Consider the following 72,089-nt stretch of genomic DNA (forward strand, 5'->3'; position numbering starts at 1 on the left):
TTTCAACCTATAAAAAATTTAAAAATGGTTTGCTTTATCAAGTAATGCTAGATCGAACCTAGCTTGATCTTAGAAATAGAAAGGTTTCAAGATTTTTTAGATCCACCAATTGAAGAGGGTTTTCAGATCCACCACTTGGCCATTCTACAATCCATAAGAACCCAAGATCAGATTCTACCATTTGGTCAATCTAGACCCCCAATTAAAAACAATGGTACAAGAGATTGTATATTGAGAGTCCCCTTAGAGTAGGATGCACTCTTCAATTTAAGACTTCATTGTAATGAACAAGACTAAATGAACAAGAATTTTAAAAATTGACATGGTGAAGGTATCCTTATATACACAACCACTACAAATTAACATTATTAAGGATAGAAAGAGTCTCCTTGGAGTAGGATGCACTTTGTCAAAATTACGATTATAATATTTCATTTTGATGAAGCTTATTCTACTAAAGAAATAATAAAACTTTTGCATTAACAACCAAAAGATAAAAGGAGTCCCCTTAAAGTAGGATGCACTTTGTGGATGCATAAGAGGAGTCTACTTAGACTAGGATGCACTCCATCTATGAATTTATTTATTGTGTTAAAAATTGTTCAATGCATTGCAAAGATACACAATTGAACAGTCTGCTCCCAAAGTTGGAAAAATTACAAAGACTCTCTATATTTTGTTATAATAGAGACCATTTACAAAGACCATTTACAAAGACCATTTACATTCAATTATAAAAGGGAGTAACAAAATGTGCTAGTATCATAGGAGTGTAATTTTGATTTTAAGGGGTTCTAGCTCCACCACATGGTAGAGCTAGAATTTTGAGCTAGCTCTACCATGTGGAGCTACAACACATTGAGGAGGATTTAAAGATTTTTAGATCCACCACTTGGCCATTCTACAGTCCATAAAAAACCAAGATATACCATTTGATTGATCTAGACCCCCAATTACAAACATTGATACAAGAGATTGTATATTGAGAGTCCCCTTAGAGTAGGATGCACTCTCCAATTTTAAATAAAGCTTCATTGTAATGAACAAGACAAAATGAACAAGATTTTATAAATTGAGGTGGTGAAGGTATACTTATATATACAATCGCTACATATTAACATTATTAAAGATAGAAAGAGTCTCCTGGAGTAGGATGCACTTTGTCAAAATTACGGTTAAAAGATTTCATTTTGATGAAGCTTATTCTACTAAAGAGTCCCCTTAAAGTATGATGCACTTTGTCAATAGGTATACTTATATATACAATCGCTACATATTAACATTATATGTTCAATCTAGACCCCCAAGTAAAAACATTGATACAAGAGATTGTATATTGAGAGTCCCCTTAGAGTAGGATGCACTCTCCAATTTTAAGACTGCATTGTAATGAACAAAGACTAAATAATTTGAAACAAGAATTTATAATTTGACATGGTGAAAGTTTCCTTATATACACAACTACTACAAATTAACATTACTAAAGATAGAAAGATCTCCTTGCAGTAGGATGAACTTTGTCAAAATGATAGTTAAAAGTCTTCACCTACTCTTACTAAAAAAATAATAATTTACAAAGTTTGACCAAAAGATAAAAGGATAAAAGGAGTCCCCTTAGAGAAGGATGCACTCCATTTATGACTCAATTATAAGACATTGTAAATGAACATGTATTTATTGCTTGTGCTAGAATTTGTTCAATGCTTTGCAAAGGCAAACATTTGAACATTATGCTCCATAAGAGGCCTGATTACAATATCATATTTCAATATATGGCTTTTTATTACATTAAAAAAAGGCCAAATTACTTGCATCCTCTACATTTGATTATATTAGGGATAAACAAAATGAGCTTCATGGTGGTGTATTACTTTCATGATGCCTCCTCTTGTTGCTTTGCTTGATTTTCATTCTCTGCTTGCCTCTCTGCCTCAGCTTCAGCCTCCTCTCGTTGCTTTCTTTGAATTTCAAGTTGTTCCTGCCTCTCTGCCTCAGCAAACAACAGCCTCCTGCTGTTGCTTCCACACCTCTACCTTTTTCCTATTCTCTACTTCCAATTTCTCTTCTTCAAGCCATTTCTTTATCACATCATCTGAGAATTGGTTAGGTTTTTCTTCAAAGGCATTATCCCATGTGTACTCTTGCCGATCTTCATTCTGTAGCCATAAAAACAACCAATTTCTTAAATCTTCTGTCAAAAAACTATACCTTTCCTTGGAAGGTTGATAGTATAATTCTGGGACTATTAACCAGGTTCCTCGCTCATTCTTAAACACCTTATAGTAGCTATCATCAATTATCAATGTATTTTTCTTGTTGTACAAAGGATGGATACCCCAAAAGGTCTCAAGCTTTTTAAAGAAAACTTGTCTATTCTGCACAACCCATGTGGATTTTGAACAATGCTCTTGTGAGAGAACACCTGCAAACTTGGGCTTTTGTTGTGGAAATACTGTGTCAATTATTCTAGAGAGCTTAGTTCTCCTACATGCGCTCCAAATAAAAACATAAAAGAATTGAATACACCAATCTAAGAACTTATGTGCATCCTTGTGACATAGGACATAACGATATTGGTTAATTGGGTATTTTACCAACTCGTTGTTGCTATAAGGAGGATCCTTCTCATCATATTGGGTTTCGACAACATGGCACAACAAACCATTAAGGTTTAGAATAATAGCCCTCCTATCATCCTCTTTGCGTAGGGGTACGCATATTGGGTCTGACGAATACCATGTCAGTATGATAACCCCCTCAGAGGGATGCACAAAGCGCAACCTTGCATCAATTTCCCGTAGAGACGATTAAGATGGCGCTGAATCAACTGTCTTCGTACACTTTGGATTTTCTTGGACATGTGACGTACTAATGCTCTGTGACAAAGAAGTCGCCTCTGCCAATTAGAATCAATCACATGACCTGGAAAAAAATGAGCATGCTTAATGATAAAGGTGGGCATGTGGGGGAAGGCATGTTATAACTACTCATGCAAAGATAGATTTTAAACAATTACAAAACAAATGTGACTATGCATGCTAACATTAAACTATATACTGTTCTAAAATGTTGACTTTAGTTGCATTACAAAATGACCCAAGATGCAAAGACTCTTTCCATTTGATTCTAAAAAGACGCGACAAAATGTGCTAGCAGGTATCAAAATGTGGTGAAATTAGAATGCATTGATCTAGATCAACCACGTGGTAGAGCTAGAATGCACTGTTCTAGCTCAACCATGTGGTAGAGCTAGAATATTTTTAAATCTAGTTCTACCATGTGATAGAGCTATACCAAAGTATTCTAGCTCGATTCCATGGCAAAATTAGAAATAATATTTGAAGTCCAGCTCTAGTAAGTGGTAGAGCTGTATTAAAATATTTTAGCTAGACCCCATGGTAGAACTAGAATGGTTTGAAGTCCAACTCAACCATGTGGAAGAGCTAGAATGCATTGATCTAGCTCTACCATATGGTAGAGCTAGAACGCTTTCAATTCTAGCTCTACCATGTCGTGGAGCTAGAACGCTTTCAAGTCTAGCTCTACCATGTCGTGGAGCTAGAATGCTTTCAAGTCTAGCTCTACCATGAGGTGGAGCTAGAAGGCATTGATCTAGCTCTACCATAGGAATTAAAATCATATATTAAGACAAAGATCAAGCTTCCATACATTTTCAAATTAGGAGGCCCCTTATAGTAGAGTGCACTCCAACATTTATAAAATTATTTGAAGAGTAATACATTTGCCACTACTTTAAAAACAGGACAAAATTTCTTGTCAATTCATGATTACAAAAAGATAAAATTTCTCCAAAAAAAATACAATCCTTGTGACAAATGGCTTCTTTAAGTGAATACTCCTTGGAACAATATCCTTGAAATAAATCTGCAACAAGAAACCATCATAAATTAAGTTTCTTCATTGTGAATACACAACTGTTGTATAAATTCATGTATTTAGTTATAATTATCATTTATGTTGGGTAGTACCTTAGTTATTTCTATCCCGTTGGAGAAGATTGTACTCATTTAACACCTTGTTTATGAAAGCCCTTGCATTGGCTGTCTTCAACTGCGTTGTGGTAGAACCCAATTTTCTAGCTAGAGAAATCACTTGTGGTCCCCTCATGCTAGCAATACTGACTCGTTCTTTTGCCATAATTTCTATTATCTCTTCTCTTGCCTCGCTAATACCTCTTGATTATCGACATACTTTTGTATAATCTCTGATAATGGTAGCCTATCAGTGTAGATTGTCTTAAGTGACCAATTTAAATTGCGCTTTCTCCAAAAATCTACCACACCTCTGTATTCATTTTCATTGGATACTGGAGGTTGTCCGTAGCAATTAGAGCCAATGATCTCACGCACATCTTCACTCTCATCAAGCTGCAATAAGTAAGGGAGCAGCTCATCAATGAGAATATTATCGACCATCTTTTCTTCATCAAACTTTGCAGGATATATACAATTATTATCAGGAGAAGCACATCCCTTGTATGGAGAGTCATCAATAAGAACCGTTCTACGAGCATCACAGTCAAAACATGAAGCGATTTTTGACAATGGCTTGAACATTGCCTGAGAAACTGTTGGATTATCAGGTCTAGCTATTTTACCACTTTTATCCTTCTCGCAAGCCTCTTGAGCCCAAACTACAAAAAAAGGCAATATCTCTCCTGCTCTGTCTTGTAATATTCTCAATATTTGAAGAACATTACTCTCTGTCGGTCGCTGTTGACCAGATTCCAACATTAATATTTTTTAATAAAATCTTCAAGAATTGGATACATCCTGGCCTTAGTACAATATATCGTTTCGAATCCATTTGAATAGTTTCATGTATTGAAGATGGTTGTTGTTGACAACGTTTCAGTAGGACCATTCAGGTCCACCAACACAATTGTCAACACTGATTTCTTGGAGATAGCAGTGTCGGTACTTCTTGGTACTTCTTCTTCGGGCTGGAAACTCTCACCCATTGCTTCATTTGTTGGAGATTTAGGTACCCCAATTTCATTGTCAGCATTTGTCTTTAAACCTTCTGGATGGACATCACTGAATGTGTAGGAGAAGCTCTCAGCCACAGTTTGATTGTGGCATTCCGTAGCTACTTCACTTGGTGCTTCTATCTCAATTTTGGGATCTAAAAGAAAAAAAAGTAACATTGACTCAACAATCTTTCAAACTAAAAGAATTTACAATCGTAACACTCACTCTTAACACATGTTTATTGGTGTAATCTAAAAGGAAATCATGTTTGGATACCAATTATCAATTCTACTTGCTCACTCTAGAATTGGAGGGTTTAAAATGGATTTTCAAATACACCCATTATTCTAGCTCTACCATTTGGTAGAGCCAGTTTGCAAAGGAGCTCTTGTTGGAAGTAGGCCTTGAGATCCACCCTTGAGCTCCAAGAGTAGGTGGAGGTGAGAAACACAAAACCACTCAACTATATGGTAAAGCTAAAATTTTAGATGTTTTAGATTTTCCAAATGGTAGAGCTAGAATTTATAAGTCTTGCTTTACCACGTGGTTGAGTTGGGGATCAAGATAGCTTCTTTATGGGTGGAGCCAGTAGTCTTCCATAGGTTCTAGGTCTAGACTTCAATGGGTTCTTGCTCATCGCACGTGACAAGAACCAAGGAGCTAGAATTGCATTTGAACTAGCTCTACCATGTGGTGGAGCTAGAAATGCATTGGCCTAGCTCTACCATATGGTAGAGCTAGACTTAAATGGATGCTCTGCAAAAATTATCTTTGGGAGGGTGCATTGACCTAGCTCCACCACTTTGACGAGGTAGCTAGGCTTGAATGGATTCTTGGTCCACCACTTTGAAGAGGTAGCTAGGCTTGAATGGATTCTTGGTCCACCACTTTGAAGAGGTAGCTAGCTCCACCAAATTGTAGACCTATTGAAATCTAGATCTACCATAGGGTAGGATTGAAGTAAATGAGAGGATCTCTAGCTCTATCATCTTAGATTTATAAGTAAGATTTTCAGATTCACCAATTGGCCATTGTGCGACCACTAAGTAGGCTTTTCAAATTCACCAATTGGTTATGTAAAAAGTGAATTTGTCAATGAACATGTTAGGATCCATAACTTGGTGATTCTAGATTCCAAAGCCCAATTTGGAGAGAGCTACAAAAATAATAAAGGCATTGTATAAAATCAAAAGAACTAAATACTACTAAAAAATGAACCAAGGATATAACAAGTCAAAACATCGCCAAATAAAAGTATCGAAGATACAAGGAAAGCCCATAAAGAAGTTACATACTGTCTTCAAAATCCAAAAAATCTCGAGCTGAACGAACTTCACCATGGCTCGATCTTTCCGTGGTATTCCTTGGATTGTTAGTAATAGGCAGAACTGGTTGCTCATTTCTTGACTTTGCAAAGTCAAGAAGCCTTGTTACCATCTTTCTTTGATCTTCAATACTCTCCACTAGGCAAATCACTTCCTTATTTAGTGCTAGCCCTAGCTCGATGATGTAGCCATTACTGAAAAGATCAACAAGCTTGCAGCCTTCTCTGCAATACTTCCGAATACATTGCTTGATCAAAAGATTCTTCTTGATTCTTAGAAACTCAATGTCTGGGATAGTTTTAACATCTTCATTATCTATATCAAGAAGTCCAGTATCCAATATTGTTGCTTGTGTACCTGGATCAGGATTATCTGCTAGTCCTCGTTGAAAGGCATCTCCCTTGCTGAAAAACACTAAGGATGTGAAGAACTCTATTGCACCAATGCATCGGTTGTCACGTCGAAAATGCAATGCCCCATTATACTGTTCCTTTGCTATGCCACTCAAATTTTTTAAAGCATTTTGCAAGTGAGTAAAATCTGCAATATTTAGAAAGGTAAGCAACACATATTGGGATGGCAAAGATCTACCTGTCGTAATGATCATAATGCTGTTCAAAAGATTGCAAAATGATTCCACATCCCAATGCATATTTCTTCCCAAATCTTCAGTGTTATCCAGAACACATAACCCAATGGAAATTGGATTGTTGAGGTGGCGCTTCAAGTAGTAACTCCCGTCGAATGGAAGACTCACAGCATAAATACACCAAGGAAGATCCAAGGACAAGGTTGAACTTTCTTTGCTAAGGCTGATATTCCACTCCACATATTGCCTTGCTTCTACTGGAAAATCAATCTTCTTTGATCCAACCTGTAGCTTTGACTTTATATACACATCACATAACTTCAAAAGAACTGAGTATACAACCTCATTTATGCTATAGGTGATAGTCAATTCTGACTAATCTTGACATTGTTTGTCCTTGTTCAGAGTGTTGAACTCTACAAGCAATGCATCTTGAATAATTTTATCTTGCTTGAGCTGCTTGATACGCTCTGGCATGTCAATTACATCTACATCCTTAGTATCCTTTGAAAGAACAATTTTTCTAGACCTGATTTCTGATTGTATTTGTTTGACTTCTTGTTCGTCTAGCCCAGCAAGACATCTGAAAACTGTGGCAGTTGGTTTCTTGTTTTGCTTCTCCATGATTTCAAGCCAGCCTTTGAAAACTTCATCAGAGTAAATGACCATGTGAGACTGTTTTGAAATGAAGGATGCTCCCACCGTAATTCTAGCCATTCGTAAAAATTTCTGCAAAGAAATAAAAGAGAAAAAGATCAAAATCAAGTATTTTTTTCAAAACATATAATTATAAGAGAGCAAGGGATATGGACATACATCCCAGTCTACACGACATGATGAGCCCTCTGTTACTCCAGATGTTGGCCTTGACGGAGAATTATTGAAGATCCACTGACTCCTCAAGTGCTGAAGACATCATAGTATGGTTGTTTGACATATAATGACTGGGCCTCTTCATTAGCTATAGCAGATATGGCCGTCGCAACTTGTGGCTCTGGATCTACAACAATTCGAGCCTTCCTTTTTTCATACACTTGTATCAGGTCTTGAGCACGACCATCTTTTTCCATTTCTTGATACCGTAAGAATTTTGCAGCATAGATGGAATGTTGGCCATCAATAATCCAATAGGAATACTTTGTGAGTTTCTCCTCTGTTACCTCACTTAGTTTCATTGGAATTCCTTTCTTCTTGCCAGCATTCTTTACAGGCATCAAGTATGCACACGCTCCTGGCCTGTTTGCACTTGCACCAAAAAATAACACGCATTCATCCACACGGTGAGGTTCTATTTGACGGGAGTTATAGTGATCAGGAGCTAGCCAGCATTGATCTACAGGGATCTCATACTCTTTGTACTTGAATGGAAAATACTTAGAGTATTTTTCCATACCCCCTGTATCACTCTTTAGTGTCTTTTGCACCTCATTTTCCAAAACTTTGGGATCCACAAATCTTATTTTTGTTGAATTTTCCAAGCCTGTTTTCTCTACTGTAGATTTAAGAACTACTTCATCTACAGATTTTCCAAGCCTCTTTAGTGTCTTTTGCACCTCATTTTCCAAAACTTTGGGATCCACAAATCTTATTTTTGTTGAATTTTCCAAGCCTGTTTTCTCTACTGTAGATTTAAGAACTACTTCATCTACATCCATAATACCTGTACTGCTTTTTGCCTTTTTTTGAACTGGATTTTTTGAGGGCATTTTCTCTTTTTTTTGTTTGCCTTTCACACAATAAGCAATGGAAGCTTGCAACTCTTCAAGAGTTATTTCTTGACTTGCACAATCTAACTTCCACCCTCGAGAGAACATAGTATCTTGTTTACCTCTTACTATTCGTTCATTAATAAATGCCTTGGGATCTAGTTGATACTCATGCATCCCAGGTACCCCAATATTTATGCATTCAATATCGGGATGAGAATCAACTGCAGAAATATAAGATAGAGTCATTGGTCCTAGATCCTCAAAAGTATCCACGTCCACATCACTAGCAACAAATAGATGAATTTTGTTAAATTGTGAACCTTGAAGACCCCAAATATCTAAGTACCACTGTCGTCTCGTTGATCAGCAGAGGCAAAGTTAACACTGTCCGGAACTTCCACCACTTTTCTTTTCTGAGACATCTTTCACCTGCAACAACAAAAACCACAATTGTTAATTATAGTTATTATATTCTTACACTTAAAAAAAATTAAAATATCATATTCAAAAATCACAATATATATCCATGAAAACACTGTGGAGGAGATGAAGAGTATTTCCATCTTGGAGCTCTCAATACATTTGTTAGTCTTGCTCTACCACATGGTAGAGCTAAATAAATGCATTCTAGAGAGCTTTGAGGTCTAGCTCTACCATGTGGTAGAGCAAGAATGCATCGATCTAGCTATGTTCCATACACATCAACAAAACTAATTACTCCAAGAAGAGGCCTACTTCACATGACAAGAACCAAGGAGCTAGAATTGCATTTGATCTAGCTCTACCACATGGTAGAGCTATATTCTACCTAGACCACATCGTAGAGCTAGAATGCTTTGAGGTCAAGCTCCACCATGTGGTGGAGCTAGAATGCATTCTTCTAGCTCTACCATGTGGTAGAGCTAGACTTCAATGAATGTAACCGGCTGAGGTTGAATGTAACTATGGTAGAGCTGTATTCTACCTAAACCACATTATAGAGATAGAATGCTTTGATGTCTAGCTCTACCATGTGGTGGAGCTAGAATTGCATTTGAGGTCTAGCTCTACCATGTGGTAGAGCAAAAATGCATCGATCTAACTGTGTTCCATACACATCAACAAAACCAAGTACTCTACCATGTGGTAGCTCTACCATGTGGTAGAGCAAAAATGCATCGATCTAACTGTGTTCCATACACATCAACAAAACCAAGTACTCCAAGAAGAAACCTGCTTCACATGACAATAACCAAGGAGCTAGAATTGCATTTGATCCAGCTCTACCACGTGGTAGAGCTGTATTCTACCTAAACCACATTGTAGAGATAGAATGCTTTGAGGTCTAGCTCTGGTGGATCTAGTGTTGCATTTGAGGTCAAGCTCTACCATGTGGTGGAGCTAGAATCGTAGAGGTAGAAAGCTATGAGGTCTAGCTCTACCATGTGGTAGAGCAAGAATGCATCGATCTAGCTGTGTTCCATACACATCGACAAAACCAATTACTCCAAGAAGAGACCTACTTCACATGCCAAGAACCAATTGCTCCAAGAAGAGACCTACTTCACATGCCAAGAACCAAGGAGCAAGAATTGCATTTGATCTAGCTCTACCACATGGTAGAGCTGTATCCTAGCTAGACCACATCGTAGAGCTAGAATGCTTTGAGGTCAAGCTCCACCATGCAGTGGAGCTAGAATGCATTCTTCTAGCTCTACCATGTGGTAGAGCTAGACTTCAATGAATGCAACCGGCTGAGGTTGAATGTAACTGTGGTAGAGCTGTATTCTACCTAAACCACATGACAAGAACCAAGGAGCTAGAATTGCATTTGAGGTCTAGCTCTACCATGTGGTAGAGCTGTATTCTACCTAGACCACATCGTAGAGCTAGAATGCTTTGAGGTCTAGGTCTACCATGTGGTGGAGCTAGAATTGCATTTGAGGTCTAGTCTAGCTCTACCATGTGGTAGAGCTGTATTCTACTTAGACCACATCGTAGAGCTAGAATGCTTTGAGGTCCAGCTCTACCATGTGGTGGAGCTAGAATTGCATTTGAGGTCTAGCTCTACCATGTGGTAGAGCTGTATTGACCAGATTGCATCGATCTAGCTGTGTTCCATACATATCAATAAAACCATTTACTCCAAGAAGAGACCTACTTCACATGACAAGAACCAAGGAGCTCTAATTGCATTTGATCTAGCTCTACCACATGGTAGAGGTGGACCTCAAAGCATTCTAGCTCTACGATGCTGTGTTCCAGAAACATCAACAAAACCAATTACTCCAAGAAGAGACTACTTCACATGACAAGAACCAAGGAGCTAGAATTGCATTTGATCTAGCTCTACCACCTGGTAGAGCTGTATTCTACCTAGACCACATCGTGGAGCTAGAATGCTTTGAGGTCTAGCTCTACCATGTGGTGGAGCTAGAATTGCATTTGAGGTCTTGCTCTACCATGTGGTAGAGCTGTATTCTACCTAGACCACATCGTAGAGCTAGAATGCTTTGAGGCCCAGCTCTACCATGTGGTGGAGCTAGAATTGCATTTGAGGTGTAGCTCTACCATGTGGTAGAGCTGTATTCTATCTCGTAGACCTAGAATGCTTTGCGGTCCATCTCTACCATGTGGTGGAGCTAGAATGCATTCTTCTAGCTCTACCATGTGGTAGAGCTAGACTTCAATGAATGTAACTGGCTGAGGTTGAATGTAACTCTGGTAGAGCTGTATTCTACCTACACCACATCCTAGAGCTAGAATGCTTTGAGGTCCAGCTCTACCATGTGGTGGAGCTAGAATTGCATTTGAGGTCTAGCTCTACCATGTGGTAGAGCAAGAATGCATCGATCTAACTGTGTTTCATACACATCAACAAAACTAATTACTCCAAGAAGAGACCTACTTCACATGACAAGAACCAAGGAGCTAGAATTGCATTTGATCTAGCTCTACCAGGTGATAGAGCTGTATTCTACCTAGACCACATCGTAGAGCTAGAATGCTTTGAGGTCCAGCTCTACCATGTGGTGGAGCTAGAATTGCATTTGAGGTCTAGCTCTACCATGTGGTAGAGCTGTATTCTATCTCGTAGATTTAGCTCTACCATTTGGTGGAGCTAGAATGCATTCTTCTAGCTCTACCATGTGGTAGAGCTAGACTTCAACGAATGTAACCACATTGTAGAGATAGAATGCTTTGAGGTAGTGCTAGACCTCAAAGCATTCTAGCTCTACCATGTGGTAGAGCAAAAATGCATCGATCTAGCTGTGTTCCATACACATCAACAAAACCAATTACTCCAAGAAGAGACCTACTTCACATGACAAGAACCAAGGAGCTAGAATTGCATTTGATCTAGCTCTACCACCTGGTAGAGCTGTATTCTACCTAGACCACATCGTGGAGCTAGAATGCTTTGAGGTCTAGCTCTACCATGTGGTGGAGCTAGAATTGCATTTGAGGTCTTGCTCTACCATGTGGTAGAGCTGTATTCTACCTAGACCACATCGTAGAGCTAGAATGCTTTGAGGCCCAGCTCTACCATGTGGTGGAGCTAGAATTGCATTTGAGGTCTAGCTCTACCATGTGGTAGAGCTGTATTCTATCTCGTAGACCTAGAATGCTTTGCGATCCATCTCTACCATGTGGTGGAGCTAGAATGCATTCTTCTAGCTCTACCATGTGGTAGAGCTAGACTTCAATGAATGTAACTGGCTGAGGTTGAATGTAACTCTGGTAGAGCTGTATTCTACCTACACCACATCCTAGAGCTAGAATGCTTTGAGGTCCAGCTCTACCATGTGGTGGAGCTAGGATTGCATTTGAGGTCTAGCTCTACCATGTGGTAGAGCAAGAATGCATCGATCTAACTGTGTTTCATACACATCAACAAAACTAATTACTCCAAGAAGAGACCTACTTCACATGACAAGAACCAAGGAGCTAGAATTGCATTTGATCTAGCTCTACCAGGTGGTAGAGCTGTATTCTACCTAGACCACATCGTAGAGCTAGAATGCTTTGAGGTCCAGCTCTACCATGTGGTGGAGCTAGAATTGCATTTGAGGTCTAGCTCTACCATGTGGTAGAGCTGTATTCTATCTCGTAGATTTAGCTCTACCATTTGGTGGAGCTAGAATGCATTCTTCTAGCTCTACCATGTGGTAGAGCTAGACTTCAACGAATGTAACCACATTGTAGAGATAGAATGCTTTGAGGTAGTGCTAGACCTCAAAGCATTCTAGCTCTACCATGTGGTAGAGCAAAAATGCATCGATCTAGCTGTGTTCCATACACATCAACAAAACCAATTACTCCAAGAAGAGACCTACTTCACATGACAAGAACCAAGGAGCTAGAATTGCATTTGATCTAGCTCTACCACCTGGTAGAGCTGTATTCTACCTAGACCACATCGTGGAGCTAGAATGCTTTGAGGTCTAGCTCTACCATGTGGTGGAGCTAGAATTGCATTTGAGGTCTTGCTCTACCATGTGGTAGAGCTGTATTCTACCTAGACCACATCGTGGAGCTAGAATGCTTTGAGGTCTAGCTCTACCATGTGGTGGAGCTAGAATTGCATTTGAGGTCTAGCTCTACCATGTGGTAGAGTTGTATTCTACCTAGACCACATCGTAGAGCTAGAATGCTTTGAGGTCCAGCTCTACCATGTGGTGGAGCTAGAATTGCATTTGAGGTCTAGCTCTACCATGTGGTAGAGCTGTATTCTATCTCGTAGAGCTAGAATGCTTTGTGGTCCAGCTCTACCATGTGGTGGAGCTAGAATGCATTCTTCTAGCTCTACCATGTGGTAGAGCTAGACTTCAATGAATGTAACCGACTGAGGTTGAATGTAACTGTGGTAGAGCTGTATTCTACCTACACCACATCGTAGAGCTAGAATGCATTTGAGGTCCAGCTCTACCATGTGGTGGAGGTAGAATTGCATTTGAGGTCTAGCTCTACCATGTGGTAGAGCAAGAATGCATCGATCTAGCTGTGTTTCATACACATCAACAAAACCAATTACTCCAAGAAGAGACCTACTTCACATGACAAGAACCAAGGAACTAGAATTGCATTTGATCTAGCTCTACCACCTGGTAGAGCTCTATTCTACCTAGACCACATCGTATACAGCTCTACCACCTGGTAGAGCTGTATTCTACCTAGACCACATCGTGGAGCTAGAATGCTTTGAGGTCTAGCTCTACCATGTGGTGGAGCTAGAATTGCATTTGAGGTCTAGCTCTACCATGTGGTAGAGCTGTATTCTACCTAGACCACATCGTAGAGCTAGAATGCTTTGAGGTCCAGCTCTACCATGTGGTGGAGCTAGAATTGCATTTGAGGTCTAGCTCTACCATGTGGTAGAGCTGTATTCTATCTCGTAGAGCTAGAATGCTTTGTGGTCCCAGCTCTACCATGTGGTGGAGCTAGAATGCATTCCTCTAGCTCTACCATGTGGTAGAGCTAGACTTCACTGAATGTAACCGGCTGAGGTTGAATGTAACTGTGGTAGAGCTGTATTCTACCTACACCACATCGTAGAGCTAGAATGCATTTGAGGTCCAGCTCTACCATGTGGTGGAGCTAGAATTGCATTTGAGGTCTAGCTCTACCATGTGGTAGAGCAAGAATGCATCGATCTAGGTGTGTTTCATACACATCAACAAAACCAATTACTCCAAGAAGAGACCTACTTCACATGACAAGAACCAAGGAACTAGAATTGCATTTGATCTAGCTCTACCACGTGGTAGAGCTGCATTCTACCTAGACCGCATCGTAGAGCTAGAATGCTTTGAGGTCTAGCTCTACCATGTGGTGGAGCTAGAATTGCATTTGAGGTCTAGCACTACAATGTGGTAGAGCTGTATTCTATCTCGTAGAGCTAGAATGCTTTGTCGCCCAGCTCTACCATGTGGTGGAGCTAGAATGCATTCTTCTAGCTCTACCATGTGGTAGAGCTAGACTTCAATGAATGTAACCGGCTGAGGTTGAATGTAACTGTGGTAGAGCTGTATTCTACCTACACCACATCGTAGAGCTAGAATGCATTTGAGGTCCAGCTCTACCATGTGGTGGAGCTAGAATTGCATTTGAGGTCTAGCTCTACCACGTGGTAGAGCAAGAATGCATCGATCTAGCTGTGTTCTATACACATCAACAAAACCAATTACTCCAAGAAGAGACCTACTTCACATGACAAGAACCAAGGAGCTAGAATTGTATTTAATCTAGCTCTACCATGTGGTAGAGCTGTATTCTACCTAGACCACATCGTAGAGCTAGAATGCTTTGAGGTCCAGCTCTACCATGTGGTGGAGCTAGAATTGCATTTGAGGTCTAGCTCTACCATGTGGTAGAGCTGTATTCTATCTCGTAGAGCTAGAATGCTTTGTGGTCCCAGCTCTACCATGTGGTGGAGCTAGAATGCATTCTTCTAGCTCTACCATGTGGTAGAGCTAGACTTCACTGAATGTAACCGGCTGAGGTTGAATGTAACTGTGGTAGAGCTGTATTCTACCTACACCACATCGTAGAGCTAGAATGCATTTGAGGTCCAGCTCTACCATGTGGTGGAGCTAGAATTGCATTTGAGGTCTAGCTCTACCATGTGGTAGAGCAAGAATGCATCGATCTAGGTGTGTTTCATACACATCAACAAAACCAATTACTCCAAGAAGAGACCTACTTCACATGACAAGAACCAAGGAACTAGAATTGCATTTGATCTAGCTCTACCACGTGGTAGAGCTGCATTCTACCTAGACCGCATCGTAGAGCTAGAATGCTTTGAGGTCTAGCTCTACCATGTGGTGGAGCTAGAATTGCATTTGAGGTCTAGCACTACAATGTGGTAGAGCTGTATTCTATCTCGTAGAGCTAGAATGCTTTGTCGCCCAGCTCTACCATGTGGTGGAGCTAGAATGCATTCTTCTAGCTCTACCATGTGGTAGAGCTAGACTTCAATGAATGTAACCGGCTGAGGTTGAATGTAACTGTGGTAGAGCTGTATTCTACCTACACCACATCGTAGAGCTAGAATGCATTTGAGGTCCAGCTCTACCATGTGGTGGAGCTAGAATTGCATTTGAGGTCTAGCTCTACCACGTGGTAGAGCAAGAATGCATCGATCTAGCTGTGTTCTATACACATCAACAAAACCAATTACTCCAAGAAGAGACCTACTTCACATGACAAGAACCAAGGAGCTAGAATTGTATTTAATCTAGCTCTACCATGTGGTAGAGCTGTATTCTACCTAGACCACATCGTAGAGCTAGAATGCTTTGAGGTCCAGCTCTACCATGTGGTGGAGCTAGAATTGCATTTGAGGTCTAGCTCTACCATGTGGTAGAGCTGTATTCTATCTAGACCACATCGTAGAGCTAGAATGCTTTGAGGTCCAACTCTACCATGTGGTGGAGCTAGAATGCATTCTTCAAGCTCTACCATGTGGTAGAGCTAGACTTCAATGAATGCAACCGGCTGAGGTTGAATGTAACTGTGGTAGAGCTGTATTCTACCTAAACCACATTGTAGAGATAGAATGCTTTGAGGTCTAGCTCTACCATGTGGTGGAGCTAGAATTGCATTTGATCTAGCTCTACCAGGTGTGGTAGAGCTGTATTCTACCTAGACCACATCGTAGAGCTAGAATGCTTTGAGGTCTAGCTCTACCATGTGGTGGAGCTAGAATTGCATTTGAGGTCTAGCTCTACCATGTGGTAGAGCTGTATTCTATCTCGTAGATTTAGCTCTACCATTTGGTGGAGCTAGAATGCATTCTTCTAGCTCTACCATGTGGTAGAGCTAGACTTCAACGAATGTAACCACATTGTAGAGATAGAATGCTTTGAGCTAGTGCTAGACCTCAAAGCATTCTAGCTCTACCATGTGGTAGAGAAAAAATGCATCGATCTAGCTGTGTTCCATACACATCAACAAAACCAATTACTCCAAGAAGAGACCCACTTCACATGACAAGAACCAAGGAGCTAGAATTGCATTTGATCTAGCTCTACCACCTGGTAGAGCTGTATTCTACCTAGACCACATCGTGGAGCTAGAATGCTTTGAGGCCTAGCTCTACCATGTGGTGGAGCTAGAATTGCATTTGAGGTGTTGCTCTACCATGTGGTAGAGTTGTATTCTACCTAGACCACATCGTAGAGCTAGAATGCTTTGAGGCCCAGCTCTACCATGTGGTGGAGCTAGAATTGCATTTGAGGTCTAGCTCTACCATGTGGTAGAGCTGTATTCTATCTCGTAGACCTAGAATGCTTTGCGGTCCATCTCTACCATGTGGTGGAGCTAGAATGCATTCTTCTAGCTCTACCATGTGGTAGAGCTAGACTTCAATGAATGTAACTGGCTGAGGTTGAATGTAACTCTGGTAGAGCTGTATTCTACCTACACCACATCCTAGAGCTAGAATGCTTTGAGGTCCAGCTCTACCATGTGGTGGAGCTAAAATTGCATTTGAGGTCTAGCTCTACCATGTGGTAGAGCAAGAATGCATCGATCTAACTGTGTTTCATACACATCAACAAAACTAATTACTCCAAGAAGAGACCTACTTCACATGACAAGAACCAAGGAGCTAGAATTGCATTTGATCTAGCTCTACCAGGTGGTAGAGCTGTATTCTACCTAGGCCACATCGTAGAGCTAGAATGCTTTGAGGTCCAGCTCTACCATGTGGTGGAGCTAGAATTGCATTTGAGGTCTAGCTCTACCATGTGGTAGAGCTGTATTCTATCTCGTAGATTTAGCTCTACCATTTGGTGGAGCTAGAATGCATTCTTCTAGCTCTACCATGTGGTAGAGCTAGACTTCAACGAATGTAACCACATTGTAGAGATAGAATGCTTTGAGGTAGTGCTAGACCTCAAAGCATTCTAGCTCTACCATGTGGTAGAGCAAAAATGCATCGATCTAGCTGTGTTCCATACACATCAACAAAACCAATTACTCCAAGAAGAGAGCTACTTCACATGACAAGAACCAAGGAGCTAGAATTGCATTTGATCTAGCTCTACCACCTGGTAGAGCTGTATTCTACCTAGACCACATCGTGGAGCTAGAATGCTTTGAGGTCTAGCTCTACCATGTGGTGGAGCTAGAATTGCATTTGAGGTCTTGCTCTACCATGTGGTAGAGCTGTATTCTATCTAGACCACATCGTAGAGCTAGAATGCTTTGAGGTCCAGCTCTACCATGTGGTGGAGCTAGAATGCATTCTTCTAGCTCTACCATGTGGTAGAGCTAGACTTCAATGAATGTAACCGACTGAGGTTGAATGTAACTGTGGTAGAGCTGTATTCTACCTAAACCACATTGTAGAGCTAGAATGCTTTAAGGTCCAGCTCTACCATGTGTGGTGGAGCTAGAATTGCATTTGAGGTCTAGCTCTACCATGTGGTAGAGCTGTATTCTATCTAGACCACATCGTAGAGCTAGAATGCTTTGAGGTCCAGCTCTACCATGTGGTGGAGCTAGAATGCATTCTTCAAGCTCTACCATGTGGTAGAGCTAGACTTCAATGAATGCAACTGGCTGAGGTTGAATGTAACTGTGGTAGAGCTGTATTCTACCTAAACCACATTGTAGAGATAGAATGCTTTGAGGTCTAGCTCTACCATGTGGTGGAGCTAGAATTGCATTTGAGGTCTAGCTCTACCATTGGGTAGAGCAAGAATGCATCGATCTAACTGTGTTCCATACACATCAACAAAACCAATTACTCCAAGAAGAGACCTACTTCACATGACAAGACCCAAAGAGCTAGAATTGCATTTGATCTAGCTCTACCACGTGGTAGACCTGTATTCTACCTACACCACATCGTGGAGCTAGAATTCTTTGAAGTCTAGCTCTACCATGTGGTGGAGCTAGAATTGCATTTGAGGTCTAGCTCTACCATGTGGTAGAGTTGTATTCTATCTAGACCACATCGTAGAGCTAGAATGCTTTGAGGTCTAGCTCTACCATGTGGTGGAGCTAGAATGCATTCTTCTAGCTCTACCATGTGGTAGAGCTAGACTTCAATGAATGTAACCGGCTGAGGTTGAATGTAACTGTGGTAGAGCTATATTCTACCTAAACCACATTGTAGAGATAGAATGCTTTGTGGTCTAGCTCTACCATGTGGTGGAGCTAGAATTGCATTTGAGGTCTAGCTCTATCCATGTGGTAGAGCAAGAATGCATCGATCTAGCTGTGTTCCATACACATCAACAAAACCAATTACTCCAAGAAGAGACCTACTTCCCATGACAAGAACCAAGGAGCTAGAATTACTTTTAATCCAGCTCTACCATGTGGTAGAGCTGTATTCTACCTAGACCACATCGTAGAGCTAGAATGGTTTGAGGTCCAGCTCTACCATGTGGTGGAGCTAGAATTGCATTTGAGGTCTAGCTCTACCATGTGGTAGAGCTGTATATTATCTAGACCACATCATAGAGCTAGAATGCTTTGAGGTCCAGCTCTACCATGTGGTGGAGCTAGAATTGCATTTGAGCGCTAGCTCTACCATGTGGTAGAGCTGTATGCTATCTAGACCACATCGTAGAGCTAGAATGCTTTGAGGTCCAGCTCCACCACATGGTAGAGCTAGACCTCAAATGCATTCTAGCTCCACCACATGGTTGAGCTGGACCTCAATTGCATTCTAGCTCCACCACATGGTAGAGCTGGACCTCAAATGCATTCTAGCTCTACCATGTGGTGGAGCTAGAATTGCATTTGAGGTCTAGCTCTACCATGTGGTAGAGCTGTATTCTATCTAGACCACATCGTAGAGCTAGAATGCTTTGAGGTCCAGCTAGAATACAGCTCCACGATGTGGTCTAGATAGAATACAGCTCCACCACATGGTAGAGCTAGACCTCAAATGCAATTCTAGCTCCACCACACGGTAGAGCTAGACCTCAAAGCATTCTATCTCAATTACTCCATCTTGGAGCTCTCAATACATTTATTAGTGTTGCTCTACCACATGGTAGAGCAACACTACCACATGGTAGAGCTCTACCACATGGTAGAGCTAGATAAATGCAATCTAGCTGGACTTCAAAGTATTCTAGTGCGGGTTTTTTAAAAGATATTATCTCTACCAGGTGGCAGAGCAAGATTAATAAATGTATTGACCAGAATGCTTTGAAATTTATCTCTACCATTTGGTGGAGCTAGAATGCATTCTTCTAGCTCTACCATGTGGTAGAGCTAGACTTCAATGAATGTAACCGGCTGAGGTTGAATGTAACTGTTGGCAGAGCTATACTCTACCTAAACCACACATTGATCTAGCTGTGTTCCATACACATCAACAAAACCAATTACTCCAAGAAGAGACCTACTTCACATGACAATAACCAAGGAGCTAGAATTGCATTTGATCCAGCTCTACCACGTGGTAGAGCTGTATTCTACCTAGACCACATCGTAGAGCTAGAATGCTTTGAGGTCCAGCTCTACCATGTGGTGGAGCCAGAATTGCATTTGAGGTCTAGCTCTACCATGTGGTAGAGCTGTATTCTACCTAGACCATATCGTAGAGCTAGAATGCTTTGAGGTCCAGCTCTACCATGTGGTGGAGCTAGAATTGCATTTGAGGTCTAGCTCTACCATGTGGTAGAGCTGTATTCTAGAATGCTTTGTGGTCCAGCTCTACCATGTGGTGGAGCTAGAATGCATTCTTCTAGCTCTACCATGTGGTAGAGCTAGACTTCAATGAATGTAACCGGCTGAGGTTGAATGTAACTGTGGTAGAGCTGTATTCTACCTACACCACATCGTAGAGCTAGAATGCATTTGAGGTCCAGCTCTGGTGGAGCTAGAATTGCATTTGAGGTCTAGCTCTACCATGTGGTAGAGCTAGAATGCATCAATCTAGCTGTGTTTCATACACATCAACAAAACCAATTACTCCAAGAAGAGACCTACTTCACATGACAAGAACCAAGGAGCTAGAATTGCATTTGATCTAGCTCTAGCACGTGGTAGAGCTGTATTCTGCCTAGACCACATCGTAGAGCTAGAATGCTTTGAGGCCCAGCTCTACCATGTGGTGGAGCTAGAATTGCATTTGAGGTCTAGCTCTACCATGTGGTAGAGCTGTATTCTACCTAGACCACATCGTAGAGCTAGAATGCTTTGAGGTCCAGCTCTACCATGTGGTGGAGCTAGAATTGCATTTGAGGTCTAGCTCTACCCTGTGGTAGAGCTGTATTCTATCTCGTAGAGCTAGAATGCTTTGTGGTCCAGCTCTACCATGTGGTGGAGCTAGAATGCATTCTTCTAGCTCTACCATGTGGTAGAGCGAGACTTCAATGAATGTAACCGGCTGAGGTTGAATGTAACTGTGGTAGAGCTTTATTCTACCTACACCACATCGTAGAGCTAGAATGCATTTGAGGTCCAGCTCTGGTGGAGCTAGAATTGCATTTGAGGTCTAGCTCTACCATGTGGTAGAGCTAGAATGCATCAATCTAGCTGTGTTTCATACACATCAACAAAACCAATTACTCCAAGAAGAGACCTACTTCATATGACAAGAACCAAGGAGCTAGAATTGCATTTGATCTAGCTCTACCACGTGGTAGAGCTGTATTCTACCTAGACCACATCGTAGAGCTAGAATGCTTTGAGGCCCAGCTCTACCATGTGGTGGAGCTAGAATTACATTTGAGGTCTAGCTCTACCATGTGGTAGAGCTGTATTCTATCTCGTAGAGCTAGAATGCTTTGTGGTCCAGCTCTACCATGTGGTGGAGCTAGAATGCATTCTTCTAGCTCTACCATGTGGTAGAGCTAGACTTCAATGAATGTAATCGGCTGAGGTTGAATGTAACTGTGGTAGAGCTGTATTCTACCTACACCACATCGTAGAGCTAGAATGCATTTGAGGTCCAGCTCTACCATGTGGTGGAGCTAGAATTGCATTTGTTGAGGTCTAGCTCTACCATGTGGTAGAGCAAGAATGCATCGATCTAGCTGAGTTCTATACACATCAACAAAACCAATTACTCCAAGAAGAGACCTACTTCACATGACAAGAACCAAGGAGCTAGAATTGTATTTAATCTAGCTCTACCATGTGGTAGAGCTGTATTCTACCTAGACCACATCATAGAGCTAGAATGCTTTGAGGTCTAGCTCTACCATGTGGTGGAGCTAGAATTGAATTTGAGGTCTAGCTCTACCATGTGGTAGAGCTATATGCTATCTAGACCACATCGTAGAGCTAGAATGCTTTGAGGTCCAGCTCTACCATGTGGTGGAGCTAGAATGCATTCTTCAAGCTCTACCATGTGGTAGAGCTAGACTTCAATGAATGCAACCGGCTGAGGTTGAATGTAACTGTGGTAGAGCTGTATTCTACCTAAACCACATTGTAGAGATAGAATGCTTTGAGGTCTATCTCTACCACAGTTATAAGAGCTCCCATGGATAGATCTCATGTATAGAGTGAAAGAGCTCTTATGCATAGAGCTAAGTCTTGCATTAAGAGCTGCTCTCATACATAGAGATCGCATGCATAGAGTTAGATCTTGCATTATCTATTATAAGAGCTCTCATACATAGAGCTATATCTTGCATTATTATAAGAGCTCCCATGAATAGATCTCATGTAAAAAGTGAAAGAGTTCTCATGCATAGAGCTAGGTCTTGCATTAGGAGCTCTCATACATAGAGCTCACATGCATAGAGTTACATCTTGCATTATTATGAGAGCTCTCTTGCATAGATCTCATGCATAGAGTGAAAGAGTAGGAAAGTACAATTTCAAGCAAGGAGAGAGGGGAGAAGCTATGCTATGAAGAAGGTGGAGAGGGGTCTTTTGTGCATGCTCTAGGACAAGGGAGCTTCCATAGCCGGCTTAGCAATGTTCTTGGCTACCATTGGGACACAAGCACAGTGCTTATTTGAAGACACCCATACAAAGATCATCTTCAAGTTCAAGTTATGGCCGAAATACATTCCCATTTTGAGGGATTTTTTCCATTTTATCTAATATTGACTTCATGGATGGTTTGTCATTTCAAGTCATCTTGCACTAGTTTAAGTCACTACAACTCCAGCTCTACCATGTGGTAGAGCTAGAATGCATTTCTCCAGCTCTACCATGTGGTAGAGCATTCAAATTATCCCGCCCAATTTTGAATTCAAATTATCCCGCCCTTTAAGAATTTAAAATGGTCTTGCTTTTTTTCAAATTTTCCTTGACATCTATGTCGCTTATGTAATATAAACCTACTTTCCCATCTTGGCATTGACAACTAGCACTTGGACATCACCGCATCCATTATCAAATTCAACGATACCACAAGGTACACATATTTTTGTCTCATATTAAATCATTATCTATGATTAGATTTAAAGTTTTGAACATGTCAATTAAAATTCAGATCATATATATTGATATAGAGTAGAAAATAAAAGTATGCAAGAATTCAAAAAATCAAGAATGGTTGAAGAGAAAAAACCTGAATCTACTCTGCCAAGTGCATGGAGTTGCAGTGCATGCCTGGTTGTCAAGCGTCATGGTCTCTTCTTTTTGAATGATTTTGTCATGTCATTGATGTTTGGGGGAAAGAGAAGAGATAGTAGAACAGAGTGTAAAGAGAAGCTGGCGATGATGAAGCTTTTCTGGCTATGGCATCCTGCTGAGCATCATAGTGATGAAGCTTTTCTGGCTATGGCGTCCTGCTGAGCATCACAGTGAAAATTTCCCTCAGCTGTATGAGGCCCAAAAGAAAGCAGAACACAAAACTCCAATCCACTAAGGCTGCATGTATGTATGAGACCCAAAAGAAAGCAAAACACAAAACTCAAGGCTGCAGCTTCCCTCACCTGTATGAGGCCCAAAAGAAAGCAGCACGCACAAAACTTCCCAGGCACAAAACGCTGCTGTGAAGCTGCGTTTGATGAAAGCAGCGCTCAGAAAGCAGCGCAGGCACAAAACGCTGCTGTGAAGCTGCGTTTGATGAAAGCAGCGCTCAGAAAGCAACGCTCAGAAAGCAGCGCAAGCACAAAACGCTGCTGTGAAGCTGCAATTGATGAAAGCAGCGCTCAGCTGTATGAGGCTATGGCGTTTGCCTAGAGATTGATGAAAGCAGCGCTCAGCTGTATGAGGCTATGGCGTCTGCTCCTCTAGGCAACGAACCAGCCAACGAACCCCTCTAGGCAACGAACCAGCAGGCGTCTGCTCCTCTAGGCAACGACAGTAGCTAACGAACCAGGCGTCCGCCGTCTAGCGCTGCTGCAGGCGCAGGAGGATGCAGGCCACGAATTCGAATTCGTTGTTGTCAGAGACGCGCCGGCCGGGATAAGATTAAATTAAAAGATTAAATCTTTTAAATTTTTTTTTTTGTGGAAATTGCAGGTTATATTCGCCTAATGCCTCTAATCGCCTCTAATAATCATAGCTCACAATCGAATGCATCAATGGAAACTCCAGCTCCATAATTATTTTTTTAAAACCGTTACAAAAATTCCTATGGAAGAAAAAATGCATCATCCTTCATGAATCCTCCCTTATGACCTCCCCCTTCTCTCGCACCTCAACAAGATTTGCAGCCATTGCCTCCATCAAGAGGGGTTGCAACCTGGCTGTTGGCAGCATGCAAATTTTGGCCGGTCTGATCGTTCCCGTTCATTTGTGATGCATCTGAGCCATTGGTTGTTTTGCATGCATGGGCAATTTGAGATGCCGAAAGAGCACGTGTTGCAGAGGCATAAGCAAGTCGATAGCCATGGGATGACAGTGCCTTAATGCATCCCAAGAATGGAGACACCATCCACTGCAAGGGACTCAATCTCCTCAAAGGAGAATATGCCTCTGCCTTGTTCTGTTTGCAGTGGAGATGTTTCAAGCTCCTCTGCCTTGTTCTGTTTGTTGCAATGGAGATGTTTCAAGCTCCTCTGTTGTAGGTTTCCCATGGAGTGGGTCCGCACGAGAATGAAAAGCAGTGCAAGATGGTGGAAACGGTTAGAATGCTACGCTAGAGAAAAGGAGTATGTCCTGATAACGTCAATTATTTATGAGCCACCTTAGTTAAAGTTTATAAATAAACCTTTATAAATAGGTAATGTAAAGTTATAATCGATAGGCTTAAAGATTTGATTATAAAAATATAGCTTTTATAGTTATATATATAGACTTAGAGTTTATAATTAATAGGCTTATAGATTTGTTTATATAAATAGGCTTAAAGATATATATAAATTATTAGGCTTATAGGTTTAATAGGTTAACTATAGTAACTTAAAGATATATTATAAATTATAGGCTTATAGGTTTAATAGATTAACTATAGTAACTATAGGTTTGATTATATAAATAGACTTAAAGATATATATAAATAGGCTTATAGGTTTAATAGGTTCACTATAGTAACTTAAAGTCTATTTATAGTTTATAATTATACTTTATATATCTTATTTATAAACTTTCTATAGCTATATAAATCAAACCTATTTATATATAAACCTATTAATATAATTTAAAGTTTATAAATAACCTATTGTGACTTAAATTATATACATTAACCTATATATTAACCTACAACTATAACTATATAACTTATAGTAACTTAAATTATATATTTATAACTATATAGCTTATAGTAACTTATAGTTAATAAAAGCTTATTTTAATGCTACTATATTATAGCTTATTTAATAAATATAACTGTAAGCTTATACGTTTGATTATAGCTTTTATCATAGGTTAAAGTATATATTATATAAATTCAAGGAGATTTTGGTACAAAGATAGGGCAAGAAAATGTATCCATACTAGTGGAGGAATGTTTGAAAGATGTGGTCCTACCTTTTCCTACAATGGATACTTCATCTCTCCAAGACTCATTATGGAGTGCCGTTCGATGGCCAAAGATTATTTTGCAATCTACTATCATGACTGGCAACTTAATTTGATCAAACGAAAGCTATAGCGGTGATGAAGAAGGGGATCATTCTGATCCTCCAATTACAGATGCAATTCCTATAACAAGCCCAGAATTTGAAACATTGATTCCTACCATAGATTGTTAGGTATCAAGGACTAGGGAAGATCAATTCACACACAAACCATGATTTAATTTACATAAACACTTCTATTGCATTGAATGAGAGACTACAAGTTTATATAGATTTTTAGGACTAATAGAGTCTGACCTTTTTTCTAGATCCTTGGTTCTCATCATGTGAAGTAGGTCTCTTCTTGGAGTAATTGGTTTTATTGATCTGCATTAGCTCCACCACATGGTAGAGCTAGACCTCAAATAATTCTAGCTCTACGATGTGGTCTAGGTAGAATACAACTCTACCACGTGGTAGAGCAAGATCAAATGCAATTCTAGCTCCTTGGTTCTTGTCATGTGAAGTAGGTCTCTTCTTGGAGTAATTGGTTTTGTTGATATGTATGGAACACAGCTAGATCGATGCATTCTCGCTCTACCACATGGTAGAGCTAGACCTCAAATGCAATTCTAGCTCCACCACATGGTAGAGCTGGACCTCAAAGCATTCTAGCTCTATGATGTGGTCTAGGTAGAATACAGCTCTACCACGTGGTAGAGCTAGATCAAATGCAATTATAGCTCCTTGGTTCTTGTCATGTGAAGTAGGTCTCTTCTTGGAGTAATTGGTTTTGTTGATGTGTATGGAACATAGCTAGATCGATGCATTCTTACTCTACCACATGGTAGAGCTAGACCTCAAATGGAATTCTAGCTCCACCACATGGTAGAGCTGGACCTCAAAGCATTCTAGCTCTACGATGTGGTCTAGGTAGAATACAGCTCTACCACGTGGTAGAGCTAGATCAAATGCAATTATAGCTCCTAAGCTTGGTTCTTGTCATGTGAAGTAGGTCTCTTCTTGGAGTAATTGGTTTTGTTGATGTGTATGGAACATAGCTAGATCGATGCATTCTGGTCAATACAGCTCTACCACATGGTAGAGCTAGATCTCAAATGCAGTTCTAGCTCCACCACATGGTAGAGCTTGACCTCAAAGCATTCTAGCTCTACGATGTGGTCTAGGTAGAATACAGCTCTACCACATGGTAGAGCTAGATCAAATGCAATTCTAGCTCCACCACATGGCAGAGCTAGACCTCAAAGCATTCTAGCTCTACGATGTGGTCTAGGTAGAATACAGCTCTACCACATGGTAGAGCTAGATCAAATGCGATTCTGGCTCCTTGGTTCTTGTCATGTGAAGTAGGTCTCTTCTTGGAGTAATTGGTTTTGTTGATGTGTATGGAACATAGCTAGATCGATGCATTCTTGCTCTACCACATGGTAGAGCTAGACCTCAAATGCAATTCTAGCTCCACCACATGGTAGAGCTAGACTTTAAAGCATTCTATCTCTACGATGTAGTCTAGGTAGAATACAGCTCTACCACATGGTAGAGTTGGATCAAATGCAATTCTAGCTCCTTGGTTATTGTCATGTGAAGTAGGTCTCTTCTTAGAGTAATTGGTTTTGTTGATGTGTATGGAATACAGCTAAATCGATGCATTTTTGCTCTACCACATGGTAGAGCTAGACCTCAAAGCTTTCTACCTCTACGACTCTAGCTCCACCACATGGTAGAGCTAGACCTGAAATGCAATTCTAGCTCCACCACATGGTAGAGCTAGACCTCAAAGCATTCTATCTCTACAATGTGGTTCAGGTGGAGACCTAGAATGCCTAGAGGTCTAGCTCTACCATGTGGTGGAGCTAGAATATATTGAACTAGCTCTACTATCTGGTAACTATATCATGTGGTGGAGCTAGAATGCATCAATGTGACTATATCATGTAACGGAGCTAGAATTCATTGATCTAGCTCTACCATGTGGTAGAGCTAGATCAAAATAATCTATCTAGACACCATTGGTATCGCTAGAATGCTTTAAAGTCTAACTCCACCACATAGTAGAGATAGTCTTCAATGGGTTCTATCTCTACCATATGATAGAGCTAGTTCTAGCTCGGCCACATGGTAGAGCTATACTTCATGGTAGAGTCTGATGTAGGTTCCAATTTAAAAAAAAATGCTTGCTAGATTTGATTACTAGTTTAACAAGTCCAACATGATTATGTGCAGCATGGATTTCCAATCTAGAGGGAGGGTCTACATGATGTTGAACAATGATTCTGTTGGTATTGGCTGCGTGTGTAGAATTGATCCAAATTCCACTTGTAGTGGAACAAAGATTGGTCAAGGAAATGTGTCATTACTTGTGGAGGAATGCTTGAAGGATGTGGAACTACCATTCCCTACAATGGATACCATTTATCTAAAAAATGCATTATGGAGTAATGTTCGTTGGCCAAAAATGCTTTTAAGGCCTTTCACAAGGGAGCTGGAATTTGGAGAGTGGAGTGAAAGATGCAGTGATGCAGATCAAGAAGAGCCTGTGGAACCTCCAATTGTAGATGCAATACCGATAACATCTCCAGAACTTGACATGCAAATCCGACAATCTTGGAAGAATGAGATGGTTCTTCTAAAGGATGAGAGCATGATGCAGACTATCAATCAAGGGACTATCTTATATGTGTTTCCATTTGAATGTGTCAACTTTCAACAACTTGGTGATGATTGTGTGGGTGTGGCTATTGAAAGTGCAAATGAATTTCAAACTATGCCGTAAGTGGATAGTATCACCCTAGTTAAATGGCCTATTAAACAGCTGACAATGCTGGATGGGAGCCCATTGCAACGCTATGTTCCGCTTAATGGCATGCATGCTGAACATGCTGATGTATGTAATGAGGATAATGATGGAGATGTAACTAATGAGGTTCATGTTGCCCAAACTGAGCTGCAAAAAGACGCTACACTTTCATAAACAGGATTCCAAAGCAGAGACCACAACCAGCTTCTGCCTTTTATATGTCACGTGAATCAGTTCATTTGTGATGGCTACATTTATGATGGGCAAGAAGCACTTATAGGTCACTCCAAACCACTGCTATTCAGGTTCTTCATGGAAGGAGACACACCGATAATGCAATTTAAGGCACATGTAGCTATTCATAATTGGAGTGGAAGTATCCGTCTTTGGAAGACAGACAATGAAGGTAAACCAAGGTTACCAAAAGGAGATCCACCTCTACTACCAATGGCCGAGCATATGAAGATGCATGCAGAAGTAATATCAGGATTGAAGGGTTACATAAAATTTTGGCAGAATCTAAGTAATGGTTCATTTGTGCCAAGATATTATAGGCCCGTCATAGATTATTGGAGTAATGTAATCGAAGAGCTTGGAAAACCAATACAATCAGAGGCAAGAAAGTACACAGATTTTTGCCTAAAATCTGAAGGGTCCCATCAATTAGATGATATGAATGTTGAACAATTGCAGGCACAAAGATTCTTAGGTATGGAAGAACATAATGATCATTATTGTGGGCCTGCACGGGATAAACCAAGGGAGGCATTTAACCCTATGCTACATGTTCAGCAAGGACACTTTTTCATGCTGCACCCAGATGACAGAAACATCTATCCAGTTTGGCTTGCTATGGCTAAATCGGATATTGTTGATGAGCCTACATCACCAAATTACAAGAAACTCTTGATTCAATATTGGGGACCTTGTGCAAGGAAGAAAGGTTTGACAGATGCTCAAGCTTATGCTGATTGTTGGAAGGGATATTGGCAAATTAATGAGGCAGAACAACAAGTATGGGAAAATGCTGATGCAATTCTTTGGTCGTGGAAACCAAGGAATCCACCACCATACAAAAGAATCAAGATACCAGAAAAGGAAGCCCGTAAAGCAAAAGCATGCTTAGGCTTGGCTTGTGAGGATGAAGCTCATATTGATGGTTCCTTCAATGAGGAGTAGCATTTGTAGATTCAATATTGACAATGTGGATTTTTAGGTTAATATAACTCTAATATCCAAAAGAGATGTAGTTTGGTGTCTTCTTTATTTTTTATTTTCACTTATTGAATGAAATTTTTCTTTGTACCTCCTACATCTTTTTGATATTATAATAATGTTTCTATCTTATTTGTTCAATCGTTTCATAAATTTTGTGCAATGTACAACTCAATTGGTGCAGGTCCTTGCAAAGAAACAAATACCACTTTCTTATTAAATGGTGTTTATCAACACCACCTTCCTACATGATTATCAAACTCCTTTCAAATATGTTTATACACAAATACTAATACCACTTTTTTGGTTTGAACGGTGATTATCAACACTAGTACCTTCCTCTGTTCTATATTAAGAAATTCCACAATAACTTTTCCCACATTAAGTGGGAAATTCCCATAATACATGAAACCTCTCAATTTCAAAATTCCCATAATGCGAGATTTTTTCCATAATACCTAATACGGTCTTATAATCAAGATTACTTAACTTCCACCTCTAAGGGAGATCCAAATCCTCCCTCTCTCTCTCTCTCTCTCTCTCTCTCTCTCTACCTTAGGGGTTACTTGAGAGGTGGGATGAAGTATTAATCTTGCTAACCTCATCTTCCTCTCCATGACCTTGCATCTCTTTGATGGACACAACCCTTAATCCTCAACTTAGCTATTTTAGCCATGATTGGAATGTGATTTATGTAAACATGATCCCTCCCCTTACTTGACGATGATCCCTTATCCTAGCCTCTTCTTGGGCCAACAAATTTATAAGAAGCCCTTTTTCTTTTATGAGGAACCAACTGTTAGTTCTCATCTTTTAGCACTATTTCATGTAAATTCATCTCCAAACTCAATTTGCAATAATGGCTTCCTTTCTAAGCATAAAGTGCACTTATATGGCACATAACTTATCTCAACAATAAAGTTGAGTGCATTTGAGATCATCATCATTCATTTTTATCTCAAGAAAATTATGCGAAGGATATAATTTGAGAATTCCACATGCAAGAATCTAGTGTGTTGCAGATCCCTGTCCTCCATAGTGCAAAACCAAGAAAACCTATGACTCCTACTACTGATAATGACCAAGCGATTGTGTTTAAGCATCCTTATCAGTACATTTATAGTGTGTTGCAGATCCCTCTCCTCTATACTGCAAAACCAAGAAAATCTATGACTCCTACTACTGATAATGGCGAAGCGATTATGTTTAAGCACCCTTATCGGTACATTTATAGATGTATCCACTATCTTATTACTTACGCTACATCAATTTTTACTCAGTCACATCTACTTTACCAAAGAGATGAGAGTTTGTTATGGTGTTCATCTCTCTAATTAGATAGGGAAATGCAGATTGGCAGTGGTGATGATTCTTTTTGGAATGGATGGATCTCAATGCTAAATTCTCTAAGTTTGGTTTCTTGACCTTGTTACTTGGTGAAGCACTTAAATTATCATTATAATAAATAGTATCTTGGTGTCCTTACCTCCACTAAAGCTGAGCACATTGCTTTGTTTAATATCAATGCTCCACCCTAATCCTTAATGATCGGCTAGCTCATGTATGTATGACCCCATTATGAAAACAAAGACATGGTTGTAAGCTTGAACACTGAGCATCCAAACGTCTACTTGAGATAGTGGCCTAGAAAGTGAAATGGTTTAGAGAAAGCCTATGACGATCTGGCACACTACTGAACATGCTACATGCCTATGTACACAAATTGTTCCCATAACAGTCCATACATGGGGTTTGTGGACTTTCATCTAGAACACTTTATCATTAAACCGTAGGACTGGATCTCAAGACTAAATGATTTCTAATGGGATCCAAATCTGCAAATTGGTGGCTGTCGTTATTGGCCAGTGGATGCAAAAGGATCATAGTAACCTAATTACAACCTACATCACCTATAAAATCTAACACAATCTACAAAGGCTATACACTCCCAACTCATCCACACAAATGTTAGTTATGTTTATATATATATATATACCTAGATGAATCCAAGAACATGCCCAAATTCACCTTTTATGAACGTGCATGTTATATACTCATGGTAGTCAACCCACAAGACAAGACTATATAACTATCAACTCCATTATGCATAGTATGGACTAGATACTACGAGATCCCCACTAGTCAACCCACAAGACTATGCATCTCCACTACGTTTATTGCACCCTATCTTTCATATTAACCATGAAAGCTTCTTTCACCGAAGTGCATAGCTTCCATTTTGTTTTGTGAAATATATAACATGTCATGTAAGTTACTTCCAAGAAAGCCAATCTCATGTCCTCAACAAAAATCCAAAGCATCACTCCCTTACTCAACAAGCTCAAGGAGTAATGCATATGGGAGAAAATACTTCAAATAGAGCATGTTTCTACCAATGATGCTAACCTGATCCTTTGCCTGATAAGATAATGGATATGCTATTTTAAAAGGGGCATATTCATACATATTGTTATCGGGGTGTGAATGAAGACATTCTTAACAGCCATATTACCTTTCCGCAATGAGAGGAGTGGCGCAAGAAGAACCTTCTTCTTGAAAGCCATGGTTATATTCCTCAATGGGTAAATTTGCCTAAATGAAATAATATAAGCAGCAGCAGTGGGAATAGAAAACCGTTCGAAGAAGTATAGGAGATGTTTGAGCACAATAATTAATAATTACAAAGCGGGCATGTTGAGATGGTGGATGATACAAGCTACACAGAATCTGTGCACATGCACAGTGTGATGTGCAGCGCCACTGTGCATGTGCAGCGCTTCGAGAAAGCCGGTCCCCGCAAGTAGCGCATGCCAACTTACAATCATGATGCCTAGAGCATTAGTAGTAGGTGCACCAATAGTAAATAAAAGGAAGCTCAATGGTAGGAACCTTGTACAGCCAAGTCAATGAAGGATGGCAATTCCTCATCAAAAATGAAGCTGTCCACTACAGGGGACAACAATTCCCATGTATCCATAATCTGATCATCAGCATCACTAGGCCTCTTCTCTGATCCATGATCGAGCCCCCCTGCAATTACCGTGTCGTGAGAGCTCCCAGCTTTGACCCTGGCATTACTGGGCTGCCTCTTGCAAAGTTTTATGAGGCAATAGTCTTTGATACGCTCAACTGTGTACTCCTTCAGGGTATACAAGCTTTCATCATGAAGTTGGTCAGCCCCCTCTTTCTTTGCTTTCAGCCTTCTGTATGTGAAATATTTCTCGGAGAAGCCATTCCTTTTTGTGACTCCCCCTTGCTGCTTCCAATGATAATGGTCCTTTGTAACCATCTCTCTTTTATCCTTAGTTTTCTTTTGGCACATAAACTTGCACCGTGCTATCAAAAAACAAGAACCATCCTCTGCACCTGGAACAAAAAGAAACCATGTTTACCAGACAGTCTGCTTCAGCAAGCTTTGAGAAGTCACAAAAACTAGACTTGCACAAGATGTGATTACCTAACCTACCTGTGAGAAGCTCCCATGGATGCTTGGTGAAGAAATCCTCATGCACTTTGATGTTCTTTAGAGTGACACCATCAAGTGCAAACTTTTTGAGGGCGAGAATAAGAGACTTTATAGAAGGCGCGTGGCTATAGTTGCTCTGCATGTTTTGAGCAATGGATAATTATGGTCAGCAACATACAAGAATACAAACTTTTCAGGGCTAAAAGCTATAATTTGACGGGGATTCCTCAACCAGCATCAGCCTTTGCTCATGAGATCAAAGGTAGGTAAGCCTGAAGGGATGTCGAAGCAAAGCTATTTTGAGGGTTTTCTGAATGTATTGGTTCAAAAGGCATTCTGTGTTTTCTAGCCTACCTGGGGTTGAAAACCCTCATCCACCTAGGGTTTGGATGCACCATATATATACAGTTAAGGTATTTGCTAGCACTGACCATACATATAATATGCATGGTCAGAGTATATATTTCAAACTCTAATCAAAAAAGAATTTGAAAACCCGTCTGACCGAAAGATCTTCTAGTTATTCCTAATTCAAGACACACAAGGAAGGAAGTACCTCGCTTGGAAGTGGTGGCAACAGCGGTTTCTGTTGCTCTAGGGCAGCGAGCATGGTGAACTTCTGACGACGGCGCCATCCACAAAACTGATGGGCTAGTGGATGGGGGCAATCGTCATTGGGTTCATCAACGTAGACATGGCGAGGGCAGCCGGGGAGCTTGCAGATTTGACCCGGGCGGAGGCTTCGGTAGAAGTCTTCGAGCCACACGAGGTAGTGGTGACGCGAGCACCATTGATGGCCTGGCCATGGCGGCCTGCTGCAAGAGAACATCGCGCAGAGACCTTTCCCGTTCCGATCCAGTAGAGCAGGGAGCAAGTAGGGATTGAAGCGGGATGCCATGAGCAGGCAATGGTGAAACTCCCCGCATGTCAAGTGTTGGGCGCCTGAAGATGACAATGAGGCTGCGATGGGCTTGCTGCAGCTTGGTAGAAAGCACGTTTGCCTTGTCATTCTTCTTCTTCTTCTTCTGCCTTCTTCTCTCGACCGACCTTTTTATTATATATATATATTTATATTTATATACTTATTTGCGAGAGTCCAAAAGAAGGTGAACCTCCTCCTGAGAATATATATAGCCTATACAGACCACTAACACCCAATGTTGAATCAATGTTGGCCCAAACTTGATCTAGCTTGAAACCGTAGAATGTTGTGGGCTCAAACATGCGTTGTGTGCACAAATAAGTATCCATTAGGCTATGTAATTTTCCATTGTGTTATGATCATTTGCGGGCATCAATGTTGAAGTTACCTTAGTGTTGATCGGGGGTTGCTTCTTCAAGTTGCTAACACAAGGCGCTTGTCGATGCCCCTCGTGATTTGCAGGCGTTGATAACATAAACGATTTGTTGCTTTGCCAGTGAGAAGCATATTGAGATGATTTCCAAACCGTACTGAATGCCTTGTGAGTTGATGAATGGGTATGGTGTGTGGAGATGTTGTGGCCGTGCTAATGTTGAATTCTTTCAAAGCCTTGAAAGTGCTTAAGTCTCTTTTATTATGCCTTGATGTTTCTTTTCTCTTTATTATATGGTTGTAGAGAAGAGAAGAGAATAGAAGAAAATTCAACCATCCATCTCTCTTATGTGCTTGTCTACTCTTGTGTGTTTGTTTGCTTGCAAGGAGCTAATCTCACCCTCTCTCCTACATTCTTCTCAGGTTTTTGGAGTTTTTGAGCCTTTTTTGGACTTGATGGGAGGTGATTAAGGTTCTTGATCTTAACTGTGGGTGGTTATTGGCAAGTGATTTAGTGATTTTTCATGCTTCGAAGCTACTGATTTCAACAATGCATGCATGAAGAATATGAAATACATATAAAAAAATTAACTTCCCACTCTAAGCCACACATAATGGAGCCCAAAGCTTATGTTTTCGAAGTAGATTCTGCTCCTAATCACAATTGGAAAGCTATTCCTTGGCTTAATACAATCAAATATAAGCCTTGTGGGATATCATACAAAAGGCCAATGAATTTAGGTTTTTACTCTCTCCTACTAAAGCATACAAGGTCGGTCCATAGTACATGAGCTGGCACTATAACTATGCCATTAACTCTAGTGAAGCAAAATGGTTGTCACATAGCCTGTAAAGTCTTGGATAAAGGTGAGTATTGTTAGGAGGCTCCCTTACCTCTTTCAGCCCAATGAATTTAGGTTTTTACTCTCTCCTACTAACACATACAAGGTCGGTCCTCCATAGTATGAACCCAACTACATGAGTTGGCACTATAACTATGCAAAGGTGAGTATTGTTAGGAGGTTCCCTTACCTCTTTCAGCTTGACCTTCTTAAGACTTGCCGATGTAAGTTCATCGTTCGATAGTCATGTTTTTTTACTTGCCTATCCGTAGTGTGTGCGTTAAAACGACTTGACACTTGGGATGGCACAACTGAAGATGGAGTCTTGTTTTCCTCAAGCTACGGTAATTCTAACATGTTATCCTCAAATTCTATGGCCAATTCGTAACATGCATCCACTATGCTTACTTTAGACATACGAGCATATAGTCATGCATTCTAGAGTCTCATACTCCCTTTTGCAAAAGCATGTCAATAGATGTTCATCGGTATATATCATAGTGGCATCCTTTGATTGATGCCATTTTGTTGGTCCCCAAACATCAAAATGCACCACATTTAATGGCCTTTGACTTACATTCTTATCATGTGGAAATGCACCACATTTAATGGCCTTTGACTTACATTCTTATCATGTGGAAATGCATGCTTAGATTGTTTTCCCAATCAACCACATACTTTGTGAATTAACCAATTGACCACATACTTTGTGAATTCCATGCACTTTGAACTTTGGCAAACTTGTGATATAAACCTATTCTATCCACTTTACACTTCAGCAAACTTCTAACAATACTTTGGGCTTGCATGTTTTTTAGCCACTGAATATTGACATAACCAATATGTTTATGCCAAAGGTCAATTCCTGTAATCATTTTTGTACCATGTGCAAACATTACAACCTTCACTTCATACATGTTTACATCCAATGTAAATATTCAGCCAATTATGTTACCCTTTGTAATCATGCAACACTAGTTATTGAAATCCGAGTGAGACAGGTCTATAGTAGAGCCAGTCATCCTCATCTCTTATATACTCTCATGAATAGCTATTAGTAGGTGTCTTGCTCTCAAGAACTCCAGAAAACACAAGCGAAGAGGTCTACTTTTTGGTCCAACAGCAATCAACCTGTGCAGATTTAGGTATATCTGGAGGTATTTGAGCCTTCGTAGAGATGTTATCATGGCAATCATAAGGGTGCAAGGCCCAATAGACGATTTGGAGAACCAAGATGGACCAAAGATAAAGAAATAATCTCGGAATTGGGAGGAGCAGTGGCATGTTCATAACCAAGTCGCCAAGATGGTGCAGGAAGCATAGGAGGGCAAGATCTGAAATGCTCAGATAGCTCCCCTACCAAGCGAAGTGTTAGTAGATAGTTTAGAGGCCATTTGATCACAGAAGGGAATTAGTTTGAAAGAACCAAAAAGTATCTAAGGTGCAGTGTAGATCCAGGAAGTGCTAGATACATTAGGATCAAGCAGTAGAGGTGTAGTCCAAGCCAGAAAGTGCCGGATGCATTAAGATCAAGCGACAAAGGTGCAGTCTAGAGCTAGAAAGTGTTGGATGCATTAGAATCAAGGAGCATAGGTGTAGTGCAAGGCTAGAAAGTGCTAGAAGCACCAAAATCAAACCTTTGAACTTTCTACTGATGATGACATAAGAAAGCATTCTATTGAAGGAAGAAGGAAAGAGCACTATAGAAATTCAGAAGGAAGGAGGAAACCAAAAAGTTAGCTTAGTTAAGGATAATGGCATCCAAGAGAAATGCTTAAAAGTAATTTAAAAGGAAGGAGGAAACCAAAAAGTTAGCTAAGTTAAGGATAATGGCATCCAGGAGTAGTGCTTGGCCAAGAGAGGGATAGATAGTTCTCCTTAAAAATTTGAAAGCAAGAGATAGACAATTGAAGAATCATCTTAATATAATGTATGAGAGGATAACAAAAGATGAAGCTCAACATTGCATGAGATCAATTCCTATGTTTAGTGCCTAATTAACGCCGGCAAACCAATTGTTGAAAAGGACAGTACTTGTGTGGAGAAATTGGTGAACGTTAAAGCCAACATTAGCACTCTGTAATATATATAGTGGATGGATCAATATAACTAGTTTTGGACTATGATAAAGATTATAGTCCTGGAGGTCACAGTAATATTTAAAGGTCATACAGTAGTGTCTAGTGTCCTTATCAAGGAAGATCTAAAGTAAATGTGCTATCAGAAGAAATGGCCCACAGATTAGGCATCATAGAGATGTAGTCTCGACACCCTTTGCCATCAAGATGGCGGATCAATGGGAGAGTTATGTTGGGGCAGGCATCGTCTGTAAACCAAGAAATTAGTGTGGCTAAATGTAAATTAATGTAGCCTTTGTGATACTTTGGATGAAGAAAAACTCGAGAGCATATCTGATGTTGCTTAGTTGATTACGCCATGGGAAGATCCGCCAGAACTGGGAAACAGATTGGCTCACCATCTGTATAGAGGGAAGAAAAAGGTCAGAGTGTCAGTGTTCTTTAAAGGAAAAGTGGATCCGTCGATCTGACCACTCTATTTTAAAGGACTCTACTAGCTAGAAGGAGTGGAGGACACGATGAGGACGAGAAAATCTTAGGGGAGAATGTGGATCTAGTTTCCTTGTTTGAGGATCATTTTTCAATATGAGGCGGATGCCATGGTAGTACACCCAGTTGACAATGATGGCAGGATGCATACGGGTTAATCTAAAGCATAGGGTCAAGTAGCTTCATCCAGAAGCATAGCAAGTTGAAGTTCTAGAAGAGATTATAAGCATTAATTGTTACAAAAGAGGCACATAAAAAGAACATGCACAAAAGTGATTGGGTGCAAGAAGATGAACTATCCGAAATGAACTTAGGAGATGATCAGAATCCTTAGATGGTCTGGGTAAGTGCCAAACTCACAGAGGCATGGAGGCAAAAATTACAAAAATTGCTATCTTGATATAAAGATGTATTTACTTAGAGCTCTCAGACATGAAGGGTGTTGATCCTAGTTTTGATCAACATAAAATCAATTTTATGGAAGATGTAGTTCCCATCTTGCAGAGGTATCAGATGAATCCGAATTATGCCCTACCAAGTTAAAGAAGAGATTGATAGGCTACTCAAAGTAGATTTCATTTACCCCATTAACAAAGCTAATTAGATGTCTCCAATTGTTATCATCCCTAAGAAAAATGAAAAGTGAAGGGTATGTGGGGATTACAAGAAATTGAATGCAACCACTATCTAAGATCCCTTTTCATTATCCTTCCATAGATTCTCTTTTTGGATGCTGTTGGCCATGAAATGTGTTCATTTCTAGATATGGACTTAGTGGTTACAACCAGGTGTGGATGGCACCTAAAGACAAAAAAACATATAGCTTTGATCATAGAATAAAGGGTGTTTGCCTCCAATGACATTCGGATTAAAGAATGCACTAGCTACCTTCCAAAAAACTAATTTCACTGTGTTTGGGAAGTGTTTGGAGTATCTTCATCATTCGACACTATGTCTAGAGAGGTGCCATGAAACTAGATTGAGCCTCAATATCCGACAAAATGTGCCTTTGTTATAGTGAGCAGCAAAGCATTGCTCGAACATATAGTCTCAGAGGAAGGATTGATAGTGGTGCCATGAAGTGCCCCCCAGCACAGGTGGAGTGAGCCTGTTCTAGTAGGAAGACATATTCATCTTTCCGAACACAGCATCTAAGAATCTTATCCTTCCCCTGGCTATAAAGTTGTCCTACAATGAGTTGGTAGGGGCTACCTTTTTTATGAGGCGTCATGCACGGTCCTTGTTGGATGAGAGGGTCGAGAGGTAGAAGACATTTATCCCAGTTTAAGAATGGCAACCATGAGAGATATTATTGTAAAGGCTATGAAGGGAAACACCTAAAAGCGCTGTTCTAAAAGTAACAAGAGTAGTGGCAGCATGACAATTATGATACTTTAATAATTTTTCTTGTTGTCCACTTATTTTATCCCCTTCCAATATTTCTTTGTAGCCTTTCTTTGCCCGACAATGTTTCTTTACAAGAAAATCAACCAAGAGCTGAAAAAGGTTAAAAGATTAAGCACTTAATGTATTGCACTCTAAATCCATGGTGAAAACTTGATTTGCATAAGAATTTTACACTGCACACTTTCTTAATCAATAAGCACTCCCAATATCTTCCAAAGACTTGCATAACAACCAATTTCTTGATCTAATTCCACCAAAATTTACACAAGACCAAAGATCTTTAAGAAAGTATTGGTTCTAGGACTTGTTGTAATACTGTGCAAAAATGAGGGTTTGTAAAGTGACAAAATTAAGGTTTAACTATGGATTAACCTAAGGATTCTAATCAAGGAATTACATAGATAATGTTATAGTAAATCTGTAGAAATCCTAACCCAAAAATGATTAAAGCAAAGCTTTGATACCAATGCAAGAGAGAGGGGTCTAGGGATAGGTAGACCTCAATGGTTAGAGTCCTCATAACTAGACTCAAGTACTAGAGTCCATGTTGAGAAATATGGTGCCAAAGAGCACAAGGAAAATATGGAGTGAGTGTGAGAAACCACATCACCAAATGAGAATTATCCCACATGCAAGAGAAATGCTAAGTTGTACTCTCCTCATATAAAAGGAGGACATTTCAAGCAATGGAATACAAGCACAACATCTGAAGTCTTTTTATGAGTACAAGTTTCCATCTTGTAACCTAACTGAACTTAAGTCTAATCTTTAATTAGCACACACTCACAATGAGTCTCCTTCATTTTTATCCACCTTAGATTAGCAATGTCATTAGAGTAAATTAATGTGTGATTAGGATGTGTAAGTAGGATTAGATGTTTTGTTGTCATTAGTGTAGGATTAGTTTATGGTTAGGTAAATGTCTTGTTATTAGGAAGTTGTTTAGGAGAGCTCGATCCATGCTTTTAACATGGTATCAGAGCTTAGATTTAGCTCTCTTAGTTTAGGTTCAAATCATTAGCATTTGTTTAGGGCTTAGAAGGTGATTATCAACCATTTAGAATTTCTTTACGCATTATTTCTCTTTTGTTTCCATGCTTCATTAGGGCTTCATTAGGAATGTAGTGTATTCCCATAAAGCAAGATCTTGCAATAAACAAAGGAAGCAATAGCACCAGAAGCTAAGCATTTCAAACAATGAGTGAGCAGCCTAGACAAGTGTAGAAGTCTAGTGCAACGTACAAAAAGAATTCAAAGAGAGAAGAGAAGAGTGGGAAAAATCCCCTCCATCAAAGCGAGCAAAGAAAAAAGTCTACAAGAAAGCCATCATAAAGAAGGCCAATACACAAGTAGCAAGGTGCAAACAACGACAAGGCATTTAGCACTCTAAAAAAAGGGCATACTTCAGCAATAGAAGAAGGGTTGCAAAGGCGCAACAAGATTGCAAAAGAAAGGAAGCGTAAGCAGCCAAGAGGTTGAGCAGAAAGGTCTACATATAGATGAACAAAAAGCGTTGCATCTTGTCAAAGCATTGTGCCAAGGGGCTCACACTGTAGAGAAACACAAAGAAGACTGTAATAAGGAAGGTTGTTGTGCAAAGCAATAAGCGAACACAATAAGTAAGAGAGGAGTGGTGCACAACTACGTACTGGCCATAAAATCAGTAGCGCAGACCTTCAACATAACATCATCGTCATTGTGTTAGCAGTAGAGAAAGGCAGTTCACATAAGCAGACAAAATGAGTAGCTGCATCAAATAGCAGTCGTAGAGTAGTTATGTCAAACAACAGTCGCTTGCGGAGAAGCACGCAAGCGTCTTCATTGTCAGTAAAATCGCAGCACAACAGCCAAGAGCGGAATAGCTGACCACCTTGAAGCTCCAAATGAAGCAAAACAACTGAAGGCACACATGAAAGTGAAGAAGACAATGAAGCAAAACAACTGAAGGCACACATGAAGAAGACAATGAAGACCTAAGCGGATCTTGTACGGTTCCTCCTCAGCCGCTAAAATATGTATAAGTTCTCCTCTCAGTCCCTTGTAATAATCTCCTATTTCAGAATGCAAGAAAACATTGTTTTCTTTTGTTTTTGGCTTAGAGAGAGAAAATATTCTAGAGAGAGTTAAAACAGTTTTGAGATATTTTTGGATACAAAGTTATCCCTTTTATTTAAGATGAATTCCCCTGAAACAGAAGTTTAAAAAGAGTTTTCTAATATGCATTAGAAATTAATTGAATATGTGCATTAGATACCTTAGCCTAAGGGTACCCATTTTCAAAAAATTATGGATTAAGGTCCAAAGAGTGTTCTAAAGGGCCAATGAAGTTAATCCAAGTGTTTGAATAAGAAAAATGTAAGAATAAAAGAAAATCCACCAGAAATGAGTAAATTCTCACATAAGATGAAGAGTTCACTACTAGTATTGGGATTTATTAGTAAAAAAATAGAATTTTGACACTCAGGAGGGTGAGTGGAGATCATGAAGGAGGCACCTAGAATCTCATCATTATCCCTAATTTTTTAATTAAAAAAATGAGATATTTCATCTCTCCTCTTTCAAACTAGATCTGAAAAGCAAGCCTAACTAATCTAAAACTTGTCCAAATTGGATCAAACTGAAGCTGGAAGCCTCTAGAGCCTAGTTGGACTTGGTTGGTGGCCTCCCTCTCCTTTAAATAGAACCCCATTCCTTTGTATTTTCATCTTAGTGTATTTACATGCTAGTGTAATTCTATTATCCCTCTACCTTGCCTCTCCATTGTGAAGCTTTGGAGCTTCACTAATCCTCTTCTTCTCTTGGAGATTACCCTCTTCTTCTTGGTGGCCAAGATTCTTCTTTGAGGGCTTCACATCTCCCTAAAGAATCAAGCCAAAAACCAAGGGTAAGCCTAAAACAATGGTGTTTTACTCTCTTCTTGAATGCTCTTCTTGAATGGTAATCTTCTTCCCAACCGATCTACATGCTTGGGAGGCATTCTAATCCATGGTTTCTTCTTAAAACCATGTCCTTATTGATTTATGTTGTTTAAATAAATTAATATTAATCTCTTATGCTTAAATATAATGTTTTTGATTTGTAAATCTCTCTTTTTGAAAGAATACTCACTTATATGGTTAAACCCTTCTTGGAAGGATAGATCTCAATTCTTATCTCATTTTCTCACCCAAAAATCTAGGCCTAACAAGCTAGAGATGGAGATTAAGCATTTTTATGATTTTTAATCTAATAAAAAATGAGGTTAATTCATTTAAGCTTGTTTTTATGTTAAGAAAATTCATATTTATTCATTTTAAGATGAAAGAGAGCTAAGGATAATATTCATAAATTATTTTCACATGAAAAATGATATTTGGATATTTTTAAAAATAAACAAGATGTTTAGATGCAATTATGCTTATATTTATGCTTAGGTTTAGGCATAAAGAATTTTTATATTAAAAGAGGAAGTCTCACTATATTTTTATGTAATTATATTTATGCATAAATTTAATAATGCAAAAAAAAAGAATTTTTATCATATTCTTTGCATAAACATTTTAAATGCTAAAAGAAGAATTTTTGTTACGTTTCTGAATATACATTTATAGTAGGTATTCATAATGTCTAAATGGTAAAAAGAGAGATTTTTGTCATATTTCAAATAAGTATATTCATGGTGTATATATACATGGGTATTTTTATTTATCTAAAGAGGAATTTTCATCGTATCTTTATATAGGAAAATGCATAATAAATTTTGTTATCAAAAAGAGAAGGTTTCATCATATTTCTACGTAGATAATTTATGGCTTATTGATGCCTAGGTTCAAATGGAGAACATAATATTTAAAATATTTTTATGAGAATATTTTAATAAAATGATGTATGCATATTTATTAAATGATCATTTTTAGAAAAAGAAATATCCTTATTAAATTCCATTATTCACGAATAGAATTATTTATAGTTCTATTATATCCAAAAAAGAATGAATTTTCATAATTTTGGATATTTACCCTTACGATTAGAAATCATAATTATTTTATCAGATAAATGGAGAAATATCTTTAGGAAATAAATCTAGGAATAAATTCAAGTAATTCTGTGCTAGACCATGACCACGTGAGAAAGGTGGGTCAGTAAGATGCCTGCCCATCTCTTGAATCATAAATTAAGCCAAGACTTGTGACCATTTCCATTCTTCATTTACGAAGAAGGGATAACTGTCTGATTTAGAGAATTTCCCCTAAGACCCAAAATCGTCTAGAAATAAGTTAGAAATTCATTTGTAATTGAATGGAGGGATCACCGAGATACGAGATTCGTGATTCTCATTGAGAAAGTTTGGGTTTTGGAAAAAGGGTCTTGTGAAACCAACACTAGAGTGAAGTGGCTTTTCGTGAGACGAAATCAAACTCAATGGGAAATTCTTACTTGCATAGAAACTTTGTTTTTATAAAGGACTGTCTTATGCTAGAATGCTGGAGGAAGCATTTGGCTTGTTGTTTTGTTAATCTAAGGAGAGTTTACTTTGCAACAGCTGAGGGAGTCATTGAAGGACGTCTCTCACGGCAAAGCGTGCCAAGGTCTTGACCAGCCTCGGTACGGTTAAAAATGGTGCGCTTCCGGTACGATGGGCGAGGGCCGACGAAGTAGTCCCTAAGTGAGGTGCTAGGACACCTAAGGAGGATCCTAGAGGGTTTTGACCAGGCGATGCATGGGCTTGCCTGCTAGGACACCCATGCGTATGTCGAGGGAGATCTACATGGATTGGCAAGAAATTATTTAAGTGAACTGGAAACTATGCAATTAGATCTCGTTGTTGACTAGCTAGTCTTCAATGGAGAGTCCAGATGACACTTGTTTGTAAAAACAATGGAACTAGAATATTGAGGATTATGATGGAAACAGTGTGGTTTTATTGCATTTCTGTCTTGAAAAACAATGGAACTGGAATATTGAGGATTATGATGGAAACACTGTGGTTTTATTGCAGTTCTGTCTTGAAAATAGATAAATCTAAGAAAAAGACAATTTCATATTGGGTGCGTAAGTGGTGTGTCTATTTATATTTTTGCATGAGTGCCAGCTAGGGGGCCTGGGAACTCTTTTCCCCTAGTACCTGGGACAAACACAACCAATTTTTATAAAGAGGGATCCCACCAATATAGTGGTTGGGCGGTTGGGGTTAGTAGGCTAGATCGGTGGATTCCTACAATAAATTTCAGTTATGTTCAAGTTACAATAGGTAAAATAAGTCACAGGGAGATTCTTGTTCTATGGGAAAGAATCAACGGTTGTGCCTCGCTTGAGGGGAAAAAAGTGATGATCTCTATGAACCAAGTGCAAGTCCCTTCCTTGATTCGGCCATGTGACCTGCAGGTTCGGTCGGAATAGAAAGATCAGTTAAGGCTCTTGACCCCGTTAGATAAATTCTTGTTAGAAGATTTTCCTAAGGGAATCGCCCTTGCTTTCTGGGTGGTGAGGAAATTTTTTCAGGTCTCAGTTTCGGAAGAACCGCTGGATTAGTCCCTTGCCCGGACATTCGTAGGCGAGGCCCCGAGTGGGAAGCTCTGCCCTGCGCAAGAGGTTGCTACTTCTGCTGCTAGCACTCTTGAGTTCGGTGCGCAGAGAGGGTAGGAGTCTCAAAACTTGTATCAGAGCATTGTTAAAAGCTCATGAATCAAAGACGAATTTTGTCTGAAATTTATAATAAAATCTTAAAAAGGTGCATTCATATGTTGTATTTTCATTCAGATTAAGCTTCATTGATTAAGACTTATAATTGATAAATCAGATTTTATTGATGGACACCCCGTACTTATCTGGTATCCCCAACCTTACCCAAAATCAAGATATGATTGCCTTTGCTTTTGAGCATATCCTCTCCTCCACCCCAGGACTCAAACGAGTAGGGCGAGTCTTGCTACTCATTTCCAGGAGCTATATTTTATGAACCCAGCAGAGAGACGACAGCATATGTGGTACTGAGCGCAATATATCCATGCCTATTGCAATCAGCGATAGAGGCTGAGTCAAAACGTCTCTTTAGCTATGGTTCTATTGAGGATAGGGGTAGTTCGCGGTGCTATACTTTATCACCCCTCACCTCGAGATTTTAGAATCACTTGTCATATTTTCAGGCTTCTCAACCATTTTATTCCACGGAATAGGATTGTAGCACCAATGGCCGTAAGGGCACAATTGCATCGCGGCATGTCCATAGTGCAGTATCGCCACTTCATGCGTATGCAATTGAGGCACTGACTTTTTGGATCCATGTTGCGCTATGTATATATTACAAACCTTATGTGAATAAATAATGTTTTGTGAAGATTCTAGTGGTCTAAGTGATTATGACACCAGATATTGAGTTTAAAGGAATAAGTTCTGTTTTCTCAGGACATATGTCATGGATCTATAGTAGAACGATCACCTTATTGAATGAATTAATTTTGAACTTCTTAAGTCTTATAATCTTGGAACAAAGTCGAATAGAAAATTTAACGATTTATCGTTTTGGCAGAATCATGAGACGTGCGAATCGTGGTAGATAGCCAGATAGATCCTCACACGGATAAGGATGAGCTTAACCGTGATGTTCGCAAAGCTCTACACAAGTCTCAGCCAGGTCCCTTCAAGGTTGAAGGGGGACACTTAGGAGAGGCTGTAGAAAAGTGGATCGAAGCTATGGAGGAAAACTTTGATGTCACAGAGGTTATAATGAAAAAAGTAAGGTGGCTCTTGCTAGGCTGAAGATCATAGAAACAGCTAGAGTAGCATGGAGGAACCACTGCGAGACAAACCGCTTGGATCGAAACACCCAGACGTGGGGCGATCTCAAAGCATACCTTAGAAAGAGATTCTGTCCTCCAGGCTTCTTGAAAACAAAGATGAACGAGTTCCTGGAGCTAACCCAAGGAAGCCGAACCACGGAGAAATATCACCAAGCATTCGCTCTCCTCCTCAAATACTTGCCACTGCTGGATGAAGAACAGCTGATGGCTAGGTTCATTCGAGGAATGAACGAACCTTTGGATACCCTGGTGAAGAATGCTAAACCAATTTCTATGGTCGAAGCAGTGCGGATGGCGAAGGATTTCGCCAAGGCCTTTGTTGTCAAGGTCCCGCCAAAGCCAGCTCCCTGGTCCTTCAAAAGGTTCCAAACCCCAGGAAGTACTTCCAACTTTCCACCTCCTAAGAGACATCAAGGTCCTAATCAAAACCAAGAGACAAGAAGTTTCAAAATGGAAGGAAGCCCTTTTCCTTGGAGCACATTTTCTGGAGCTCCGACTCTTTCCAGGATGCAGAAGGAAGAGCTTCAAAGTGAAAATAGATGTTTTGGCTATCAAGGTTTTGGGCACCAGCTCAAGGATTACCCAACTTCTTCTATGTCAATGGGCCAAGGAAGCCAAGGTCCTAGAGTGCCGAGAGCGACCCCTTCATATATCAACCTAATCAAGGTCTTTCTCGCCAAAATCAGGGCAACCCTAGAAGAGTGCCAGCTTAGCCTGCAGCCTCAATGCAGAGCAGCCTCAGATCCCCCTCCCAGAATCGGGGAAGCCAAAGAGAGAGAGTTCCACCCCAGAGACAGAACGAGGCACAGTCCCGCCGGCTGATAACCTCCCATAGAACAAGGGTCTTCCTAGGACTTACTAACTAACGTAACTTAATCGTAATTAACAGATTCGGCTGTCTTTAAAACAATCCTTCAATAATGAAATCATAGTATTACCGATCATAATCCTCCAAAATATTGAGTCCATTGTTTTACAAAATATATCATCCGGACTCTTCGTTGAAGACCACAGCTGGTCAACCAACAAGATCCAATATTGAAATTCCATTTACAAAAGTCATTCTTTCGGTTCATCCATATCTTCCTCGACGTACACATGGGTGTCCTAGCAACCGCAAGCCCGTGCATCACCTAGTCAAAACCCTCTAGGATCCTACTTAGGTGTCCTAGCACTTCACTCAAGGACCGCTTCATCGTCCTCGCCCATCATATCGGACATCAAAAAGAGTATCCTTCACGGAAACCAACACGAGTATCTTTCATAGACAACTTGTTAATTTTTCTTGGTATTGAGATAAAGATAATTGAATTGAAGTAGTTTTATGTATAATAAAATCTATAGGCTTAATGTGAAATGACAATAAGTGATATATATGCATAATTGTTAGTTCACTGAGGTCTTAATAGTGAATGGTCTAATATGTATTTTCTTCCACATTTAGAAAGTACATATTAGCCATTTAAACTATTACGAATAATTTGAATTTAACTAAGCACTATTCTTGACTATTTAGGAAATCAATAAACATACCTTAGAAGAAAATTTTCCCTCTTGCTTGGCAAAAAGGTCATCGATGGACTCTAAATTTATTTTTCATATTGAACAATGTATACGAATGAGTTTTAGGCTTACCTTGCTAGTCATAGAAGTCATGATTTGGAGTACCCTCTTGATTTGGTTGGTCGTTGTTGCTGTCTTCATCTTTAATCATGTTCACGGCCCAATAACTTGATTCTTTGTCTTCTCTAGACACTCGTATGCATAATGTCCTTCTTTGTCACACCCGTAGCATGTAATTGCACAAAACTTGTTATTCTTCTTTGCTGGTTCGGTCTTCTTTTTATTCACTTGTGAACCATTGTCCCTTGCTACTTCACCTTTATATTGAATTTTCTTAAAAGGTTTGGATAGAGGGCTAGATTGAGGAAACCAAGGAATGTGAGAATCCACCATTGTAGTTTCCCTCGAAAATCCATTCTTCTTCTCACAGTTTGTCGCTAGAGAAATGTCATTGCTAAGAGAATGAGGATGGAACATGTTCACTTCCGCTCTAATTGATTGGCTTCAATCAAGCTATAAACTTCCTCCTTTGCTCTTTTTCAAGCACTTTCTCTATAGCTTGAAGTTGTAATAAAGTTTGCCAAAATTTGTCAAGATAAGATGCAATGTTTTCCTTTTCTAACTGTCTAAAAATATCCCATTTTTGTTTGGCTTTACTATGGTATGATGGAGGTAAGAAATCCTTGTTGATCAACTTCTGGAATTCTTCCCATGACTTTGGTTTGCGTTTGCCCCGTCTAATAACATTCCACCAAAAAGTTGCACTACCTACCAAATGATTAGTAGCACATTTAACCTCATCCTTCTCAAAAAATTTCTCTCCAAAAAAGTAATCCATCAAGTTGGCTCAACCATGTGAATATGACATGTGCATCCTTTTTGCCATCATAATCATGAAAAGTAAAAGCCTTTCTATTGATCGTCGTCATCATAATCATGAAAAGTAAAAGCCTTTCTATTGATCTTACTTCTCTTCTTTGTTTCGTGTGGCTTAAAGAGTAGCATGTATTGTCTTGCGTATGCGATCCCCTCATAATCTAAAGAATTGAATTTGGAAGGTGACCTTCTTCTTTTCTTGTGTGAAATTCTTCTCTCAAGTTCTTCTCTTTGATTATGCTCAGTGGCGAGTGAAGCTTGAAGTGTATTTAACTTATCTTGGATAGTTGGCGGTAGAGGATAGGTTTCCATTGTAGAAGAACCAAGAAAAATAATAGGGAAGTGCGGAAGTAAAATAGAAAAAAGGTAACAAGCTTATCTGACTCCTGTGTATTCAAAAGAAGGCTTGTTGAAGCGCTCGAAGTGGATGGTGTCCAACGAACAATAAAAATAATAATCTAATAACGCCTTGATGTCGACAATAAACCCAAATAATAACTCGTTGAAGAAGTCTTCACATGAGTAGAAAATTTATCGAAGAATAAATCCTCTTGTCCACTTGTTGAAATTGTTTTTGCTTTTGTAAAACTCCCTTCCTTTCTTTTCTTTGTGAAGGTAAGGGGGATTTAATGTTGTGTAAATATAAGCTTTTTAAAGCTTATGGAATAAGAAAAATATAGGCTTCTAAACCTTACAATATTTATAAGCTTTTAAAGCTTATATTAGTAAGCGTCTTCTTCTTCTTTTTAAAAAAACCATAGCAAAGCTTAAAGGCTTTGGCTTTTAGCTAAGAACAACCCTCATGATTGCCACCTATGTGTAATAGCAAAAGGAGGTAAATGGCCAGCAATTTTTTAAAAGCTTATATTATAATAAGCTTATAATTTTATAAAGCTTAAGAGATTTATGACTTTATAAGCTAAGCTTGTAACAAGCTTCTCCATAGCATGTAGCCAGAAGCATGCAGCACACAACAAGTAAGAGAAGAAAATCAACACCCACCATCGAAGTCACGCGGGTGATGGAAGGTAGAAATTAAATTTTCTCTAGCCTTGAGTAATCCCTTTGATTAAAGATTTAATTCTAAATTTTATTTTTAATATATAATCATCAATAAGCGCTTTTCTCCCTCAATTGATTTATGGGTAATCTTCCACCATCGATTATGGATTTTGAGTATACTGTGTGCTTAGTGAAAGAAAGGTGCAACTAGATTAGCCTTGGATTATCCTAATTAGCCTTGTATTAGCATAGATTAGGTTGATTAGCCTAGGTTTAGAGAGAAGAGAGAGTAATTGACTTGTATATTGATGATTATCAAAAGGTACCCCAAATATGGCATATATATATGACCACCCCACCCAAAAGGTTTCGTCCTTGAAACCATTGATATGTACATTTACATGGATGGAGTATATATCAATGGACTCGTGTCAAACTTGAAGCTCATGCTCACACCATGTATGGGAGACCAAAATTGCATATATATAGCTGTAAGCTGATCAATAATCCCTTAAAAAAAACCATAACATCTACCCCATAATTGCATGAGAACCTTGAGTGGCTTCCAATCATTATGCATCCAATTTCCAAGGGTGTAGGGCTGTCCATAGTGAATTTACATGAATTTCCAACAAGTTAATTCACTCTTCATGACCCTCATTAGACTTCTAAAATGCGTCCAACAACCCTTCAAATCCTTACAATGTAGAGGTGGGTTGCCAAGAAACTTCTTCCTTAGGTAGCCCTTGCCTTTTGACCAAGTACTTCACTAATGTATGACTGCGAAGAACTCTTTCGCTTGTACCCAAAATCGCTTCTGGTACAACTCAATCATCCCCTCATCATTCGCTAGAGGTAATTCATCTTGCACAAATACCTCCGACCCAAGGTAAGCTTTAAGATGTGATACATGGAAGTGCCAATTGATAAGTAACTTCACCAACATGCCTCGTCATCATCTTGTATGGCCCATAGTAGCGATGAGCTAACTTGGTATTTGTGTTTCCCTTGAGAGAACCATATCTTGTCTTGGGAATCCTCAAGAATACCCAATCACCCTGCATGAACTCCAATGGCCTCCGCCGATGAGCATTAGCATAATGTTTCATCCTTTCTTAAGCTTGCTTCATATTAGCTTTGCATTGTTGCAAGAGTGAATCCCAGCTTTTCCATCTCCTCTTTTGCATTAGGATTCACATCTTCTTGCTTTTGAACCATCATTGGTATATTCACTTTATACCCATAGAGTGCCTCAAAAGGTGACATGATAATGCTCTCATGATGCGTGCTATTATTATGAGAAAACTCGGCAAGAGACAGCCTCTCATCCCAAACACCTTGCATACCATGGCAATAGTGCCTTAAGTAAGTTTCCACCCACTTGTTCACCTTCTCTGTTTGTCCATCGGTTTTGGGTGATAGGCGGTCCTAGTTGTCAAAACAATCCCCATGATCTCAAACAATGTCCTCCAAAATGAACTCATAAACTTCACATCTCGATCACTAACAATTTGTTGTGGCACTCCATGCAACTTGAACACATGATCCACAAACTATTTTGCAACCACAGATGCAGAAAGTTTGACCTTGGAAGGAATAATGAAAGATCCCTGCCCCCTCCGCACAAGGAATTTGGGAAGGCAGAGCCTCTCACTCTTGCCCACGGATATCCGAACAAGAGACTAATCCCTTGGTTCTTCCAAAACCGAACCCGAAAAAACTTCCCTCGCCTAGAAAGCACGGGCAATTCCTCCAGGATATTTTTATTCTACCGTAGTCAAGACCTTGAACTAATCAGACTGATCCGACTGAACCCGTAAGTTAGCTGGTCAAATCAAGAAAAAGACTTGCACTTGGAACATAGATTCCAACGCTTTTTTCCTCATCAAGAGGCACAGCCGTTGATTCTTTTCCATAGAACAAGGGTTATCCAGGATTTACTTCAACTATCGTAACTTAACAGAATTGAGTCTCATTTGTCAAGAATGCTGGGGAAGCATTTTAACCATCTTGTGAATGAGGTCGTGGGACCTAAGTGATAAAGTTGCAACAACTGATGGAGAGTCAACGGAGGACGTCTCGCGTGTAGCAAGGTTGGCCAAGGTCTTAATAACGAGCCTCGGTTTGATTTAAATGGTGAGCTTCCAGTACAGTGGATGAGAGACCAAGGAAGCGGCCTATGAGTAAAGTGCTAGGTGACCTCTGGGTCACCGAAGATACCCACGTGTGTGTCGAGGAAGAAAATGGAACAAGGTGTTAGAGTTGTTTTCTGAACTCGGGCATGGATCTGGTTGATTGTCCTTGCTAGTCCTCAACAACGGATGAGTCCATGGCTCTTTTATATGGATCTGTTGGTTGATCTTGCTGATCTTCAATGGAGAGTCCATTTGGATTTTCTTATGTGATTATATTGCCGGGTACTATGAGCTAGGAACTATTGAAAAGGCCCCTGAGTGAACTGGTGGTGAGCGTTTTGGTTGCCAATGATGCCATAGGTACACCGATGAAGGAATGATTGGAAATTAGAATTCAAGCTAGATATTTTGGAGGATTATGATCAATGATATTATGGTTTCATTAAAAGATTGTTTTAAAGACAACTGAATTTGTGAAAAAGGTAATTTCATATTGGGTGTATAAGTGGTGTGACTATCTTGAACTTTGCTTGAAGCGCCGCGGCTAGGGGGCCTGGGAACTCTTTTCCCTGGTACCCGGGGTAAAACATAGCCAAATTTCTAAATGGATCCTATCACTATAGTGGTTTGGGGCAGTTGGCAAACCCATGTGGAACAATGTGGAAAGATGAGAGTTCGTTAGAAACTGTATTTATGACCTGTTTTTAAATGACTTATAATTCCACATTCTTCTACATCAATTCACATTGCTTATTCCACATCCAATCATATGTATTCCCATCGTCCTTCATCCATTCTCATCTAGTCACATCATATTACATCTCATCACATCTATCCTCATCCATTCACATCTACCCATATCCATATCACATCATATCACATCCATTCACATCTATCCTCATCCATTCACATCTACCCATATCCATATCACATCCATTCACATCCATATCACATCATATCACATCCATTCACATCTACCCATATCCATATCACATCGCATCTCATCCATTCACATCTACCCCGATTCACATCTCATCCATTCACATCTATGCCGATTCACATCACATCACATCTCATCCATTCACATATATCCCAATTCTCATCACATCACATCACATTCATTTCACATCACATCTCATTCATTCACATCTATCCGGATTCTCATCACATCACATCACATCTCATCCATTTACATCTATCCCGATTCTCATCACATCACATCACATCCATTCACATCACATCTCATCCATTCACATCTATCCCGATTCACATCACATCACATCCATTTACATCTATCCCGATTCACATCACATCACATCCGTTCACATTACATCTCATCCATTCATATCTATTTACATCACGTCACATTCACATCTTATCGCATCTATTCACATCCATCATATTCATTGCATTCCCATCCCATCACATACATTCTATCCACATTACATCATATCCACATCATATCTCATTCATTCCATCCACATTACATCACATCCACATCATATCCCATTCATTGCATCCACATTACATTACATCCACATCTTCCATATCTCATCACATCCATACACATCCCATCTCATTCATCCACATCCATCCAGTCATTCGCATGCACATCTATCCATTCATATCTTATTCTCATCCATTTACATCACATCACACCCATACATATCATCACATCTCATTCACATCTATTCACATTCACATCCACATACATTCACATCACATCACATTTCATCCACATCTCATCACATTCACATCCACATCCCTTTACATCACATCACATCTCATCCACATCTACATCCACATCCACATTCACATCCATTTACATTACATCACATCTTATCACATCCACATCCACATCCATTTACATCACATCACATCCTTTCACATATCCTCACATCTCATTCTCATCTCTTCATTCACATTTAGTAACATTTTCTATTTTCGATACCAATGGGACTTTTCTAAATTTCTGCCAATTGCTTGGCCTAGTTAAAGGTACTTTTTCTCGATAGATATTTTCATATTCATTCTCAATTTTCTCAAGTGAAATATATTCAATATTCTTCTTTTGAGTAAAAGATTCATGGGATTTAAAAAAAATCAAATCTACCCATATTTTCCAATAATGCTCAAAATTCCACTTTTGAGATAAATACTCATAATTTGAATTATGCTAAAAATTTCTCTTTTTTCATTTAATTTCTTGGATCTCAAATATCATGGGAATTTCTCTTTTTGCATTTAATTGATTGAATTCCAAATGTCACGGAAATTCCTCTTTTATCATAAAATAAATTTATCTAAAATTTCTCTTTTCTTTAATAAAAATATCCATTATTCCAAATATGCCAAGAATTCCACTTTTATCATTTAAATGATTGAATTCCAAATGTCATGGGAATTCCTCTTTTATCATTTAAATTTTCTCCTACATAAAATAAATTTATCTAAAATTTATCTTTAAATAAAAATATTTATTATTTTAATATACCAAAATTTCTCTTTTTCCATTTAATTACATGGATCTCCATTATCATGGGAATTCTTCTTTTTGCATAAAAATAAAATTACCAAAAATTTCTCTTTTCTTTAATTAATTAATTATGCATAAATACTAAAAATTAGTTTTTTATGAATGTGATGAAAATCATTCTTTTAGTTTAGGATGACATCCTAGAATATGGTAGGAAGTCCTCTTTTCACATTATGCATAAAAATGAGTTATGTATTAATTTCTAAAAAATTTACCATAGCTTCGTTGTGCTATTACTAATAATTTTCAATAGTTCTAGAAAGAATAAGACTTTGTAATACAATTATGATAGAATAACTATCCTTGGACTTAAATCCAATTTATGGAATTAAATCATAAGTTTACCATAATTTTATTAGCATAAAAGCATAAAAAAGACATTTTCTTAACCTCTAGCTTAACTAGCATAGAGTTTGATTTTTGAATTGAGAATTTATCAATGAGAAGCATTCATTTGATAAAGAATTAGTCATAGGAATGACTATTCTTTTGGGGAGAGAGAGATATACATAAAAAGCATCCTAATTAAGCATAAAGATTAACTTTTTTGTGATTAATCATTAGAATTCTTATAGAAAGCTTGATTTGCATTGAAAACAATTAATTTGAAACTTTTCAAGCTTGAGAGGGGTTGAGAAGTGAAATCTTTGGAGAACATTAATGAAAACCATGAAATTACTTCTTACGTCTAGATTTGGCTTGCTTCTTTATCTTAGAAAGATGCCCCCAACCAATCAATTGGTTTAGTATGTTGAGATGAAAGCTCCAAGGATTGTTGAAGAGAGAGAGAGAAGCTCCAAGCTCTCCAAAAGTAGAGGATTTTTAAGGGATAATAGAAAATATCATTATTTTAACGTAATACTGGCATGGTATAGTTCACAGATTTTTTTTACAAAAGATTAAGGATCTATTTATAGGTGAGGGAGGCCACTAATCAAGTCCAACTCGGTTCTAGAACTTTTCAGGTTCAGTTTGACTCAATTTGGACAAGATTTGGACCAGTTTGGCTCCCTTTTTTATTTGGTTTGATCGACGAGAGAGGAGAGATAAAAATATCACAATTTTTTTGAATTAAAAACTCATCCACATGTGTGAATTAGGCGCTTACCTCAAGAGTCCTCTCCTTACCAAGGTGTTAAAAATGCATCATTATTCTAAAATATCTCATTTTTTTAGTAATATCTCATAGTTTTTAATAAACCTTGTACTCAGTAAACTCTTCATCTTATGTGAGCATTTACTCATTTTTGGGTATTTTCTTTTATTCTTTGGATTTATCTCATTCCAACACTTGGATTAATCCTATTGGCCCATAGAAACCTTAACTGGACCATAATCTAATTTTTTTTTAAAATCTAGACCCTTAGGCTAAGGTCCCTTATATCATTTTTAATTGATTCCTAATGCACATTGGAAAGTTCATTTTGAACTTCTGTTTCAGGGGAAACCATTTTAGACACTAGGAGGATTTTTATATCCAAAGATATCTCAATTTTGGATTATCTCTCTCTAGACATTTTCTCTCTCTAGGCCAAAACAAGGTAAAACAAGATCTTTCGCCTATTTCAGAGAGGGGAATAATTACAAGAATAGAAGGGGAGGTTCTTACACCTTTACACCTCAAAAGCAAAGCAATGACTCCCATACAAGTAATGATGCCACTTCTTTATTGCATGAAGTATTGCCACCATCTCTTGATCGTAGACATGCATAACCATTTCCTTTTCATCAAGCTTTTGGATCTCAAATGTAATCACTCCATGTTCTTGGAACAAAACAGCCCCAATTCCTCTTCCAAATGCATCATCTTGAACCACAAATGCTTTCATGAAGTCCGGGTATACAAGTATAGGGGCTCATGTGAGCATCTCCTTGAGCTCTTGGAAGCTCTTATTGGCTATAGCATCCCAAAAGAAAGCTTCTTTCTTAAGCTTGTCAGTAAGAGGAGCAGTAATATGAACCTCCTATAAAATGATGACAAGCCTAAGAATCTTCTTAATTAAGTGGTATTTGTAGGCATGGGCCAATTCTTAACACACTCAACCTTCTTAGGATCCACCATAATGCCTTCTTTGCTCACTATGTGTCTAAGATACTCAGCCTTTTGTACTATAAATGTACATTTGCTCTCCTTTGCATATAAGTTGTTGGCTCTTAAAGCATCCAAAATAGCCCTTACATGTATTAAGTGCTCCTTCTCCGCTTTGCTATATATCAAGATATCATCAAAGAATACAAGCACCCATTTGTAGTAGAGGAAAGGTCCAAGCACCTTGTTCATTAAAGCTTGAAATGTTGCCAGTGCATTACACAACCCAAACGACATAACCAAATAATGGTAGAGACCTCTCTCGGTCCGAAATTCTATTTTGTACTCATCACCTTCCTTAATTCTCAATTGGTGATAGCCCGATCTCAAATCAGTCTTGGAGAAGAAACATGCACCTTTCAACTCATCAACAAGCAAGTCATCAATTCATGGAATAGGGAATCTATTCTTGCTTGTAGATTTATTCAAATCCCTATAGTCCACACGCATATGCAAAAAGTGCCATCCTTCTTCTTGACCAAGAGTACGGGTGATGCAAAAGGTGATTGGCTAGGAGTAACCCACTCCATGTCCATAAGCTCTTGCACACTTTATCTGTCTCCAAATTTGACAATCTATACGGTGGTTTGTTAAATGGGCTTGGCATGTGTAAGATTCCTCCCCAGCCCCTCAAGATGTCCAGTTTCTTCCCCTGTAATCAATTCTTTTTTCAGAATAATAAAAGATCTTGTTTCTACCTATTTTGGCCTAGAGAGAGAAAATATTCTAGAGAGAGATAATTCAGTTTTTAGATATCTTTGGATGGAAAAATATCCTTTCTTATTAACCTAAATTCCCTCAAAACAGAAGTTTAAAAAAAATTTCTAAGGTGCATTAGAAATAAATTATAATCTGCTTAAAAGGCCTTAGCCTAAGGGTCCAGATTTTCTGAAAATTTTAGATTAAGGTTCTGAGGGACCATTAAGATTAATCCAAATGTATGGAGGAGGAGATAAATTGAAGAAATAAAGAAAACCCCCCAAAAATGAGTAAATACTCACATAAGATGAAGAATGGACTAAGGACCAAGGAAAATAGTTAAAAAACTGATTTTTGACACCTCAAAATGGGGATTCCCCCTCATGAAGGAGGTGCCTTTTCTCATCATTGCTTTCCATTTTAAATCAATAAAAAGAGATATTTCATCTCTCCTCTCTCCTAATTCAAGTCTAGTTCCAAAAAGTAAGCTAAACTGCCCTAAAAATGGTCAAAAATTGACCAAACTGATCTTGAAAATTCTAGAATCAGTTTGCTTGGTTTGAGGCTCACTTTTTCCTATAAATAGAAGCCTCCCCCTTTGGAAAAGCTTAATAGTGTTTATGCACTATTACTCTACTCCTCCCCAGAGCCAAAAACATTGAATTCATTTGATAATTCACTTGTTTTTGACTAATTCCTCTACAAAGAATTGGTGGCCACTCTTGATCCAAACAAGAGTAGAACCCTCAATCCCTCATGCCAAAGGAAAGCTCACAAAACTCCATGTAAGTTATTAATTTTACTTTTTTTAAAATTCTAATCTATGGTTTTCTGAATTCTTCGCTTTTTAATGTGAATATGGATGTTAAGCCTTGATGAAAAGGCTTCCCCCTTCTCTTCATTAAGAATTTCAGCCTTTCTTTATCCTAAAATGAGTAACAAATAAATTGAGTTAAACTTTTCCTATTGATTCTTTAGAAATGAAAAATTGATTAGATTATAGTGCTTTATTTCATCTTGGGATAAAATTTAAAGTAAATTTAGAATGTAAAAATAGAGAAATGGTCAACCATACAAAGGAGGTTATGGCAAAATTTTCTTAAATTTTATGGAAATAAGTTTTATCTTTATGTTATTCAAAAAGAATAATCCCCACCGTTTGTGCATTCTAAAAAAAATCTTTTTATTTTAAAAGTGTTATTCCTATTAAATTGATTTTATGTATAAATAGATGCATAACAAAATTTTATATCAAAATTAGATTCTCTTTAATTCTATGTTTAATTTCCATGAATAATTGATAAATGCATAAGTAAATACTCTGAGAGGGAAAATTCTATCATTTCATATTCACTCGATTTGTAAAGAGAAAATTCAGGAAATATATCGAAGTCAAAATATTAAGATAAATGATTAATTTATTCCTCATCAAAATTCATGATTAATTTAGAAATCAATTAAGTGAAATGCAATGAATGAAATTCAATAAATTAGTAATTGAAATATCACCCCCTTTTTGAGAAAGATAATTTAGGAAGAAAAAGGGATGTGAGGTAAATAGATGTGATGAGATGTGTGATGTGAACCAGATAGATGTGAATGCAGGGATGGATAGATGTGATGAGAATAGAGGTGATGAGATGTGAGGTAAATAGATGTGATGAGATGTGTGATGTGAATTAGATAGATGTGAATGAAGGGATGAATAGATACGATGTGAATAGAGGTGATGAGATGTGAGGTAAATAGATGTGATGAGATGTGTGATGTGAATCAGATAGATGTGAATGAAGGGATGGATAGATGTGATGAGAATAGAGGTGATGAGATGTGAGGTAAATAGATGAGATGAGATGTGTGATGTGAATCAGATAGATGTGAATGAAGAGATGAATAGATGCAATGTGAATAGAGGTGATGAGATGTGAGGTAAATAGATGTGATGAGATGTGTGATGTAAATCAGATAGATGTGATGAGATGTGAGGTAAATAGATGTGATGAGATGTGTGATGTAAATCAGATAGATGTGAATGAAGGGATGGATAGATGTGAATCAGATAGATATGAATGAAGGGATGGATAGATGTGATGAGAATAGAGGTGATGAGATGTGAGGTGAATGGATGTGATGAGATGTGCGATGTGAATTAGATAGATGTGCATGAATGGATGGATGGATGTGATGTGAATAGGGGTGAAGAGATGTGAGGTGAATAGATGTGATGAGATGTGATGTCATGTGAATCAGGATGTAAATGAATGATATGGCGATGTGAGTGGATGTATGTGAAAGTATGGATGTGAATCTATGTAAAAGAATGTGATGTGGATGTGTATGCGAAGGAATGTGATGTGATGAAAAATGAAGTGATGTGACATGAATATATGTGGAGTGAAGTGATAGATAGGAATGTATGAATAGATGTGGGTATTCATACAGGTGAACGATGGATGTGATGTAATTGAATGTGATGGATGAGAATTGATGTGAATTGTGATGTGAATGATTATGATTGGATGGGAATAGGAATACTTATGAAATGGTTGTGGAATTAAATAATGTGGGTTGATGTGGAGCATTGTAGGGATTGTCGATATGGAGATTGGAATGCGTGTTACTACAATTCAATGGAAAAATCGACGTTGCGGGAGAATTTCTATTTTTTCTTATTTTTTGAGGTTTAAAATAAGCATTAATGGATTTTTTTACAAAAATACCTCATATTTTATGGTGGATATTTTTGATAGAATGGATTCCCTGAATTTTTAGAAATTTTTCCTAATTTTTAAGGAATTTCTGGAGCATTTTTATGATTAAAAATGTATTTTTATACATTTTTGCGGGTTTTTTCTGCGGGTTTGCGATCAAGTTTATGTCGATTTTCTACTGAATTTAGTAGGGGACAGCGTGTTGATGTATGAAATGCTCTCCCGTGTGCGTGGGATCCTCTCCGCCTCTCAAATCTGATTTTTCCTTCTTTTTTCGTGAGAAATTCTCTTGAAAATGATTTTTTTAAACATTAATCATAATTAATGTTAATTATGATTAAGTATTGTTTAATTAAAAACTTTAATCAAAGATTAAAGATAATCTCCTCTTAACAGAGAGAGAGAGGGGAGGAAAGAGAATGGAAGGGAGAAGAAGGAGAGGAAAGAGGGGAGAAGAAGGAGAGGAGGGAGTTTTTTTTACTCCCTCCCTCTCTCCTTCGTGCGCAGACGGCGGGGGTGGGGGGCTGCGCAGCAGCTGGCGAAAAAAATATGCCCCCCTTAAAAAAATCAATCCTTTAAAGCTTAATTAAGCTTTTTTCTTATTTTTTATTTTTTTTAAAAAATAAGTTTTTTATTATTTTAAAAAAAGCTTTTGGAGATTTTTCAAAAAAAGCTTGGAAAAAAAGCCAGAAAATGTGAAATTTGAGATAAAAATTCTCTGAAAATTTCTTCTTGAAACTTTTTGGCTTTTCATCTTCCGGAAAACCTTTGGCTTTCCGTTTTCCTGAAACCTTTTGGCTTTTCGAATTTCGAAAAAACTTTTGACCTTCCGTATTCCGGAAACCTTTGACCTTTCACATTCCGATTTTTTTTTGTCTTTTCATTTTCCCAAAACTTTTGGCTTTCCGTATTCCGGGAAAACTGTTAGAATTCTGAAATTTTTTGACCGTTCGTATTCTAAATGCGTTCAGAGTAATTTAAAAATTTTAAAAATATCTTGAAAAATAGTGAAAAATTAGACAAAGGTTATTTTAAATTTTGGAAAAATGTGGGGTTGGTGTTTGGCATGTGGTGTGTCCATTCGGACGCCCGTGACCATTCAAATTCCTTTAAAAATGTATTTTTGACCCAGAAATATGAAAATCCCATTAAAATTATAAATTTTCATTGGATTTGAGAATTGTCGGGCGGAATTGGAAATTTCGTGAACGATGGTATTCTCAGGAAAAATTAGGAAATTTCTAGAAATTATTTTTAGAAATCTTAAAAATTGGTATTTTTAAAATATCAATGGTATTTTGGCAAAATTAATTGCTAATTTTTTTTTAGAAAAATATAGGTTTGGAATGCCATAAGATAGGTTTGGTGGAATTCAAAATTATCATATTTTGAGGCCCTAGAAAATTAGAAAAAATTAGGAAAAAATCATGATAATTCTTTTTCTCAAGAATTTAATATTTTTGAGGATTATTTAATGTTGAAGTATGTTTTCTCGTGCTGACATTAGATAGATGCGGGTTATTCGCATATTATTAATATGATTATACCTCGTATTAATGGATATTTATGTTTGGATTAATTTTAAACGATGTATTCATGATTGTTTACCATTGTTTAGCCATTCTTTTTGGACATGTTCCTTAAATTCTTTTGATGGCTATAATTTACGTTTAAAGTGTGTTTCACCTTTGACACTTTTCCATGATAATTTATTTTGCACTTATTTAAGTGGTTTGTGCTTAATTTCTTAGGCCTAAGACAAATTCTATCATGGGTTAGTTGATCGGTTTATTTTGGTGGATTTTATTGGATGTTTTCCAAGTTTTATATGGACTCATCAGGTGCTGCATAGATCACTTGTGTCTAGGGGTTTTTTATTGAGTGCTACACACATGTGTTTCACTTTTACTTTGGAGTTTTGCTTGAATGACACCACGTTCATATACTCCGGGGATTGATGAGTTGGCCACCAATTTTAATGCTTCTTTTGGCATGATTAATGTCCATTAGATGGTATGCATTGATTTTTATGATCAACTATGGTCTTTATGGATTCGAGGAGCTTCTATGCTTTTATCTATGGTTTTATAAGGATCTTTTGATCTTTTAAATAATTACATGTGCTTTGAAGGTAGCATTTGCCTTCGTTTTTTGCACGTAATTTTGGAGTATATTTCTTGTACTCTTGTACATATTCCAACTCGGATACCTAGTTGCTTATATATCTAGGTGAGTTATTTTTCTACCCTAACTTTATTGTGTTTTGGGTAGTTATCATTAGAAAGGCGCCAATAATTCAATTTCTTTTCTAATGATGTACTCAGAAGGAGTTATTCCTTGATGTAGTCTCAAGTATATAGAGACAAGTTTAGTATGTGAAAGTCTGGATAAGGCCATCTTATTCCTTTTATACAGGATTTTATTCATATTTCCTAGACAGCATACTAGGGAGTTTTCGAATTGCTAAGGTATGTATGGGTGGTATCATGGTGGTATGGGACGCTTGTGATCCCTCACATATATTATCTTATGGGATAATTTGGGCTCAAGTTTGTTGCTTTGCTTACATCACTTAGCATGTTGACCTCAACATTCAAAGACAATCTTATTTTCTAAATTCACTAGAAGTTATATTGTGGGCATTCTCTAGATAAGTTTCTTTTATCTATAGCTTGCATGTTTTGATGAGGGTAATCTCATCAGCATTTTCACTTGTTGAAATCTCTTTCTTTAGAGTTCAAACAAGTTTATCTTGTTGTGTTCGGATAAGGAAATTTGGATTCTTCCTTTGTTGGCATTTCTTTCTCTAGTTCCGTACTTTAGGTGATTTATATAGTCAATCTGATTGTTTACGGATGGACATATGTGACTCATCGAGACGCTGATGACTCTCTATGTTGATATGGGTAACTCGGGACGTCGATTATTCCATATGCAAATGTGGGTATGTCGGGGCACCGATGAATCCCTAGTTTCTGCTGTTATAATGCCATGTTTTCTTACTTTATTCCGAATGTTTTACAACGAGGAAGTTACTTTGAATGTGAATTGCTCTGATCATTCGCAGTCTGATGGGCAAACAGAGTGTATGAATCAGATTATAGTGTATATGCTTCGTGCATATGTATCTAGAAAATCATCATATTGGAAAAAATATCTTCCAATGATGGAATTTACCTATAACAGTTTTAAATATACGGCTATTGGTTTTTAGTTCGTGAATACTTATGTATGGATATTAACCCAGGGCACCTATTGATGTCGGTCTTAAGGACATCGAGCTTGATGTATCGAAGGATTTCTTGCGTAATATGCAGGAAATGCTGACCGAAGCTCGGGATTCTATCAGAAGTGCTCAAGATAGAGTACTATTTTATACTAATAGGGGACGCTCATCTCGGTCTTTTGAACCAGGAGCGTTGGTTTATTTTAATGTTCCTAAAGATTCTCAGATTTTATCAATGGAAAATGCTCGAATTTATCTCCTAAATATTGTGGTCCATTTTCGAGTTATACATCGGATTGGCACGGTTGCATTTGATCTTAAAACTACCTCCACATGTTAGAGTTCATCCAGTCTTTTATATCAATAGATTGAAAGGGAAACTGGGAGGTGAGGATAACACAGTTACTCCTCAAGAACTCGTTGAAGTTGATTGTTTATCCTCTGTTCCACATGAACCTGATAAGGTACTTGAATTTAGGGAAAGGAAACTTTGTAGTTGACTAATCCCTGAGGTTAAAATTAGGTGAAAAGATAGGGAAATAGGGGATTCGACTTGGGAGTCGGTTGAGATTGTTCAGCGCAGTTCTCCTTCTTTTCATTGCAAGAGTGCAATGTTTTGAGAGAGGGGAAGTATGTTATATGTACATTATGTGTGCTGTGTTATAGGCACATTATGTGTGCATATACTAGGAGGCTAATCCACATTAGGCTTGTGAGCATGGGAGCATGGAAACAAGATCTATTGGAGCATGGGTTAGGACTAACCTTAAGGGTTAAGGTTAGGTTCAGGCATCCAAGGGTCACACATGGGGGATGGAAAGTCAAGAGTCACTTGAGGGCCCTCCTATATAATAGGGGCATGGGGCACACTCAAGGGAGGCTTGGAGGCTTGGAGGCTTATGCTATGGTCTCTTGTGTAGAGGTCCATATCTACTCATCTACCATTTCACACTATAGCTACATGCTATTGGATTGGAGTTATACCTCTTGATGGTATGGGACATCAAGGTAGAGGACAAAATAACATTTTTGTTAGTAAATATTAAAATTTACTAAAAAAAATCAACAATAATTAATTAGAGATTGCTCTGATACCACTGTTAAAACCCTAAGATCTCTCTAGATAATTGTTATGCATAAACATACATAAATCAAGCATAAACTCAACCACCCAACCACCCCCGAGCCCAAGGGATGCACACATGAGTCATAAATGAAATACATCATACTATCATACCATAAGATAATTGTTATATGTACATTATGTGTGCTATGTTATAGGCACATTATGTGTGCATATACTAGGAGGCTAACCCATATCAGGCTTGTGAGCATGGGAGCATGGGAACAAGCTCTAGTGGAGCATGGGTTAGGACTAACCTTAAGGGTTAAGGTTAGGGTCAGGCATCCAAGGGTCACGCATGGGGAATGGAAAGTCAAGAGTCACTTGAGGGCCCTCCTATATAATAAGGGCATAGGGCACACTCAAGGGAGGCTTGGAGGCTTGGAGGCTTATGCTATGGTCTCTTGTGTAGAGGTCCATATCTACTCATCTACCATTTCACACTATAGCTACATGCTATTGGATTGGAGTTATACCTCTTGATGATATGGGACATCAACATATTCAATTTTTAGATATTTTTGGATGGAAAAATATCTCTTCTTATTAAAATAAATTTCCCTGAAACAGAAGTTCAAAAAGATTTTCAGAAGGTGCATTAGAAAAAAAATATAATCTATTCAAAAGGCCTTATCCTGAGGGTCCAGATTTTTGAAAAATTTTAGATTAAGGTTTTGAGGGACCAATTAGATTAATCCAAATGTAAGAAGGAGATAAATAGAAGAAATAAAGAAAATCCCTCCCAAAAATGAGTAAATACTCACATAAGATGAAGAGTTGACTAAGCACAAGGATATTAGTTTTAAAAAAGAAGAGATATTTAGAGAAATGATGCATTTTTGACACCTCAGTGTGGGAAATTTCCCCTCATGAAGGAGGCGCCTATTTCACATGTGTGGTTGAGTTTTGAAACTCACAAATAATGAGATATTTTCATCTCTCCTCTCTCCTGCTTCAACTAGATCCAAAAAGTGAGCTAAACTGACGTAAAAATGGTCAAAATTTGACCAAACTGATCTGGAAAATTCTAGAATCAGTTTGCTTGGTTAGAGGCTCACTTTTTCCTATAAATGAAGCCTCCCTCTTTGTAAATGGTTAATAGTGTTTTATGCACTGTTACTCTACTCCACCCCAGAGTCAAGAACTATGAATTTCTTAATAATTCATTAAGTTTTGACCATTCCCTCTTCTAAAGAATTGGTGGCCACTCTTGTTGCAAATAAGAGTAGATCCCTCAAACCATCAAGCCAAAGGAAAGCTCCCAGAATTTCATGTAAGTTAGAAATCTTACTTTTTCTTTATTCTTTTAATGGTTTTCTAATTTTTTGTCTATGCCTTGTTGGAAAGGCTTTTCCCCTCTCTTCTTTCTTAAATTATACCCTTCTTTATCCTAGTTAAGTAATCTAATTGTTGAAATTAAACTTTTCTATTGTTCCTCTTTTAAAAGTGAAATTTAATTAGTTTAGAGTGCTTAAAATCATTTGGGGATAATTTTTAAGCAATTTTAAGTTAGGAAAATTTGAAAAATGGTCAGCCATACAAAGGAGGTTATGGCAAAATTTTCTAAAATTTGGTGAAATAAGTTTTATCTTTTATTATCCAAAAAGAGTAATCCCCACCAATTGTGTATTTTAAAAGTGTAAATTTTGATTTTATGCATAGAAAGATGCATAAAGAATTTATTTTTATTTCAAAAGAGTTATTCTCATCAATTTTGATTTTATGCATAGAAAGATGCATAAAGAAATTTATTTTTAATTCAAAAGAGTTATTCTCATCAATTTTGATTTTATGCATAGAAAGATGCATAAAGAAAATTATTTTTATTTCAAAAGAGTTATTCTCATCAATTTTGATTTTATGCATAGAAAGATGCATAAAGAAATTTATTTTTAATTCAAAAGAGTTATTCTCATCAATTTTGATTTTATGCATAGAAAGATGCATAAAGAAATTTATTTTTATTTCAAAAGAGTTATTCTCATCAATTTTGATTTTATGCATAAAAAGATGCATAAAAGATTTATTTTTATTTCAAAGGTGGTATTCTCCTTAAAATTGAATTTACATAAAAATAAACTTTCTTTTCCACAAAATTCTAGAAAATTTTACTATAACCTCCTTTGTATGGCTGACCATTTCTCATTTTTATCATTCTTTTTTCAACTTAAATTAACCCCAATTAGATATATAGGACTCTAATCTACACATTTTTTAATTTCCAAGAGAATAAACAAAAAGAAAAGTTTAATTAATTTTTTTGTTAAGCATACTAGGATAAAGAAAGGCTCAATTGTAAAGAAGAGAAGGGGGTGGCCTTTTCATCAAGGCATAGCATTAGAATTTACTTTAATCAATTATAAAACATGAAAATCAAGAAAACCATAGATTTAAAATTAAAAAGTAAGAAAAATCTAGCTTACATGGAGTTGTAAGCTTTCCTTTGGCTTGAGGGATTGAGGGTTCTACTCTTTTTTGAAGCAAGAGTGGCCACCAATTACTTTGGAGAGGATTAAGCCAAAAACAATTGAGGATTTTTATATCCAAAAATATCTCAATTTTCAATTACCTCCCTTTAGACATTTTCTCTCTCTAGGCCAAAATAGGGTAAAACAGGATCTTTCTTTTATTTCTGAGAGGGGAATAATTATAAGATCAGAAGGGGAGGTTCTTACACCTGCACACCTCAAAAGCTGGAGGGAGGAATCTTACATCCTACCCCACTTAAAAAATACGAGATTTCCTCTTTCTCTTAAGATCTAACTGATTATGGGGTTCTTTATAGTCTCATGAACCCAACAGAATCCTGGGATAAAGATCCCTTAAAAAGAACTCATCATGAGATAACAATTCTTTTAGATCATATCATTCATATCTTTAACACAATAATGGTCCATTAGACCAAAATTTTCATGTGAAGAACAGTCCTTCATGGGAATTTTCAATTATACAGATTTTTAATTTGACATCTCTTAACTTGATCCACTAGGTCAAGTGTTAACAGTAGCAATCTGTTAGCACAATCCACTAAACTCATAGTGATTTGCTGAAGTCATTATCATCATTCCAGTTTACGAACATCATCACAGGAACTCGTCCCATTCATCCTCATTGTGGTTTTGCTCAGCTTATCGCTTTTCAACCGAAACTCAGGAATCATCATTATCAATCAGAATCTAAATCAACTCATCAGTTCTCAACCAGAGTTTTTAAAATCATATCAACCACATTCAAATTCATCATCTAGATAGCATTTTTGCTAATAATTTCAAGTCTTAGATTTACTCGTATATACTGCCCCAGTAAAGAGTTGCAGTTATATCCTCGATATATACGGGTAGTCATAGTCCTTGGAACTATAAGGTAATACCATCATGTCTAGGCCTCAAGCAAGTCAGGGATCCCATGCAATTGCGGTACGTCCATTTGAAGACCCAATTACTCATTTATGAATTTCAGTTTAAATATCAATTTATATGAATTTCATCACACATTTCCAACTTTTTTTGTTACTTCATAAATTTTTGACATTTTTGGCTTCTCGGTGGATCCACATTAGCCAAATTTACTCTGATACCAGTTGAAAGATCCCTATCCCCACCGTGCAACGAATTCAAGGGTGCTAGCAGCAGAAGTAGTACTTCTTGCGTGGGGCAGGGTCCCTCACTCAGGGCCTCGCCCATGGATATCCGGACAAGAGACTAATCCATCGGTTCTTCCAAAATCGAACCCGAAAAAACTTCCCTCGCCCGTAAAGCACGGGCGATTCCTCCACGATAATTTTACTCTTACGTAGTCAAAAGCCTTAACTAACTGAACTAATCTCACCGAACCCGTAAGTCCCATAGTCAGATCAAGGAAAAGATAGCACTTAGATCATAGAGACCAACGTTTTTTTCCTCATTGAGAGGCACAGCCATTGATTCTTTTCCATGGAACAATTTTATCCAGGATTTACTTCATTATTGAGAGGCACAGCCGTTGATTCTTTTCCATAGAACAATTTTTATCCGGGATTTACTTCATCTATCGTACCATAAGAGAATTGAGTCTCATTTTAGGGATCCATCAGTCTACCCCATCCAGTCCCGTGGGTTAGCCAACCGCGCAACCACTGTAGTGATAGGATCTAATTAAGAATTTGGTTAGGTTTTGTCTTGGGTACCAGGGAAAAGAGTTCCCAGGCCCCCTAGCCAGATATTCATGCAAACTTAAAACTAGTCACACTGCTTACACACACAATATGAAATTGCCTTTTTCACAGAATCAGCTGTCTTTAAAACAATCATTTAATGAAACCATAGTGTCACTGATCATAAGCCTCCAAAATATCCAGTTGAATCCTAATTTCCAATTTTCCCTTCATCGGTGTACCTATGGCATCATTGGGAACTAGAACGCTCACCACCTGTCCACTCAGGGGCCTTTTCGATAGTTCCTAGCTCATAGTTATCGGTAATATTTTTACTTATAAAAATCAAAATGAAATCTCTGTTGAGATCAGCAAGATCAACCAACAGATCCATATAAGAGAGCAATTGACTCATCCGCCGTTGAGGAGGACCAGCAAGGTCAATCAACCAGATCCATGCCCGAATTCAGAAAACAACTCTTACTCCTTGTTCCAATATCTTCCACGACATACGTGTGGGTATCTTCGGCGACCTAGAGCCGAGCACCGTATGGTCAGCACCCTATAGGATCCTTCGCAGGTCATCTAGCGCTTCACTCATAGGCCGCTTCCTTGGTCCCTCATCCACCGTACCGGAAGCTCACCATTTAAATCGAACCGAGGCTGGTCAAGACCTCGGCCGACCTTGCTACGTGAGACGTCCTCCATTAACTCTCCGTCAGCTGTTGCAACTTTATCAGATTAGGTCTCCACGACCTCATTCACAAGACGGTCAAAAAGCTTCCCCAGCATTCTTGACATAAAAAAGTCATTTAAAAACAAGTCATAAATATAGTTTCTACAATGAACTCTCGTCTTTCCATATTGTTCCACATCAATTCTCATTTATTTCATATGTATTCCATGTCTCATCACATTATTTTCCATTTCATCACATCTTTTCTCATTTATCCGCATCAGATCATCTCCTCCACTTGCATCTACCCATATCCACATCTCATCACATCCTATTCGTTCACATCACACATCACATCTATCTCCATTTACATCACATCACATTCATTCATACCCATCACATTCATTCGTTCATATCTACCACATACATTCTCATAACCATCCCATCACATACATTCTCTCCACATTATATCACATCACTTCTATCCACATCATATCTTATTATTTTATACACATCTCATCTCATTCATCCACATCTATCCAATCGTTCACAAGTACGACTTCTCACATCTATCCATACATTCATATCTATCACTTCACATCCATATATATTCATGGCACATCACATCTCTTTACATCACACCACATTCTTTCACATACACATCTATATCCATTCTTTCACATACATCCACATCCATTTTTCACATACTCATCCACATCCATTCTTAAAAATACATACCCACATCCATTCTTCATATATACATTCACATCCATTCTTCACTTATACATTCACATCCATTTTCATCACATATCATCCACTCATATCCCATATCATTCATTTACATCCTGATTCACATGACATCACATCTCATCCATTCATTCACATCTCATTCACATGACATCACACCTCATTCACATGACATCACATCTCATCCATTCATTCACATCTATCTGATTCACATCTCATCTCATTATATCTATTCACCTCACATCTCATCACCTCTATTCACATCACATCCACCCATCCATCCATTCATACTACCTATCTGATTCTTATCACATCTCATTACATCTTTTCACCTCACATCTCATCACCTCTATTCACATCACATCCATCCATCCATTCATTCACATCTATCTGATTCACATCACATCTCATCACATCTATTCACTTCACATCTCATCACCTCTATTCACATCACATCCATCTATCCATTCATTCACACCTATCTGATTCTCATCACATCTCATCATATCTATTCACCTCACATCTTATCACCTCTATTCACATCACATCCATCCATCCATTCATTCACACCTATCTAATTCTCCTCACATCTATTCACCTCACATCTCATTACCTATCTATTCACCTCACATCTCATTACCTCTATTCACATCACATCCATCCATCCATTCATTTACATCTATCTAATTCACATCACATCTCATCACATCTATTCACATCACATCTCATTACCTCTATTCACATCACATCCATCCATCCATTCATTAACATCCATCTGATTCACACCACATCTCATCACATCTATTCACCTCACATCTCATTACCTCTATTCACATCACTTCCATCCATCCATTCATTCACATCCATCTGATTCACACCACATCTCTTCCATCCATCCATTCATTCACATCTCATCACATCTATTCACCTCACATCTCATTACCTCTATTCACATCACATCCATCCATCTATTCATTCACATCCATCTGATTCACACCACTTCTCATCACATCTATTCACCTCACATCTCATTACCTCTATTCACATCACATCCCATTACCTCTATTCACATCACATCCATTACCTCTATTCACATCACATCCATCCATCCATTCATTCACATCCATCTAATTCACATCACATCTTATTACCTCTATTCACAAAATTTAAACAGAGAATTTAAGAGAATTCTAATTTTGATATAAAGATTCTTTATGCATCTATTTATGCATAAAAATCACTTCAGTGGGAATAACACTTTTATAAAAATCCTTTTATGCATCTATTTATGCATAAAAATCAACTTTAATGAGAATAACACTTTTGAAATAAAAATAAATCCTTTATGCATCTTTCTATGCATAAAATCAATTTTAATGAGAATAACACTTTTGAAATAAAAAATAAATCCTTTATGCATCTTTCTATGCATAAAATCAATTTCTAATGAGAATAACACTTTTGAAATAAAAATAAATCCTTTATGCATCTTTCTATGCATAAAATCAATTTCTAATGAGAATAACACTTTTGAAATTAAAATAAATTCTTTATGCATCTTTCTATGCATAAAATCATTTTTAATGAGAATAACACTTTTGGAATAAAAATAAATCCTTTATGCATCTTTCTATGCATAAAATCAATTTTAATGAGAATAACACTTTTGAAATAAAAATAAATCCTATATGCATCTTTCTCTGCATAAAATCAATTTTAATGAGAATAACACTTTTGGAATAAAAATAAATCCTTTATGCATCTTTCTATGCATAAAACCTATTTTAATGAGAATAACACTTTTGAAATAAAAATAAATCCTTTATGCATCTTTCTATGCATGAAATCAATTTTAATGAGAATAACACTTTTATAATAAAATAATTTCCATTATGCATAGAAATCAATTTTAATAATTAATATCAGTGATATCCATGCATATTCATAGGTGAATATGTACATGGAGTAAATTAGAATATTTCTTTTAAAATGCACAAACGGTGGGAATTACTCTTTTGGAATAATATAAAAATAAACTTTCTTTTCCAAAAAAATATAGAAAATTTTACCATAACCTCCTTTGTATGGCAGACCATTTCTCATTTTTATCATTCTATTTTCAACTTAAATTAACCCCAATGTATAGGACTCTAATCTACACAATTTTTAATTTTCAAGAGACTAAACAAAAAGAAAAGTTTAATTAATCTTTTTGTTAATCATACTAGGATAAAGAAAGGCTGAATTGTAAATAAGAGAAGGGGGTGGCCTTTTCATCAAGGCATAGCATTAGAATTTACTTTAATCAACAATAAAACAAGAAAACCAAGAAAACCATAGATTTAAAATTAAAAAGTAAGAAAAAATTAGCTTAGATGGAGTTGTAAGCTTTCCTTTGGCTTGAGGGATTGAGGGTTCTACTCTTGTTTGAAGCAAGAGTGGCCACCAATTACATTGGAGAGGATTAAGCCAAAAACAATTGAATTATTAAGAAAATTCAATGTAAATGGCTTTGGGTAGGAGTAGAGTAACAGTGCATAAACACCATTAACCTTTCACAAAGGGGGAGGCTTCTATCTATAGGAAAAAGTGAGCCTCTAACCAAGCAAACTGATTCTAGAATTTTCCAGATCAGTCTGGTCAAATTTTGACCATTTTTGGGTCAGTTTAGTTTACTTTTTGGATCTAGTTGAAACAGGAGAGAGGAGAGATG

General features: G+C 38.1%; 1 protein-coding gene and 1 long non-coding RNA gene across 4 annotated transcripts; both read right to left on the reverse strand.

The window, feature by feature from the left end:
• Positions 1–7,350: 7,350 nt before the first annotated feature.
• LOC147626763 (uncharacterized) lies at positions 7,351–23,858 on the reverse strand. 2 transcript variants are annotated; one of them, XR_015268496.1, is made up of 3 exons: positions 23,464–23,858; positions 23,097–23,316; positions 7,351–9,043 (listed from the first exon to the last, which is right to left on the reverse strand). It is a non-coding gene; the product is annotated as an uncharacterized LOC147626763 (long non-coding RNA). The 2 variants fall into 2 exon arrangements; XR_015268495.1 differs by having other exon boundaries at positions 23,097–23,319.
• Positions 23,859–31,919: 8,061 nt separating this feature from the next.
• LOC147626764 (uncharacterized) lies at positions 31,920–34,023 on the reverse strand. 2 transcript variants are annotated; one of them, XM_086815302.1, is made up of 3 exons: positions 33,529–34,022; positions 32,973–33,108; positions 31,920–32,872 (listed from the first exon to the last, which is right to left on the reverse strand). In XM_086815302.1, exons 1-3 carry the CDS (start codon positions 33,979–33,981, stop codon positions 32,382–32,384), a joined length of 1,080 nt encoding a protein of 359 aa, XP_086671428.1. In that variant the 5' UTR covers positions 33,982–34,022; the 3' UTR covers positions 31,920–32,381. The 2 variants fall into 2 exon arrangements, with proteins under 2 accessions (XP_086671428.1, XP_086671427.1); XM_086815301.1 differs by having other exon boundaries at positions 32,060–32,872; positions 32,964–33,108; positions 33,529–34,023.
• Positions 34,024–72,089: the final 38,066 nt, after the last annotated feature.

The sequence above is a fragment of the Cibotium barometz genome, chromosome 21, assembly GCF_041138505.1.
Source record: "Cibotium barometz isolate CiBa-2024 chromosome 21, ASM4113850v1, whole genome shotgun sequence".
NCBI lineage: Eukaryota > Viridiplantae > Streptophyta > Polypodiopsida > Cyatheales > Cibotiaceae > Cibotium > Cibotium barometz.

Bases quoted from the DNA above. Each gene is read 5' to 3' on its own strand.
- LOC147626764 (XM_086815301.1), bottom strand. From the start codon at position 33,981: ATGACAAGGCAAACGTGCTTTCTACCAAGCTGCAGCAAGCCCATCGCA. The intron at 33,109-33,528 runs GTACTTCCTTCC...CAAAACATGCAG, and splicing joins TGCCACCACTTCCAAGCGAG to AGCAACTATAGCCACGCGCC. The intron at 32,873-32,963 runs GTAATCACATCT...TTTTTGTTCCAG, and splicing joins GCTTCTCACAGGTAGGTTAG to GTGCAGAGGATGGTTCTTGT.